The sequence below is a fragment of the Vigna radiata genome, chromosome 8 (assembly GCF_000741045.1).
Source record: "Vigna radiata var. radiata cultivar VC1973A chromosome 8, Vradiata_ver6, whole genome shotgun sequence".
NCBI classification, from domain to species: Eukaryota; Viridiplantae; Streptophyta; class Magnoliopsida; order Fabales; family Fabaceae; genus Vigna; species Vigna radiata.
Window position 1 is genome coordinate 26114448 of NC_028358.1, and position 72089 is coordinate 26186536.

The 72089-nt window shown below is 33.1% G+C and overlaps 5 protein-coding genes across 5 annotated transcripts; 1 reads left to right on the forward strand and 4 right to left on the reverse strand.

Annotated features, from left to right (window-relative positions):
• The first annotated feature begins 3453 nt into the window (after positions 1 to 3453).
• LOC106771266 lies at positions 3454 to 5277 on the forward strand. The gene has a single exon (XM_014657218.2). The coding sequence runs from the start codon at positions 3999 to 4001 to the stop codon at positions 4881 to 4883; it is 885 nt and encodes a 294-aa protein (XP_014512704.1). The 5' UTR covers positions 3454 to 3998; the 3' UTR covers positions 4884 to 5277.
• Positions 5278 to 6070: 793 nt separating this feature from the next.
• On the reverse strand, positions 6071 to 9765 carry LOC106769944 (COMPASS-like H3K4 histone methylase component WDR5B). The gene is made up of 2 exons (XM_014655757.2): positions 8982 to 9765; positions 6071 to 6660 (listed from the first exon to the last, which is right to left on the reverse strand). Exons 1-2 carry the CDS (start codon positions 9648 to 9650, stop codon positions 6370 to 6372), a joined length of 960 nt encoding a protein of 319 aa, XP_014511243.1. The 5' UTR covers positions 9651 to 9765; the 3' UTR covers positions 6071 to 6369.
• Positions 9766 to 24603: 14838 nt separating this feature from the next.
• On the reverse strand, positions 24604 to 30105 carry LOC106772194 (protein TIME FOR COFFEE). Its single transcript, XM_014658425.2, has 12 exons — positions 29853 to 30105; positions 29465 to 29773; positions 29180 to 29331; positions 28884 to 29061; positions 28519 to 28798; positions 28361 to 28421; positions 28204 to 28284; positions 27897 to 28116; positions 27707 to 27773; positions 27508 to 27571; positions 26977 to 27360; positions 24604 to 26839 (listed from the first exon to the last, which is right to left on the reverse strand). The coding sequence occupies exons 1-12, from the start codon at positions 29938 to 29940 to the stop codon at positions 25109 to 25111; spliced, it is 3615 nt and encodes a 1204-aa protein (XP_014513911.1). The 5' UTR covers positions 29941 to 30105; the 3' UTR covers positions 24604 to 25108.
• A 21216-nt stretch (positions 30106 to 51321) lies between these two features.
• On the reverse strand, positions 51322 to 55243 carry LOC106771010 (ribosome-recycling factor, chloroplastic). Its single transcript, XM_014656885.2, has 9 exons — positions 54867 to 55243; positions 54692 to 54787; positions 53690 to 53787; positions 53254 to 53365; positions 52639 to 52680; positions 52165 to 52221; positions 51990 to 52040; positions 51743 to 51799; positions 51322 to 51574 (listed from the first exon to the last, which is right to left on the reverse strand). The coding sequence occupies exons 1-9, from the start codon at positions 55134 to 55136 to the stop codon at positions 51557 to 51559; spliced, it is 801 nt and encodes a 266-aa protein (XP_014512371.1). The 5' UTR covers positions 55137 to 55243; the 3' UTR covers positions 51322 to 51556.
• Positions 55244 to 69557: 14314 nt separating this feature from the next.
• LOC106770423 lies at positions 69558 to 71012 on the reverse strand. The gene has a single exon (XM_014656234.1). The coding sequence runs from the start codon at positions 71010 to 71012 to the stop codon at positions 69558 to 69560; it is 1455 nt and encodes a 484-aa protein (XP_014511720.1).
• Positions 71013 to 72089: the final 1077 nt, after the last annotated feature.

Sequence of the window (72089 nt, forward strand, 5' to 3'; positions counted from 1 at the left end):
AGCTACCATGATTTATTTAAATTCAAAGGTCAAACCAAATTTCACCTAATTACTTATTTAAGGGATTCCAAGACTTTCATTACCTACACGATTTAAAGACACAAAAAAACAAAGTGTATTTGAAATTAGCTGATTTTATAAATCAAAATTTATAATATATCATTCTATCTTAACATGTTAACTCTATTCCTTTTTTTTTTATTATTTAAAAACTGTTTTTTGTTTAAATCAAATTAATCAATTTTCAAATAACGGTTAGTAAATGTAAATAAGAAAAAAAAATCTAATTACAATATATAAGTGACAAACAAAATTATTTTAACTGCTACATTAATGTATGCTAGTTTGGGTCGGTGGAAAGTTGAAGATCTTAAACGCAGTGTCACTAATTCAGTCTAAATCCAGAATTCATATTAGTACTTTGAATAAAAAGAATTCAAAATATACAAGTGACAATAATTTAACATTTTTTTTACATTAAGATCAAGGAAACTAATATTTTAGAAAATTAAAATATTATATTCTAGATGGTTACATATGAATTTTCATTAAAAAATTAAAGTTATTATAAAACACAATCAGAATAAAAAATTATATTCTGATCTCTATTTACTAAAGTTAGTTCATATACACGACATTTCTTTCAGGGATGTATTTTTATTTAAAATCTAACAAATTTACTGGTAAAACAATTATATTCCTTAAACATAGTTGTTGTTAAGATTAATAGATAGAATAAATATTAAATTGGAAGTTGAAATGAGGAATATTGTAAAGCTGTATAGATCAAAGTAACAAAACCTACAATAATACAAAATAACAAAAATGTTGCGAAGATAGAAAATATATTTTTGTGAATTAAAGGATTATGCACTTTTTCTTTCTTTGCGTTTATTAAGGATGTAAAAAAAATTCTAAAGACCATGAAATTTACTTAATAATTTCCTATTTCAATTAAAATTTAATTGATGTGAATGGTTAATCAAAGATTTTTTGTATTCAAATTTTAATAAGAATTCATTCAATTACTACATCATGCCATATTAATGAACAATAGTGCTGTTAACCATTAAAATGAAGCACAAATCACTCAAATGATGGATTCGACAGTACCATTTTTTTGTTTTAAACTATTATTGACGAAATATTTTATATTGCTAATTAATAAAAACAAAATTATTACATAACTTTTGAAATAATTAATATGAAAATAAACAAATCAATAATATATAATAATTTGTGATTGAATAAAAATATATTTAACATTCATTATTTTCTTGGAAAGTAAATACAATAATATGAAACAGAATTAGTTTCTTGATAATGTGGGAAAGATTTAAGGGCTAATCTCTTTTATAGAGACTGACTAAATAATCATGCGTCTAAGGTCTTAGGATCTTAAGGTTTAATACCTATTTTGGTCTCTCTTTTGCAAGGTCTCTTCAAAGTCGTCCTCTCTTTTTTAAAAAGTTTACTAAAGTTCTACTTTTTGCAAAAACAGTGGAATTTAGTCCTTTTTGCTTATGGTGTTAATTTTGCTAACGGCAGAGGTGCTCAACTGGCAAATATTTGATGAGTTGTAACGTTTTGGATGATGTGTTAAATTCAATTGCTGATTCATCTTGAAAGCAAAGTGATTCATGGTTGTTCCCAAATTTAAAAGCAAAGTTAGGATTGTTGGTGAATTACCTTTGTTCTCAAACCTAACAACAAAGTGTTAGGGTTCTTGGAGATTCATGGTACTTTTGTTTCCAAATTTGACAGCAAAGTCTTAGGGTTAGGGATGACTTCTTCACAAAGTTGTTCTTCCTGTTCAAAGACAACGGGCAAAGGATTTTCACAATCCTCACACGGTGTTGTTTTAAGGGAAGTTGGGATAACCCCCATTTGCCACTGTGGTGATAGTGTTGTAACGAAAGTTACTAGAACTTCAAGGAATGCAGGAAGGAAATTTTGGGGATGTCGTCACTACAAGGCGTTAAACATTATCATTATCATTATCATTATCATAGAACCAACATAACCACCACAGGCGCAAAGTTCACAACCCCTTACACCATTACAGCCATCAAGTCCCCAATCTCCTCACCTGACACAACCAACTCAAGATTCCATCCCAAATTCCACACCACCAATAACAAGGAAGAAGTTAAACATTAGAAGAAAAGATCCATAGATTATAGTGAAAATTTGGATGTATTTGGATATATTTTGTACTGTTATTAAACACTTTAATTATGTATGTTATACTCTTATTAAGCACTTTAATTTTGTAGTGCGACTAAGCACTTTATTTAAATATGTTAATTTGACTGTATTGTGATATTATGTTCTCATATTTGGATGTAATTATATCTGTTAGTATGCCAGGTATCCTTAATATGTATTACAATCATATAAGTTAGGGACCACCTTGCACATTTTTAAAACAAAAGGGGGACCAAATTTAACATTTTCAAAACAAAAGGGGGACTAAAACGAACTTTATTGCACGAACTCAGACGGTTCACCCACATTGCAACACCAGCTGATATTACATGAACAAAACATGAAGCTAAACACCTAAGTCATTACATGAACAAAACATACATTGCACACCTAACATCAAGCTAAACACAACCACAATAAGAGCAAACACAACTCCAACTAAGAATTTTATCCTTCTCTACAACTCTTTAACATCATTTTTGAGATCATATATCCTGTTGCTTTGAGTACCATCTCTATCATCAGCGTTTTCTTCAGAACACCACTTGAAAAAATTACATGACATCCTAGTTGAAAACCCATCCTATTATTCACCAAGAACACATGTATTAACACATAATATCCAATACACATAAAAGTGACTACGGAATGACGACATCCCCAAAATTTCCTCCTTGCATTCCTTGAAGTTCTGGCAACTTTCGTTACAACACTATCACCACAGTGGCAAATGAGGGTTATCCCAACTCTCCTCGAAACAACACCGTGTGAGGATTGCAAAAATCCTTTTTTTGTTGCCTTCGAACAGGAAGAACAACTTTGTGAAGAAGTCATCTCTAACCCTAAGACTTTGTTGTCAAATTTGAGAACAACAGTATCACGAATCTCCAAGAACCCTAACACTTTGCTGTTAGATTTGAGAACAAAGGTAATTCACCAACAACCCTAACTTTGCTTTTAAATTTTGGGAACAACCATGAATCACTTTGCTTTCAAGATGAATTAGCAATTGAATTTAACACGTTATCCAAAACGATACAACTCTTCAGGTTTTTGCCAACTGGGCAGCTCTGCCGTTAACAACTCTAACGTCGTAAGCAAAAAGGACTAAGTTTCACTGTTTTTACAAAAAGTAAGACTTTAATGAATATTTTAAAAAAAAGAGGACGACTTTGAACAGGCCTCGCAAGAAAAAAGAACCAAAATTAGTATTAAACCGTATCTAAAAAAGGAAGAAGATGAGAAGAGAAGTCAAAATTTACCATAAAAGTTTAAGATCTTATGAAGCAGAAAGGTCACAGAAGTTGTTCATGAGACTTGTGATATCTCAACATTTGAAATTCTACAAATTAAACTTTCTTATTACCATTAACAAAAGGGGTAATAATTAGATATTTGAAACCCTTTTGTTGAATTTTCACTTATTTTGTTGGTGGACCACGTCTCGTAGCGTAGATGGCAGTCTTTGGCATTTGGTTGACTCATGTCATGCATAAGCATAGCAACAGCAATGGCAGTAGCAATAGAATGGGGTCAATTGTATATAGCCTTTTATTATCCTTGGTACCCCATGTGCTTAAAGCGACCTTTTCCTTTCACTCACTCTTCCTTTTTATGTTCCCTCCTGCAAAGTTTTGGTTATTACTTCACTTAATCTCCCCACACAATTCAAACATCAACCAAATCTAATTATCTTTCTTTGTCCCCCACACCCCTCTCTCCTATGTTCTATCCCATTCTGAACAAACACGATTAGAAGCACATGTTTGTTTGTTGTTGCTAGTGTTGCCATGAAGGAGTTTCCTTCTTGTTTTGGAGAAAATGGGGTTCAGGTTGCTGACTCATCCTCATCAAGCACCACAAGAGCGGCTCAAAATGTTGTCACGTGTGTCTACCAGTGCAAATTAAGACGCCGTTCATGTCTGATCACGGTCTCCTGGACCAAAACTCTGATGGGTCAAGGCTTGAGCGTGGGAATTGATGATTTAGGAAATCATTGTCTCTGCAAGGTTGAGATAAAGCCATCGCTATTCTCGAAGAGAAAAGGGTCCAAGAATTTGGAGGTCCAATCTGGTAAAATTGATATCTTTTGGGATTTGAGCTGTGCCAAGTTTGGTTCCGGGCCTGAGCCGCTGGAGGGGTTCTACTTAGCGGTGGTGTTCAACAAGGAGCTGGTGTTGCTGCTTGGGGATCTGAAAAAGGAGGCATGCAAGAAAATGGACAGTGATTGTGCTTTTTCCCACAGTGGTACCGTTTTCATTGCAAAAAGAGAGCATATTTTTGGGAAGAAGTTTTATGGTGCAAAGGCTCAGTTTTGTGACAAGGGGCAAGTGCATGATGTCACAATTGAGTGTGATACTGTGGGTTTTAACGATCCCTCTCTTGTGATTCGGATTGATAGCAAGACAGTGATGCAGGTGAAGCGTCTCAAGTGGAAGTTCCGAGGGAATCACACCATTTTGGTGGATGGGGTTCCGGTTGAAGTGTTTTGGGATGTGCATAGTTGGCTCTTTGGGAATGCTATGGGCAATGCAGTGTTCATGTTCCAAACATGCATTTCAAGTGAAAAGGTGTGGGAAGCCCAATCAGCTTCTGATACCACTGCACTGTCATGGGCTTCTTCTCAGCAATGCTTTGGCTTCTCTCTCATTTTGTATGCTTGGAAACATGAGTAGTATTTAAGTCAGTTGAGTTGTTAAGTCTTGTTCCTCAATGTTATATTATATTGACAGTCACATTTTTCAACAAGGAAACTAATAAACTTGCCCCTTTCTTCTCATCTTTTTAATTTGGTATAACTTTTGTAATCTTTGATCGTTTTTTCCAGAATGTATTAGCAAAAATGGGTGCAAAATATATGGTCTGCAAAGAGAGTAAGTGGGTGTGGTAAATAAATTTTCTTAATGGTGTGACTATTAAGAATGATCTTCTGTTTCCGAATGAGAAAAAGAAACTCACATGGCAACGTTCATGGCTTTTCTTATTTTTACTTCAAACAGGCATTTAGATTTTGATGCAGTGTACAGAAATACAGCGTACAACAGATTATCTGATGACAGCTACTATCTGATGGTTAGTTCCTACCTATGTTTTGTTTATTTTTATTTTCATAAATCCAAGGAACACTTATTTATCAACTCTGATCCAACACTCGAGCAAGTGAAGGCCGTATCAACTGTTTTTAAACATACAAGAAAGAGAGAAAGAGTGTCAAGAATGTCTCTGAAATCTATGATCTTCTAGTATGCAGTTGAATTTGAATATGAAAATGCATGCAGAAGCAGAGATACGAAAGGGAAAAAACAAGCAAAACGTGATGGTAGTGGGAACATTGCAAATAAACTGATGCTTCCTGCGACTAAATGTCTTATCCACCAGCGGATGTTGTAACTATTTCATCACGCTCTGCAATAATCTCTGACAAATTTTAAAACAATTATTCTGCTTCCCTTTGGATAGTCTTTACTGCATTTGAAATTGAATTTTAGTACTGTGAAGTCTACTCAGCTTCAAATAATTCATGCGATCAGCATGGAGAACATTGGTGATGCAACAGATCTGACATCTCATTATTCTTAATTTTGGGAAACACAAATGATGTTTCAATCTCAAATCTTATAAATTTTCTTAAGCTTTTAAGAAATTAAATTAAAACTAAATATTCTTGAAAGATTTACAATATTCATATGCCATATTTTCATTTGGAAAACATGTTTTCATTCATCCAAAAAAGATATGGCTAAAATTTACAGAAGGACAATATTTGTTGCATTTTCGCGTCACCTCACGTTAATGGTGTTAAAAGTTTTACCAGATTAGTTCAAGGCAAAAAGAAAAATAGTTGTACACATTACAAGTTGAGTTACTTTTAAGAAAACCACCACATTCTATTCTTTAAAATCTGAGAAAATCCCACCAAACGAGGCACAAACAATACAAAAGAATATAGTGAAGAAATTTGGATAGGTAACATACAAGACTCATACTTCACATCACACATTAGACGTGTAACACTAGATGTCTAGAAATGTGATGAGTTTACAATCAAGTAATGAAAAATATATTTACAAAAAAAAAAAAAAAAAGACGGAATAGTGCCCAAAAGAGATCACCGTGCATTAGTATTAGTTGTTTTAAAACACCCTATAATTTCAATATTATTCAGGAATCCTGTACCCAAACCCTCACAGTTGCATCTCGAGCGAGACCAGCGGAAGCAATTTTGTTCTCTGTGGGGTGACAAGTAACAGATATTACAGTATCTGTATGGCCTTCAAGTCTCTGAATCATATTTTTCTGCTGAAGATCCCATAAATAAACGCAGCAATCTTCAGAACCGCTAACAATATATCTCCCATTAGTCACAGAAAATGTAGAAGTTATGCAGTATACTCTATTCACATGCCCAGAATATATTTTTAAGAACTTCCCACTCCCGTAGTTCCAGAGCTTCTGCATCCAGAAAAACTATTTTGTAAGGGAAACTATCAAAGAACCAATATGCTAAACAAACATACAAAATTAACAAAAGAGAATGTTAAATGTCTCCAGGACACTACTTAACAATGTGCTCCCATAACCAACGTGGTTAAAATTGTAAAGAAAATCATGGATCACTCAATTCCACATTTTGCACACCATGTCCAATTCAGTACATACTTAAGTTCAGAACAGAGCAGATAGGCGGTATCATTGATGAAAGTCATGAAAACATCAAATCGATGTGTTTTTAGGCTGCGTTGTTACTTATATGTATGTTTGCATTTGTGTTTATTAGGTTCACACAGAGAAAATAATGATTTAAAACAAGTAACTATGAATGATGTATGTTTATGTCACGATTAATTCAATATTGGCTAAGGAAGGAAGGCCTAAGAAAATCACTTGGGGAGTTCCAACTTGATGATATTCTACGCAATAATGAGTGGAGACAATGAAAATGTAGTTTAAATGGTGCTCCAAATTCAAATGAAGATGATGTACAAGTACAAGGTCAAGCCCAAGGTGGAGGGCAATAGGATGATGTCCTTGTTATCCCACCACAAAGAGGAGAATGGTCTTATTAATGCGCTTTGTTAAGCAGATATAGATAATGAAAATCCCTTAAGTTTTGGTTTTAATTTGAAAGATTTATATTAGATATTTAGTATTTAAGGCGTTAGCCATCTAGGTGTTCTCGGACTTGGTACTTGGTTTTGATAATTTGGTATTTTGTTCAGGCTACTTTCACATAAATAATTAGGTATTTAAGTTGTTTTGTTGTGACTCATGAGGACTTGGTTGACATATTTTCTTTAGCATGACTTATTTGATGTGCTCAAGTTAGATTAATTATTTTAAAGTGTGAAACTATGGATGAATGTTTTTAGAATTATTTATATTATTTTATTAGCGCATATCTCAGATTGATGTAGGATCTACTATATGTATTACGACTCTACAATTTACAATCCAGTAAGCTCTTTACAATACCAATCATACTCTTCATTTTAACTACTTTTTATCCATCACTATTTCCAATGGATTATTCACTATGATTTCTAACTGTTTCTCACGCGGAATCCTTATCTTAATGATGCAGAGCGTGACCAGAAGTCCATAAATGTCATGTTTCCAGCCTAATTCTACACAATGTCAGCAGCACAAATTATCGATACTTTATCTCAATACTTCCTCTTTTTAGTTGATAAAGATAATAGGAAGATAAATTTCATTAAGAAAGAAAAAGCAATATTATAGTTAATCTGGGTATTTCCTCTTAAGTTTGCATTAAAAAGCAGAGTCACAAATTATCTAAAATCATAACATATTAGCCCGAAAAATCTGTGCTCCCATAAATAATTTAAGATATTCTTGTCTTTTATATAAAGCTCCAAAGAGAAATTTAAATGTATCGATCCAGACATCAAAGATCTTTTCAATGATCTGGTGGCGATACCATTGGGAAAATTGTTTGTCTACCCAAGACCATGGGCCGAGGGGTGGTTGGAATTAAAAATCAGGAACTATTTAATTTGGGCCTTATGGCTAAGTGAAGGTGGCGATCCAGAGGCTGCTTACTATAAATCATTGTCTCATAAATTTGGTCCCTTGGGATCAAATGCCTTTGAATAAAGGAGGCTGCAAAATAGCAATTCCCATTTGGTGGAGGGATATATGCTTCGTCAGATAGTATTGTAGTATTCTTCAGCCGCTCGGCTACGGTTTTTTTGTGCAGTGATACCAATGGATTGATAATGGGATATGGTTCTGGAAATGGCATTTGGAGGCAGAATATATTTGATTGAGAGGAAGAGCCCTAGACTATGTTATCAACTTTGGTAAGCTATGCAAGGTTATGCAAGCTGTGATAAATGTGTTTGAAAAGAAGATCGTTCCATGATCTTTCCTGTTAAACCAGCTTACTCCTTCCTTTTTGCCATCTCTGCTCCATTTCTAGCCTTCTAATGGAGTAATAATCTAGTAGATACTATGAACAAGCTTTTTTTTGGAAGAGTCATGTTCGTCGAAGGTGCGGTATACTTAGTAAGATGAGACTAAAATCACTACTTTTCTAACAAGTTAGTCTAGCAGGAAAAATTGATTAGGCTCATTCCCTTCAACATGGTAGTTTTGTAAGGGTTACCTTAAGAAGCAGAAAATGTCTTTTTATACGTATTTGCTTGATCTATTTGGTTGACAGTAACAGTAATGGCTTTCTACTTTAAAAAAAAACACTCTATTTAGAATATAAAAACCGCTGAAGAAAAATTAAGAAGAGAATGAAAACTCACGAGGGTGTCATTCAGAGTTGCGACCAGAATGAACTTGCCATTGGGGGAGAATTTGGCGAAGGAGACAGCAGGAACCTTATCGTCGATGAGGGTTTTCAATGGAGCAAAGGTTTTGGTGTCCCAAACTTTGCAAGAGCCATCGTGGCTGGCAGAGAGGATGAGGGTGCCCTCGCGGTTGTAGTGCACAGAGGTGACAGGCATGGAGTGGCCGTTGATGACTTGGACGCATTTGCCGGTCTTCACATCCCAAACCCTAATGCTCTCGTCAAAGGACCCGGACACGATGTAGCTTGATTGGGGATTGAAATTCACACAGAAGACCGCATCAGAATGGCCGCGGAGGATCTTCACGCAATCGCCCCCGGTGGCGTCCCAGATTCGGATGGTGCAGTCGTCGGAGGCAGAGCAGATATAGTGAGAGTCCGAATCCGAGGACCAGGCCAGGTCAGAGATGCCCTCAGAGTGGCCGACAAGGCGGTGCAGGAGGGAGAGCGTGGCAGATGACCAAATAATTAGGGTTTTGTCGAGGGATGCCGAGGCTAATAGCGTTCCGTTGTTCGAGAACTTCACGCATGACACGGCGCTTTCGTGGCCAGTTAGGGTTTTCAAGTGCCGGTAGGGTTTGTAGGTTTGGTTGCCACCGCCACCGCTGTTGGCGCTCGTCGCCATTCCGAAACTCGCTGAATTCAGAAAGCAACCAGGTACTTGGAAATGGCTAAGGAACCCAACTCATAGCTAGCATACCTTAATATGGAAGCAGTGTCTATGCAACTAAACAGCAAATGTTGGGGGATTAGAATAAATGAATCATAAAGAAGTGAATTCTGTGAAAAAATATTTGTTTATAATTTAATATATTTTTAATTATTCACTCCTTTTATAATATTTATAATCTATAATTTATAAAACATTTTTTAAATTTAATATATTTTAAATTAAAATATTATATTTTTATTTTTATATTTTAAACTAGGGCTAATTTAAATTTAATTATTTTTTAAATTAAAATTACTACTTTAATATTTTATTTTTTGGGTTAAATATGTTTTTAGTGCCTATACTTTGGGGCGATTTTGGTTTTAGTCCTTTTTACCAAATTTTTTTAACTTTGCTGTTTCAAACGCTTATCTCATTTAACATTGAAGCAAAAATGTGTCAACCAGTGCAAACTATCCAAATGTTATAATGAAAAGCGTTTGAAATAACAAATAAAGTTAAAAAAAAATTGGTAAAAAGGACTAAAACCAGAGTATTCTAAAGTTGAAGGACTAAATTGTACCTTAGTTTGAAAGAGGGACTAAAACCAAAATCGTCCCAAAGTATCGGGACTAAAAACATATTTAACCCTTATTTTTTTTAAATTAAAGTAAATAATACTAATTATAATAAAAGATGATACATATGATCTAGTCTATGTAGTTTCAGAGTTTATTATCATTGTTATTTATTCATTTATTATAAACTTATAAATTATAAGTTGAATATAGTAAAAACTCTCTTGTGTTCAATACACACATAGGGTCCTTTATTTATAATAGAACAAATATGAACTAAGCCCAAAATACAAATAAGAAATAACAACAAACTAACTAATAAAGATAAAAGATAAAGATAATATATTTAACACTCCCCCTCAAGCTGGAGCATACAAATTGTATGTACTAAGCTTGGAACAAATAAACTCAATCCGAGGACCCCTTAGTGACTTAGTCAACACTTCTGTGAGTTGATCGTTTGACCCAACAAACTCAGTACATGCTTCTTTAGTCAACAACTTTTCACGAACAAAATGACAATCAATTTTTATATGTTTAATCCTCTCATGAAACACTGGATTTGATGCAATCTGAAGAGCAGCTTGATTATCACAATACATCTTCATAGTATGGATGTCATAGAAGTTAAGCTCTTGAAGAAATTGTTTCACCCATATGAGTTCACATGTGAGTGACGCCATCGCCCTATACTCGGCTTCAGCTGTTGATCGAACTACTACATTTTGTTTTTTACTTTTCCATGAAATAATGTTTCCTCCCAGAAAAACACAATAGCCTGTAGTAGACCATCTATCAATAGGCGAACCTGCCCAATCTGCATCACAATACCCAGAGACCTGAGTGTTTCCTTTATCTTCATATAACAATCCTTGCCCGGGAGCCTTTTTGATATACCTTAGAATGCGAATGAAAGCATTCCAATGGTCAACACAAGGAGCCTGCATGAACTGACTAATCACTCCAACTGCAAAGGATAGATCTGGCCTTGTAATAGTGAGATAAATCAGTTTTCCAACCAGCCTCCTATACCTCTCTAGATCAGAGAATAACTCACCTTCTTTTGTCCTTAATTTCTGGTTTGGGTCCATGGGATTGTCTACCGGTCTACAATCAATCATGTCTGTTTCTTGTAATATATCAAGAGCATACTTCCTTTGGGATATTACAACTTCATCTTTTGATTGTGCTACTTCAATGCCTAAGAAGTATTTGAGACCTCCAAGATCCTTGGTTTGAACATGTCTATCCAAGTACTCTTTCAATTGAGATATTCCAACAACATCATTTCCTGTAATGACAATATCATCAACATATACTATTAAGTAAACACATTTTCCTAGAGAAGAATGACGATAAAAAATCGAATGGTCTGCTTCACTGCGCTTTAGTCCAAATTTTTGAACAATAGAGCTAAACTTTCCAAACCAAGCACGTGGTGATTGCTTAAGGCCATATAGAGACCGATGCAATTTGCATACCATACCAGACTCCCCCTGAGCAAAAAATCTAGGAGGTTGCTCCATATAAACTTCTTCCTCAAGATCACCATTGTCAACACCCAATTTCGTCCGGGTGACTAAATAATAGGACTCTTTTATTTTTGTTTTATTTCATTTTCATTTTCATTTTATTTTTATTTTTATTTTATTATTTGATTTAGTTTTTATTTTATTTTATTATTTGGATTTAATTTTATTTTCGTTTGATTTTTATTATTTCGAAAAAAAAGAGAAAAGGAAAAAAAACAAAAAAAAAAACAAAAAAATGATGGAAAAGAAAAGAAAAAAAAAAGAAGAAAAAAAAGAAGAATGAAAAAGAGTCAAAAATTCAAAACTGATAACCGTTTTTCAGAGCACCAAAACGCACACACCATTTACCATCTCTCTCACGTGGCATTCACAAAAAGGTTTAACAGAAAATGGCCCTTNGAAAAAGATTCGGAGATCATACACAAGCGGGGCATTCATCACGTTACAAAAAAAAAGAACTTCACCATCATTGACACATCCGTAACAACCCGATACACTCACCACTTCAAGGGATTCCTCTAAAAGATTTTAACAAAAAAAATACCACCCGCTCAACAGGCAACCCACCTTTGGTTAGCCATTACCTCCTCTGTCACAGTTCACAAAAAAAAAAAAGGATATCATCACAAGTTAGAGCAGAATCATCAGAGTCTGAGAGGATGGATTCGTGGACGTCCTCACCGCCGTCGCCAATTACATTCTTCTCGTTGCACTGAGGACGTTCAACAGCACATAAGACTTCAAGAGGTAGGTTCACGATTGTCTGTTGCATTATATCATGTCTTAAGCTTGGTATTGTTCAATGTGAGTATGAATATGATGTGAATGCCTCCGTTTCTCCGTCATCGCCCAAGGCCCATCACGTTTTCTCTTTAATCCGAACTTCTATCTGCTTTTTGTTGTTCATTGATGATCTCCATCTGAACCGTCCNACGCTCACCGTCACAACCTCATTCACGATTCCATTTTACCCCAACTCAAGCATAATACCATCTTGATCAAACCTGCGCAAAGCCAAAAATCACCAAGAACAAAAATCAGCTCACAGCCTCACTCACAAGCTTGTGAAGACACGCCCCTGCACCGCCNATCACANCTTCAACCACTCAATACCAAACATACATCGAAACATTTCTTTGTCTCTGTTTCCACAATCCAACACACACGATACCATCACAGAAACTCACGNAGAGTACCACAGAACAAACCCAACATCTCTTTCACCTGCATCAAACCAATAAACAGAAATCAAATCACAAATTCCAAGCCAATTCGTCCAAAGTTGGTTCTCTAAGGCAGCCATGACCAATTGGAGTTGTGGAGACCGGTGAATTGAAAAGAAATGACCCCCAAGAGCACGAGAATAGAAAAAGAAGAAGGAAGGTGATGGTGCAGTGACGCCGGCCTGGATCAGTGACAGGCGGTGTCCGGTTGGAGGCAAACCCCCAACCCTAGGCCGACGCGAGCAGAAGGAGAGGGAGTGAGGTCGTCGCGGCCTGTGTTGGCTAGCCGGATGGTGGCGAGGACGTCGACGTGGCCATGGCTGGCCGGATGGGAACGGCGGCCGTTTGATTCGTGTGGTGGCGAAAAAACCCAATCCTGGGCGGTTGCGATTAAGAGAGAGAGGCAGAGGACGTCGTGGCCGGCCATGGTCCCGGTGACACCCATTGTCGCCGGCGAGGTCGAGATTGGTACGAGTGTTGGCGCGGTGGCNGGTTTGACAAGGGTGGTGGTGCTGAGCTCGAAGGAGGCAAGCCTTATCCTTCGGCGGTTTGGTCAGAGAAAGAGACTCTGAGTCTCTGGTGGCGTGAGTGAGGAATGAAGTGGGGAAAGTTGGAACCCCTACAAGGTTTCTGACCTAGGACCTTGGGCCGGCCTGGGCTGAAGGTGGCTTTGCTTCTGCACCCCCATAACTACTAACTGGCGCCACTGCNTAATGGGTTCAAACCCATTCGCTTTTCGCACCCCTATTGGTGCTGTACAGCACCCAGTTTCATTTTGGACCTGGGCCCAAATCGGTCTTCAGATTTAATTTGGTCTGCACCCCTTTCTTTATTATTTCCACACCTTTGACCACTTGGGCTTAAGCCCAATCAGTTTTCTAAGACTTAGTTTGTATATTTTTTTTCTACCACCCCTTTTCCTTATTTAGGTACCCCACTTTTTATTATTTTATTTAATCTTTAATGTATTTGTTTTTTACTATTTTTGTTTAGTTATAAACCTTTTCCCTTTTCATTTAAAAAAAAAATTAAAAAAATCAATAAAATGTTTTGAAAAGATTTAAGCACACGTGCGACCGCTCGCGTAGGCCTTGTGTTAAAAATCTTTTCCTTTCATTTTATAAAATTCAAAATCAAATAAAAATATTTTGAAANGGTTTNAGCACACGTGNGACCGCTCGCGTAGGCCTTGTGCTGAAAATCTTTTCCCTTTCTTTTACAAAAATTAAAAATAACAAAAATGTTTTGAAAAGATTTAAGCGCACGTGCGACCGCTCGCGTAGGCCTTGTGCTAAAAATCTTTTCTTTTTACCCAAAAATAAATGAAAATCTTTTCCTTTTCTTTTACAAAAGATTCAAAATCAATAAAAATATTTTGAAAAGATTTAAGCACACGTGCGACCGCTCGCGTAGGCCTTGTGCTAAAAACCTTTTCTCTTTTATATAAAAATACCAAAAAATATAAAATCTTCAAAAACTAAACATCTTCAAACAATCAATCTTCCTGAAAGAACTACGTAACCCTGATTTCTCAGTATGACTGAGAATACGTAGGAGCAAGGTCAATCCTTGTCGGGCCCAAAGACCTAAAAAATATTTTTGTTTCTTTATTTTGTTGTTCTTGGGATAGTTAAACATTTTGCAAACCATATCTTTATTCGCGCATTTAATTAAAGGTACTGCCCTTAGGGCAGGCGTTGTAGGGTGCTAATACCTTCCCTACACGTAACCGATTCCCGAACCCGAAATTCGGTTTTCGCAGACCTTGCCTTGTCATTTTATGGTTTTTCCGTAGTTTTCCAGAATAAACTATGGTGGCGACTCCAAAATTTTTTTTCAAACATTGTTTTTCTTTGGATCGTCGACCCGTCGCGATTTTCCGGTTGCGACAACCATGTAGGAAGGCATTCTTGATATCCAATTGATGAAGTGACTAATGACGAATGACTGCCATGGCAAAGAAGAGGCGAATAGTAGTCATCTTGGCTACAGGAGAGAAAGTATCACAATAATCAAGACCATAAATCTGAGTGTAACCCTTTGCAACAAGTCGGGCTTTGAGTCGATCAATTTTGCCATCAGGGTCGACTTTAACTGCACACACAACCAACTGCCTTTTTGCCTGGGGGAAAGGACACCAGCTCCCAAGTATTATTGTGGTCAAGAGCCTGCATTTCTACAATCATAGCTTGTCGCCATCCAGGACGATCAAGTGCTTCTTGTACATTCTTGGGTATAGCAACAGAAGACACTGAGGATAAAAGAGAAAAATAGGAGGCGACAATCGATGGTAGCTAAGAAAATTATAGATAAGATGAGGGTTTCGAGTGGAACAAGTACCTTTTCTGAGGACAATAGGCCATGCTGAATCATTTTCACCAGGAGGGGTGGGAGAAGGTGACAAGGGAGAAGAATCTGAAGTAGGAGATTCACCATTGTCTTAGGGAGGTGGACTATCCATTAGAGCCCTGTGCGGAATGATCTCAGTATGTGAAGAAACGGGTGCAGGAAGATTGGGATCAAGACTTGGAATGACAGAGACAGGTGCAGGAGGATTAGGATTAACACTTGGAATGACCGGAATAGGAAGGACTTGCTGCAGGATAGAAACATCCTAAACAGATGGAGAGAAGTAAGGAGTTTGTTCAAAGAATGTGACATTGGCAGACATGTAATATTTCTTAGTTTCAGGAGAGTAACACCGATATCCTTTTTGGAGTCGAGAATAGCCTAAGAAGACATATTTGAGAGCGCGAGCGAAAAGTTTGTCTAGACCTGGAGACATGTCATGAACAAAACATACACAACCAAACACTTAAGGAGATGTATGAAAAAGAGGATCATTAGGAAAGAGAATGGAGAAAGGGACTTTATTATCAAGAGAGGAGGAGGGCATCCTATTAATAAGATAACATGCAATTAAGATGGCATCTCCCCAAGTGATGGATAGGAATATGAGCACCAAGCAAAAAGGTACGAGCAGTTTCAACCAAGTGTCTATTTTTCCATTCTGCTATACCATTTTGTTGTGGTATATGAGGACAAGTAGATTGATGAAGATATCATGGGAACTCAAGATGGCAGAAAAAGAGGATGAGAAATACTCTTTTGCATTATCACTTCTTAATATTTTGATTACTTGACCAAATTGATTTTAAATTTCATTCAAAAAGGATGTAAAGATAGCTAACAATTCAGAACGATTTTTCATAAGATAAACTCAAGTACATCTTGAATATTCATCAATGAAGGTAACAAAATACCTAAAACCAAAAGAGGATATACGACTAGGTCCCCATATATCAGAATGGATAATGGAAAAACTAGAATTACATATTGATTGAGACTTTTTAGGAAAGGAAGATCTAACATGTTTTCCTAGTTGACATGACTCACATTCTAAAGTCTGGAGACCACTAGGTTCAAGACACATCTTTTTTAATTTGGACAAATGAGGATGACCAAGTCGATCATGTAACACCTTAGGATTAGGAGCAGCAACACAAGACATCCTTGGATGAGATCCAAAATGGTATAATCCACCAACTTCATATCTTTCTTCAATCTGTCTCCCCGACCCACGCTCTTGTATAACAAAAGATTTGTGATCAAAGGTTATTGAACAATTTAACATTTTAGTCAACTAGCTTAGGGAAATTAAATTAAAAGGACAATTAGGGACAAAAAGGACAAAGTTGAGATTTAGGGAGGGAGAAAAGGAAACATGACCAACTCCCTTGGAGGAAGTTTCAGAACCATTTGCAAGGGTTATGAAATGAGGTTTTTCTCGAAAGGAAATAGATGAGAACAAAGAGGTATTACCAGAAATGTGATCAGAAGCACCTGAGTCAATTACCCATGAATTTTGACCCTCCATGGATTGAGAACCGTAGGCTGTTGACGTACTTGGAGATTGAGATGGTTGTGACAAGCTGTTAGACTTTAACCTTAGATACTCTTGATATTCATCCTCAGTGAACTTAGTAGTGGAAATTTCACTCTTCGAATTCGAAGTGGAAGTTTCAGTCTTTGAAATATTGGCAGTTTTGGAAGGGAAACCAAGTAAGGAGTAGCAATTCTATTGAGTGGGACCCATCCTTTTGCAATATGTTCATTGACGTCCCTGACCTCCTCGTCCTCCTGCTCTAGTGACACGTCCTCCTCTTCCTAGTGTGACAACCATGACAGATGGCTCCACTAGTTCATATGCTTCCTGAGTTTAAGATACCGGGACATGTAGAAGGTGAGTGGTCAATGTTTCCATGGAGGGGACCTCATGACTGTTTAGAAGTTGATCTCTAAGATGATCATAATCGGGATGCAGGGCACGAAGAATCAACACCATGTAAAATTTCTCTAGTTTCTTCTTGATATCCTCTAATGGATCCGCTTCCAAAAACATTCTGAGTTCTTCGACAGTAGATTGGGCTTCAGCCATGGAAGACACCATATCATGGTTTGTCATTTTAAGAGTTACAAGCTTGTTTGTGGTGTCATAGAGATGTTGAATATCGTTGGCATAGATGCTTTGAGCTTTCTTCCAAAAGGAGTGACAAGTTTTGAAAGCCCTCAGAGATATAAGAAGTCTGGGTTCCACTCATTGCCATAATAGGGCACACAACTAGAAATCTGCTTGTTTCCATTGATCAGCTTTTTCAACAGGCACATGGCTTCCATCTCGCTCAAGGTGATCATAATGACCTTGGCAAAGGAACCACATTTCAACAGCAACAGACCATGATAGATAATTTTTTCCATTTAGCTTCTCAAAGGTAATTGATGGACTTCCGGAGAAAGAAAAAGTATTGTTAGACGCCACCTTTGAAGAAGACGAAGTGCACCAACGAGGAACAAGAAAACCCTGAGGGTTTAGATAAATGAAACTGTGATCGTCAACGATGGTGAATGCTAACGACTGTGGACAGCCGGCAACGGTGGTCGACAATGGTGGCCAGTGACGGCGGACGGCCGGCGGCGGTGGTCGGAGACGGTGCCGACGGCGGTGGCCAGTAGGTGGCAGCCGGCAGCGGACAGTGGCAAACAACAACACCGGACAGATGCGAGACATTAACCAGAGCGGGATCGACCTGTTCTGATACCAAGTTGAATATAGTGAAAACTCCCTTGTGTTCAATACACACATAGGGTCCTTTATTTATAATAGAACAAATATGGGCTAAGCCCAAAATATAAATAAGCAATAACAACAAACTAAATAAGAAATAACAACAAACTAACTAATAAAGATAAAAGATAAAGATAATATATTTAACAATTAACCATTTTAATTTTCAAAACAATATCTATTTTAAAAAAAAGTAAATAGATTTATTGTGATATTATTCTTTTAAAATGGATTTCTATGAGTATTTGTTTAAGTGGAAATAAAAATTAAAAAAAAAATAAAACAATGAAAAAGTAATTTATAATGTAAAAACTTAGATAAATGATAATGATTTAAAAAAAGTGACACTCGATTATTTTAATATTAAATATTTTAATATAGTTTTATTATAAACGAGTGATTATTTTTAGAAATTACTTTTCTAGAGTTCTCTAAGTTTTCTTTAAGGGTTTTCATTCCTTGTTCATCTATACCATCTAAGTTATCACAACGGGAGATCTGTTAAGATAAAATCATCTATGTGCTTGACATACTTTCATATTTTGAAGTTTGATCAAATAATATTAAAACAGGAAAATAATCTGAAAACAACTTAGGGTGAAAACACAAGACTTGGAATCTAAATCCCCAACATAGAAAAGCTTAGAAAAACACTTAGGTTCTTAGGAAATAGAAAAACATATAGGTCAAAACACTTAGATGCAAGGCTAAACAATGTTATGCCTAAATCGTCTAAGAGAGTTAGAGTTAAACGCTCTATATTTATCATACCTGAAAAAGGTATTCAGCCCAACTCTATAAAACAAAACAATTCAAGACAATGTCTTTGACAAAACAAACTAAAAGACTCAAGATTAAAATATAAAAGAAAGCTTAAAACAAGTTAAACACTATTTGTCTAAGAAGAGACAAATACAAAAGAAACATTTACTTGGCTAAATGATACCATGAGCTTAAAGAATACTTTGTCTAAACAGCAAAGATTTTATACAACACTTGGTATCTTTAGAAAAGAGCTTAATTGTTAAAATCTACCTAACGGTAGGAAATCAAAAAGAACTTTGTTGTTCTGAGCAAGCATTAAATGCTAAGTGTTCAACGTTCAAAAACAACAAAGGTGATAAGAAAAGACCTACCTATAATTTACTTAACTCTTTACAGATAAGCTATTCTACATGCATCTACTTCAGATTGATTGGCGAGGAAGATCAGGATTTTCATACACAGCTTGTTAATGGTTTCCAGTCACTGACAGCAGAGTTATCACATTACATTCCTGCCATTCTCTCAGAGCTATGACAATGGTACAAGTGTTGCTTAAAATTGCTTCCATGTGTTCCTAGAGTTTTTTTCCTGGTTTCAAATTTTCACCTTTTTGGCCCACTTTTTCGGTTCCAACTACTCAAATTTTGAATTATGCCTAACTCTTGCCTTTTGAATAGTTTCCTAGGTCCATTTGACTACTCTATTCACGAATAGATTATTTCATTCATTGAAATCCTAAATATAAACTTCATACAAACCACTAAGAGGACAAAAGAAATAATAATCAACAACTATAATATGGAATAACACATCCATTACACGTTTATAAATTCTTATGTCATGAAAGAAATAATATGATATAACAAAATTATTCTTAATAGAAGTTCTTTGTGTGTTTACCTGGTCTGAATTAGTATGGAGATGTTGAGTATGAGTTGTATAGATGAAGCACCTTCGTACGAAATCTGTGCAGTCTCTTTCAATGGTAGGCCAATAGAAGCCTGCTCGTAGGATTTTTGCTCGAAGTAGTCTTTTGCCCGAGTGTGTTCCACAAATTCCGTGATGCAGCTCTTGAATAACATATTGTCCTTCATCTACAGATAGGCATTTCAACAGTGGGGTGGTATACCCGCGTCGGTATAACACATTAAAATATTAGTTTCCACCCGGATTAATTTGAAAGAAATAATATATAGAAATTGAAGAGAAAACACATGTAAGTTAAGTCATAATATCACTTAATATACATAAAACACATAACTTAATTGTTGTTGTATGTGCTCTCTTTTGGAGCAGATTGAAGTAATTGAAGATGATCTCCATAAACTTATGTAAGAGAATCTCCTTTTTCAAATTCAACTAATTTCTTTAATTCACTAACAATTTCAACGCATTTCCTTAATTCAGTAAGAAATTCAACAAATTCTTTAATTCACTAACAAATTAAAATGGCCAATTTCGAAAAATGGAAGAGCTCTGAATTGAGTCTATAAATTTGGCTCAGTGTTTCTACCACTCTCTATGGGAAGTGTTCGAGCCCGGGTATTTGACCGATTCTTGTTTGACACCCCATTTACCAAAAATGGCAAGACTCAAGGTGGATTGGAAGATCAATGGAAGAGACGCACTGTTCTTCAGACCGAGGGTTCCTTTCCAGCGGAGCTATAGATCAAATATCAAAAAGTGAACGTAAGAGACAAAAGAGATATTCACATAATGTTCTTCACTTGAAGCCTTGCCTAAAAAGAACGTATAACCTACTTTAAGCAAAGTACTCAAAAATCATGTTCGCTTTGACAAGTTGACTTATTCAACGACTATTGTATGAAGAAATAGAAAGCATGAGTATCAAGGATAAAAGCTCAAGTCTAACAGACATATATCCATGAAACCTTTAAGTAGAAGAGTTTTCAGAAGAAAAATAAAGAGCATAACTTAAGAGGATAGTCAAGTGAAAAGCTTACAACGGAATATCCATCTTAAAAACATTCAAAAGATAAGAAAAGAAAGAGCTCAAAAAAAGAATATATCTAAGTTGCAAAAGAGAAAAAGAAAAGAGCAGAGAAGTGAAAAAAGAAATACTCTCTCTAACAAAAATTGGTTCAAGTTGTTGTTACCTTAGAACAAAAAAAAAAATATCAATTTAAATTAGTTGGTCCTAGTTATATTTTGCAATTTTTTGAATTATGTAGAGTCGTTAGACGACCAAAACTTTCGTTGGGTGAGTCAACTCTCTCTAATAAAAATTCATAGGGGGCATACGGATCATTCTCAACCATTAGACCTACAAGATTCAATGACCCACAACACTTGATAGTTTGTTTCTCGGAGCATAGGTAATTCAAAAATTTCCACGTGTCATAATCAACCACTATGACCCTCTTAACGACCACATACACACGAGCGGCTCCTCACCAAGCGGCTCATAGTCAAAAAAGTGAAATAAAGTTCATTGTATCATTGACAACATCCATCACGAACCCCTTCATCTACCAAAGGTAGACTTGGACTTGAGGGGGTTGTGTAATGTATAGCCGGTCATTTTCTCATGATGGACTGTACAACCATCACGTGACTAGCCAAACGGTCAAAATACCACCAAATTAACACTAACATCCAAAGCCCAGTTTGAAAACTATAAATACAAGTTTGAGGTAAAGAAGTAAGTGATTTGCATTTATTGTACATTAATTACTATAATAACCAAACAAACACTGACATCGGAATACCTTCTACAGGTAATCTTCCAACTAGACCGAACAGAGTGAAGACAAAAGGAGAAACTAGAATTTGGACACACAAAACTTGGAAAATTTATAATCTCGTTCCATAACTGAAACATTTTAATTAAATGTGAGTTTTGGTTGTTAAAGAGTAAATTCTCATTCAGTAAGTTGTTTAATAAAAACTCCCAATTGCTAGGTGAATGTTGTGGTCACTAGGTAAGCAAAACTTTCACAAGATGACTAAAATTCACAAGATATACTGGGACCTTTGGCTGAACAAACAAAATAAGCAAAATATTGGTTAGATGAATTTTAATATGTGCTTAATTTACTAGGCAATAGAACTTCGAAGTGAGTGATAAAAAATGTTTTATGAACTCTAAGAAATTAAGTTTTTACCAAGTTTCTAAATTCTAAAATTTTGTACTTTTTCTTGTATGGTTACTTTGATTAATATATTGTATTTAAATATTATTCTATAGTAAAGTATAATAATTTGATATATTAACATTTATATTGAGTTAGGAGTATTTATAAGAATGAAAATCTATATTGGTATGGTTCTAATATGACATGCATTGTGTGGTAAGCATAGTTATTTATAGGGAATAAATATTGGATTGATATATTTAGGTTGTCTATTAAATTTGAGACTAAAGTAGATGATTTTGATTCTACTACTTATGTATACGATGAGAGTCAAGAAATTACTATAACCTAGTTTGCAATATTAAAATAATTGTCTAATAGATCATAGGAATTTATCACATGAGTGGATTGAATTTCTATTATGTAACTTTGGTGATAACTTTGTGAAGGTAGCATTACACATGTATATCTTGGAGTCTAATTCAACTTATGAATATTTTGGAATTAAAGTTAAATGTTTGTGATGTGTTATGTCAATAATTGAAATGATACTATTAGAATATATGGATGAAATGTGATCGATTCTATATATGATTTAACATCTTGAATACGTGTGTATTAAACTTTTTTTTTTTAATTCTAACTTACTTTCTTTTTGTATGTTTGTATATTACGATGATATTGTTACAAAATTAAACCGAGGAGATGAAAAAAAATATTATGTATTTATGTTTTGTTTATTTTAAAACTATATAAATATAATATAGTTTCGTATAAAGAAGAATTTTTTTTTTCAAAAAAAAAAACTTTATGGGTATTGATGTAAATATTATTTAATATAAGTTTAGGTTTTATAAATTTAAAATAATCTAACTGGCAGTGGGATGGTAGACAGCTTTATTTTATGCAGAATGTATTGTAAAGCTTTATTGGTTGCAGAAGCAGTGTAAATGCATCCTTGACATCCTCGATGAAGCTCTGTAAGAGAATCTTTGGTTCCTGTTTTTAGGCAAAATACAAGAAATAGAATTGTCAAGACGAGGACATATATGCACCAAACCCGGGATGATTAGCCTTTCCAAGTTCCAATTCCAATCAGAAGGAGACATTTCAGGCTTCTTGACGTGCATGATTGAGAAAGTTACTATTTCATGCTACGAGTTTAAATCCTTTTATGCTGGCGGTAACATGGACGATAAACAACAACTCTTCAAAATAAAACTACTTGTACATATTTTCACGCTATTTTTCATACAATTTATTATCTCATTTTAAAATAAAAGTCCTTATTTTTGGATAAGGCGTTGACATTCCTTACTCAAAACATTTAAAGTTGTTCTCAAAAATAGATAGATTTTCTAATAGTTTTTCATTATATCAAGTTTGGCTATGTGTTCTTTTTTTTTCTTGTCCAAACCGTGTGAAAGGGTATATGATAAAGACATTCCGATACTCAAGTTATTGATTTACTCAATAATGAAGAAACTTTTTGGTGATCCTCTATTATCCAAGTTCGTTATTTTCTTTCCTTTTTATTCGAGTCATATGAAAGGATGTTTACAAAAGACATTTTGACACCCAAGTTATTAATTTACTCAATAATTTTGTGATAAAGACGAGTAATCAAAATTCAAAATTACGTCCTCTCCTTTTCAGAAATATATTTACAAATATTATAATGAGTTTATTATTATATCTTACCCATTTATTACCAATAATGTCTTAGCGGTGATCATATAGTAAACGTATATTTAAAGATTATGATTATTTTCAAAGAATTATGTTAAAGTTGAGTCAATACTCAATATATAACTGTGATCCCATTGTATTGACACAGCTTGCATGTTTTGTCGGGAGATATTGGGGTTTCGTAGTTAGTCTCAATTTGTTTAAACAACTCCACTTACGTGACACAAATTTCTGCCTGGTTAGATATGCACGATGGTTCATGTCATGAGGATCACCCGTCTATATATATTCCAATTCCTAGGACAATGATCTCAAACGAGACATTATAAGCATCTGAAACAGATCAGGACCATATAAATAGAGTAGATTCCCTTATCCAACAGACAAAGTGTCGCGTAACATAGACCGTTGTGCGCATATCATGTCTAAATTTTGATTCTATTTCAATCGACAAAGGAGACTGTAGTATTAGGGGTCACCCTTGCTCCAAACCTTGCACCATGCAAAGGACCAGTCCCTTCACGGCAACAAAAAAGTAACAAAAAAGTCTGAAATAAAAAGCAACATATGCTTGTACCAAAGAAAAAGCGACATACGAGAAAGGGTCTACATTTGAAAAATGACACCAGATAAGGATCATCATCTTATAGGTTAAGTCACTTTCTTTCACTTGGCTATCATATCATGTTTTGGTGTTCATAACAGCGTAATGCTAGCTGCTAAGCTTTCAGGGAATTGAGGCTGCATTGAATGGCAAAAAAAAAAAAACACTACGACAACACTGAAAGAAACAAGGAAACGCCAAAAAGAAAAGGAGAGGAACCATTCCCGGAAATTTTGCATTCTCATTTGTTTTGTTCTCTCTTAGGTCTCAGTCTTTTCATATCCCAACTATTCACCTTCTCTATTAACATCCAAATAAAGAGAAACAACTGCAGGTTTTTTCATTAAAAAATGAATTAAGTACATGTTTTGCTATAGGAGCTAAAAAAAATCATAATATATATACACATATATAGAATTCCCTTAATGTGTCAACTTAATTAGATCCCACAAGAACTTAAAGGCCTTCCAGAAGCTAACCAACCAGGAAATTTGACAAGATAATGCTACCTACTGTTTCAAAATTGCAGGCCTAATGGATCCCAACTTCCTTCCATTATCCACTCCTTTGTGTCCCACCAGCAAATGTCATACCGCATGCCCTCTCACAATGAGTGATGTTCAAATGACAGCATCGCTTTTATACAAGCACCTGGCAACTGACATGACCATTCGTACCAAAACCACAAGGGCGGTAACAAAACCCATGAGTTGCAGCTTTAAACATGAAGAAGAGCAGCAAGGACCTCCAAAATATATGATGATTACCAAATAGGAGTATAATTGTAGATAATTCCTTGTGCAGCAAAACTATGTGGTGATTAATATTTTAGCTCTGATAGGTGGCTGGTGCATGAGCTTAATATTGATGGGACATTTCTCCCACAAACTGGAGAAGATTTTTGGCCACTCCCAGCAGAATTTTCAGCTTGTTGAAATTGTGAAGCGTTGACTGACGAACCAACTTTACTTCCTTCCGAATTTGACTTAATATTTCCTTGAGGTGGTGTACTACACATAGGCTGGTTGCCACTGAGTACTTGTTGCCCTTGGGGTGGCAGGGAAGTTATGTAATTTCCACCAAAAGAAATTTGCATATGACCGGACAAAATTCTCCCTTGTTCCTGAGAAAAACTCTTGAAGGTTGGAGCATTGGGTGTCATGATAGATGAGTGATGAGCATGAGAATCTGAAGTTCTACCCGAGGCTTTAGCGTGAGAAGCTTGGCTAGAACTTTTGCATTGAGTAAGAGTTTGTGAGAAAGCAGGGGCATTGTTTGCAAATTTTGTAGCAGGACCAGGGGTGCTATTAGTGGATGATGCTTTGTATCGATTTGCCGGAGTGGGTTGCTGCTGTTGCCCAGCATGCTGCTTTGAAAGCTGAAGCGAATGCTGTGGCTGTTGAGAACTTGAAGCACTACTTGAAAGAGGCACGCTTGTTATTGAAGTTGAAGCAACAGGTTGACTAGACCAGTTTCCAGTAGATAGCATGAAGTTAAGATTCTTGGATGAATTATCAAAAACAAGGGTGGTTGGTCCGTTGCTTGAAGACTTAGCATTTGCATTTTTCTTTTCATCTTCTTGGTGCGAAGAATTTCCTCCACTCTTCGTTTCAGTAATTGAATAATTCATCTGTTGAGTAGTGTGAGTTGAGGTTGCAGCTTGATACCCTTGCCATGCTATATCCGGCACACTATGAAGTATCACAGGATTCTGTGCCATGGATGAGAAGTTAAGGTTTGAAGGAACACTGGTCCCATTAAATGCAGCAAATGATATTGCAAATGCTTGAGATGGTATATTCTCCACCCCTCCTTTTAAAGCCTGCTGCTGCTGTTGTTTTTCACCAAAACTTCCACTATTGCCAACAACAATGTCTGATGCTGCAGATGGCTTAAAAGAATAGTTCACTGGCTGAACTGGAATTGTAAAATTCTGCCCATGCACAGTCTTCTGAGGGAAAGATGTTCGAGTAGCAACAGAATGTGCATTACCTCCACCTGTCTCAGTCTCATGCTTGCGTAGATGAGAGAGTGAGGTCTGTCGCTTTTGTGACTGCTGCTCCATAGTTGTAGAGGTCAAAATATTACTGCCATTAACTTGTGGCTGTTTATGAGATGATGAACTGCTTGATGTGCTTGCATTAAGATAACTTGGTTGTACCAGTGCTTGTGACTGAGGATGCTGAAGTGGATGGAACGTTTGAGAAGAGTAGAAAGGCCCACTGATCACATGTGTTGCTTGCGGAGGACTTGCACCTCTGATTGTCGCAGCTGCTCCAATAGAAGTTGAGAAAGGAAATGAATACCCATTATTGTGAACTATTGTCATATACGGAGAGGAACCATTGGCTGAAAAATTTGGGTAGCTAAAGCTCATTGCAGGAGCTACCACTGGCAAAGTTGAGGAGGTACCAAGAGACCCGCCTACTGAGCTATGGGATATATTATACGAGGAACTGCTATTAGGGGAATTCACAGCTCCTGCCTGATTAGTAGTTGCCGTAACTGAAGCTTGATGCTGCCCTGGAGGGTACAGGAAAGCAGGACCATGCTACATTCAAAACTAAATCACATTACTCTCCAAAATAAAACCCATCAACACAACAACACAAGCTATCAATAAAACCAGTAAAATTGTCAAACGTTTACTTTTAGCAGTATCTAAGCAATTAAATGAGAAGACCGTACCACTAGATTGCCCGGTGGCCCAGGATTGGGACCATGCTGGAACACAAGCTGCACCCTATGAGTTGAATCCATTGGATTGGCATTATTAGAACATTTGGCTGCGGTAACATTGGCATTACTGGTGGCGGCCCAACCTTTATCTTGTGCAGAATTCTGGTTTACAACTGCCAAGTGTTTTTGAGATTGCTTCCCAACGGCCATACTTTCTGCAGAGGGCACACAGTTGACTTTGTTGGGTTTTGTGCCACACGGAGAACCAGGGCCAGTAGCTGCTGGCAACGGGGGGCTCATCTTTGTAAATTGTTGGTGTAAGATGTTACAAGCAATGTAGTAATGTGTTGCACATCTCTTCGGTTGTCTTTGAGAGAGGACAAAATTCACATGCTGCGCATATGAAGCGTGAAGGTAATGTAAATGGCATCGTTAAATACAGATAGGTTGGAAGTGATTATATCACAACTCACAGTAAGCATAACCAGTGAACTAGCATACGTACAACTAGGAAACAAAGTATTTGAAAAATTATAATACCTGCTGTGTCAATGATCTTATAGTTTTCTCCGTCTTCACAACTGGCTCCGAGAGCGGCTTGTATCTGCCAATTGAAACTATCGACCTTAGCTAATTCACATTACTAATATAACCAAACATAAAGTTAAATTAGAGAAGTACAACCATGAAGAAAAAGGTATATGCCTAGGGAAGTGATGATCTAATAATAGATTAATACCCAATGGGAGGGAGACTGCTGGACCGTCCTGATTCAGCTGTTGATAAAGGCATTGAAGTAGATTGAACTGAAGAGGGAAAGAAATGTGAGCGACTTGTAGTTAACAAAATGGTCGATCAAAGCTGACATATGGTTCGGAATAAAAAAATAAAAAAAAGCTAAAAAAGCCAAAAATTATCAAATTAATTACCGGTTTTCTCTACTTTGGGATTTGATGATACGGTAAGCAATTCCTTGTTCCTATCCTTCTCTTCTAATTTATTGTTTGTCTTATCGTCATCGTTTGGCTTCTCCAAATCGTGTTTTAACACATCCAACTTCTCGTTAAATACGATCATTTTCGCCTTTTGAATTTCTTCCGGAGTTCTCCCCTTCTTAACCGGTGTTTCCAACTTGACACTATTTCCATTCTGCAAAAGAATTTTGACGAGTTGGACCACCAAACAGAAAAATGAACAAGAAAAAATAATTTCAAGATGTACAGTCAACCTACTCACCATTTCCGCATCCAGTGCCAAAGCTTTAGTTTCTGATGACAATTCATCCCGTTCAGGGGAAAGCGCCATAGGAGGAGGAGCCTGTTGAAAAGGAACTCTTCAGATATTTGACAGCAAAAACCAAGGAAAATAGAGCAGGAAAAACTAGGACTCTCACCATCAGATCTATCTCAAACTTGCCTACTCGCTGGGTTTTGCCCTCTGCAACAACCGAGATCCTAATAAATCGAGCCAAAACGAAATGAGGACAATGGTCAGCATCAGAATATGTTTATTCAAGAGCAAAACAAAAAGCTATTGTTCATTAATGCTCACACTCTGTTGGAAGCCCATTCTTGTTTATCGGAATCCAACTTGATGCGCGACGGCGATTTCTTTGAAAGGAAAACCGATCTTCCATTCGCAGAAGCATCCCCAAACCCAGAACCAGATTTCATATTGTCTTCCCCTATACCCTCTATCGGGGCCTCTGATGATGGACGATCGTGACAATCCACATCAGTAGGTTGCTCAATCTGAATCCTGACTAACTCTTCACTTGAATTATTCGAAACCGTGGTGGAATAATTGTTGTCATCTTCCATTTTCTTTTTCTCTGATAAAATGCCAACGAAAAGATAAGGTAAAAAAAGAAGAAAAATGAAGAGCAAAAGAGAAAACTTCCAGAAATTGAAACCCACCAACATCCTTAGAGGGGCAAGGAACAGTGGCGTTGCGGTGATTGACACCTGCCTCAGGCTTTTCCGAAGAAGATTCGTGGTTCTTTGAAGTCTTCAAACCGTACAGTAGCTCAGCTATCTCAATCTCGATGTCTGAGGAAGACGATGTTGATGCCTTAGGAACAACTTCAATCTCTTTCTGCAAGATAAGACACAGCAGAGAACACAATCCTTCAACAAAAAAAAAAAAAAAAAAAAAAAAAGCCTTTTCAAAAAAACGAAACACAGATTAAAAAAAAAAAAAAACTAGCACAGACCATCTTCTTCCTAAGAGAAACATTCGAAGAAGAAGGCGAGGCCGCTTCAACACTCATTCCACCGGGGGAATCCGACCGTTGCCGGAAATTCTGCTCCTCTCCGCCGCCGCTACTTGCGGAGACCAAACTTTCATGAGACCTTTTCGCAGAAGCTGCGGAAACACATCAAACACCGAATATCAAAACAAAGCAAAAAGGAGGGAAAAGTAAAAGTAAAAGTTACTTCCGGGAGAGACCAAAATGAAAGTTTAAAAGGAAAATAAAGAGCACTTATATAATCGCAACCTGAACGAGCTTTCCTGGGAACAGTCACGCCGATCATCTCCTCCGTTATTTTAAACGGAGGCGGTTTCGATGGCGTGAAGACCCGGCGATGGTTCTGATCGGAGGAAAACGACGTCGGATTATTAGGAGAACGGATCTTAGAAACGCCAACGTCTACAACATCCTCGTCTTGTTCGTTACCAACGCTCTCTTCGGTGCTTTGGGAGTGAGAGCCTCTCCTCCGCTTGCTCCTGTTCACCGAATCCCTATCCCTATCTCGATTCCTTCCTCTCTTATTGACACCTTCGCGTAATTCCACAGCTCCTTCCTCTGCCACGGAACAGAAATAGTATAAGAAATAGCACAGAAGAAATAGTAGAAGAAAATGAAGAAGAAAGCATGTTAACACCGGAAGAGTCTCTGAGAGCAATAGTTCGATGTCTGCGTCTGGTGGAGGAGGCCATGGATGGTCTTCTGGATTCTCTGGTTCTATCCATGAGCTTCTTCTTTCTTCCCTCTCATGTAAACAAAATCACAGATAAAACTTTCGTAAACCGCAACAGCCAGCGAGTCACCGGAATTCCACCATTAACCACCCCTTCTCAAAATTTGCAGAGCCTTAGACTTCTGTTCTATGCCTCTCTATGTATTTATTTTCATTCAGTTCACTTCATTTAAAGGGATTATAATTATTAAATGCCATTATGAGTTAATTAATTATTAATTAATTAATTAATAATCTGATCTTTCCACTTTTCATATGCTTGTGGAAAAAGAGAAAATGGTTCACTATTCATACATCACACTCGCGCAGCAAGGGACGGGTGAGATTTGCGGACGAGGGTTTCGGCGCTACGAGCCCCGTCAGATCATTCCGTATCCAACGGTGGTGGCTTGGTAGTGCCAACATGGCAGAAAAGTTATTGTCGATGGAATATGGAATGCCAACTTAAAGTGGTCATGTCTCACTTTACTTATATCTTTTCCTCTTTCCATAATAATAACATAATAAGTTATCTTTCCCCAGTTCATGTTAACGCGCTTAAGATGTGAGTGTAAACAAAGCGCACTGAGACCCGCTCAGGCGTAGTGGGGTGCAGTTGGGTGGGGTGAATAATATAAAATAGAAAAGTAGTCTTATTATTACTAAATTACCAAACTTATTAAACTAATATGTAATAATTAAATATTATATAGAGAAATGAGATGACTATCACCGATTGCCACAGGATTCTGTGTTCTCAGTTTTAAATTTAAATTTCAACCTATTTTTATATGTATATATAAACTGAATACACGTTTTCTTAGGTTGTTCCTTTTTTATTAAAAATCAATTAAAATAAATTATGTGAGGTTTCTTAAAAACTGTTGTTGTTCAGTTACATATTATATTATATTTATTAAGTACAGAATAATTATTTTAAAATTTAAACAAATCTCTGAATATGGTTATTAAACTTTTTATCAATGATTTTATTCCAAAATTAATCTCTAAATTAATAGAAAACGCAATGTCCATTAAAAATTGAAACTAAAGACTAAGTAGGTTATATATTGTAGTCAAACATATCAAAGCAAAGATTCAAACCAAAGAATTTAAAAAAAGACTTAAACTTTAAGCAATCCTGTGTATGGTATAGAAAAATAAATCATTACTATGAGATAAAAGAAATCAACAACAAAGAAAGTGCAAACCAAAATAGAGGAACAGGTTGTAGTTTTCAATTTTGGAATGAAATTAAAAATAAATTGTTGGAAGAAAAACTTATGTAGAAGATAATGGGGCCAAAACTTCGAGTTTTCTCAATGAATAAATAAGAGTTTGTTTTTATTCTATCACATTGTGTGTCTAGATTTTTGTTATTCAAATAAATAATAGACCAATTTTTTATTGAAAATAAAAATATATAATCTGTCTCAGTCAGTTTTGTTTAAGTATAAGAACAAATTTAAAATAGAATATTTTGAGATGTTTAGAAATAGAATTTTAGATTGTAATAGTCTTTAAATTTATTTTATATATATATATATATATATATATATATATATATATATATATATATATATATATATATATATATATATATATATATATATAAAAGCAATCTAATTAGGATTTAAATCTATCTAGAAAAATAATGTCACACATATCACATATTTATTTAGAAAATATATAATTAATTACTCTCACTTTTTATAAATTATACTATTAATCTAATCATGAACAAAGTTATACGTTGTATAAATAATATCAAACACAATATAATATCATCACTTTAACATATAAGTTCATTTATAAAAGAGATAACATTCATTTTGCTTGAATAATACACATGTTACTTTATTGAGTGTGTCCAATTGAGCAATTAACATGATGGAAAAAATCTAACAATATAAAACTAAACCACTTTCTCAAAACACTTGTGTCTAACTAACATTTAAGCACGATTGCTACTAGTGAGCCATCGGAGATCGTCGTTGTCGGTTGGATCAGAGATTGGAAAGCAAATTATTCGTGCGGAGATGGGGAGGGAGAGAAACCGCGTGGGAGATGGGGAGGAAGAGAAATGAGAGGGTTGTAACACTCTGAAACCTAAAAAAATTAAAAACATAAATTTAATTTTTATTTTAGATGTAACATAAATTTAAGTGTGTCAAAAATTTGAACACATGTAAAATTTAAGTCTGAGATGTAAAGTAATGTCATTTATTTACAAAATTGCAACCACATTTTTTTTAAGTCTGATTTTTTCTAACAGACTTAAATTAGCATACTTAAAAACCTAGTTTTACACTAGTCATTGCTTCATGGTACATGTTTGCACTACATCATGCCACACTTTAGCATTTAGAATTAATGCTTGAGACACAAAATATATCGCTTGAGTGATAGGCTTCTAGAGGAGAGAGAATCACCTTCATATCTTTCTCACTCACTTTGTAAATTCTCGATAGAGTTATACCCTACATTGTTTGAGCAATCAATCCATCACTTAAGCAATGTAAGACAATTACTGAAATTAGCCCACACTGTGTAAATCTTGCCTAAGCTACCAGTGATATTTAGCTTAAGAGTTAATCAGTCAACCAAACCACAATAGATTTTCAAGGTTTTCAGGTCATAATCTTATTCTTTTTTTCATAAATTTAAGAAGTGTCAAAGTTTACATTTACAATACTATAGTTCCATTTTAAATTCATAAACCACTACATATTATAAATCATTCACAAATTTTCTTAATTTCATTAATTCCACATAACCCAAAAGAATATTATAAAAAAAAATAAGGTTAGTTCTCTTTACTTGGATGAATGGATTGAAGTGTGTTTTACTACAACTAACGCTTAGTAATCCTTCTTAAAACTCCCAACAATTCATACAAGTCTTTACAAAATCAGTTTTACCTAAGGAGAAGAATAAAGAAATTAAATCATTAACAAAATTAGATATACATACCAAAACCAAATTCTAATAAATCTAATATATTCTACTCTTTTCATGAGACAATCTAACAAAAATGAGACAATCTAAAAAAGATCTCACTATTAAAGATTCGAATTAATTGGACAAAATACTAATAGAAAATGTTTTCAAAACTAATTTTTTTTAAAATAAATTAAAAAAATAAATGCCTAAATTTTTTATTTATATATGTAATAACATTTATTTTTAAATTCATTAATAAAAATATTCATTAATTGTCAAATCTTGTGTGATGGCAAATACCCATAGTAAGCTACCCATGGAGACTTACGTTGTCCACCCATGCATCTCACCCTCACCATACGATTATCATTTTTGACAAACTTTAGAGCCCTCCCAACATGAACAATATAGCTTTTAATGACCTCCTTAAACTCATCCTTATTGGTAAATATAGTTCCAAGTTCTCATTTGTAATATGCCATTGGCTTTTGTTTTCCATATGTAGGAAATGAACCACGACTTGGTCTATCGTCGCTGTCATCCTCCTCACTTCCATTATTGTTTGGAGTTAAGAGCACATCAAACTCTCATTCATCATCTAACAACCCCTTACCATGTCTTTCTGCTTCATTAATTATCACTATCTTAAGCCCTATATTGTTCATCACTATCATCGTCCACGTCCTCATCACCATTAAGATGATCCATATGTGTTTCATCCTTATTGTCCAGTTGCACTTCTTCCTCACTCTCTAGTTGCCCTTCTTCCTCACTCTCCACCCCAACTCCATCATTTGTCTTCACCTCCACTCCACCCTCTCTCAACCTTCACTCCACCATTTGTCTCCACCTTCAGTCTACCCTCTATCTCAACCTCTACTCCACCATCTATCTCCAGCAACTCACCCTCATTAACCAAGTCACCCACAATCACCAACTCATCCTCACTTACCAAGTCACCAGCATTTTGTACGTCTACGTCACCCTTTGTGTGCACCCTCATTTTAACACAGTCAACTTCTCCTTCCTCAACCTCCTTTTACAGTTCAACTTGTTCCTCCACATTTATTTCATCACCAGCCTCAACATGTCCCAATCCTCTAACCCCACTATCCTCACTACTCTCTACAGGTCCTTCACAAAGGTAAAGAATTTGATTGACATCATGTACAACATACAAGTTTACTTTTCCTAAATAATTTGTCACCTTCATCATATTCATTGCTCCTTTATCGTCATACAACTTATATAACACATGTTGTATACTGTAATATAACTCTTGTACTTCAACGTACCCCAAATCTTTAACGAAACCTAGTATTTCAGAAAAACTCAATTTATCAGGGTCAATGTCCCAATAAGCTATCTCCCCATCTATATACTTAAAGGACACTTCTTTTATCAAGGTCCCACCGTGGTGGACCACTACCTCAAACCTTTCATCAAACATCTTAATCCCTACCCTGCAAATGGAAACAAGGACCACAAAATTAATTTAAAGTAACACTAATGGGACCTGTAACGCCCCGACAACTTACAGGGACTGCTGACTGCCCCCACACATCAACACGAGGCTTTCCAGTGTGCTTTGTCCTCACTCACACACTTTCCGAGAAAACTTCCTAGAAGGTCACCCATCCCATAATTACTCTAGGCTAAGCACGCTTAACCATGGAGTTCTAATGAGTTAGGCTACCGAAAAACAAATGCATTTGTTGATATGAGTAGCCAAATCAATTCCTTTAAGCTATCCTTCAACTGTATAGTCCCATACCTATACAGNCTCNAGATCCCTCTCATTCCGGTGTATGTTCGATTCGTCCACGTTGCCCTTCCACTGGAAGCCTACCAGGAGCCGCTCCTTGTCCATGCCTCTTGCACCGGCGATCACTCCCCATCCTCATCAGTGCCTGGGTGTCACAGGATCAATCTCAACCCCCAAAGCGCGAGAACGTTTTCCATACTTAATCTCCTCAAAACGCGACAAATATAATCATATTTAAACCTAAACTGAAAACGCACTACAAAACAATTACAGATTGAACATTTAAGGAAACAATAACAGATAATTACAAAATTTATACCACGAAAAACATCATCAATCAAAGAAAATAATAAATTATACAAAATTAACCAATTTAATAAGAAAATAAACCCTAACACCTAAAACCAACAACAACAACATCAGGCTAACAACACTTACCTTACCTATGCTCTTGAAATTGCACCTTCAACGAACCACGAACCCAACTTCAACACCAATTTCAGCAGATTCTTCAACCCCAATTTGTCGTAATTCGCAAATTGATCTTAACCTAGAGGTAATTTCATTTAACCCTCTGTTATAACAGTTCCACGTCATTAACTTTTATTTTTAAAATTTACACCTCAATTGACCTCATGTGCCACATAATGAATAAGTGTTCAGCTCATTTATTTTTGGATAGGGGGCAATTCTGTCATTAGCATTTTTAACATTATAAGCAAAAAGGACTAACGTGAACCTTTTTTACAAAATATTGGACTTTTGTGAACTTCTGAAAAAAGGTAGGACAACTTTGAACAAACCTAACAAACCGAGAGACCGAAATAGGTATTAAACTTAATGCAAAATATACAATTTTCAAGAGAGATAAGAGGTTCATCTGTATCACACCAATAACTTCATCAAATTACAATGATCTAATTGATCTATTAAGTTAAAAGATAGTTTTGTTTATACTTCATCTAAAAGATTAAAGTGCTTCCTATATGAATAATTTGCAGACTTATATTGTATATTGTTATTATTATTGTTAAGACAAGATCGTCTAGAGAGACTAGACTGTCTAACAACTCATGTTTTGAAGTTTAACATATAATACATAACGAAATATTGTTTATTGAGTAAAGAGTTTAAAGATTGTACATGCTAAGAATAACGTTCAACAAAATATTTGTTGAATGAAATAAACATTTATAACGTTTTATGAAAATAGCATTTTCCAATACATATATATTGTCTAACAAACAATGTTTAACAAATAGTTTCTGACGTGTGAAAACATCTAGCAAACGCCTAATTAAAAACTAAAGGTTAAAATTTTATATCAAAGCGTGTTGAACAAATTAGCGTTTATAGAAATGAATCACCTGGGATATTAGTTAAACGCATCAAATGCTATCAAATGAGATGAGAATACATGATTTCAAAATAGCGTCTAACGTATACATAAACAGTACTAAATGTTATAAAGCTCTTAACGTTGTGTCTAATCGTCATATCATATAGTAAAAAGGATAAAGCATCTGTGCACAAGTTTTGCTAAACATAATTAAACAATGTTTTTATCAGATGAGCTGACATGTGTCAATATGTTTTAAACATGCAATGTGATAAGGATCACTCATGTTTAACACATTTATTGAATGTACGAAAAATTGCTTCTTTGATTATATGGTTTGCTCTCTTTATTTGTGTAGATCATGATAGCATAAGACCTTGCTGAAATTCTTGCATAAGATAAATAAAGATGTTAAGAAATAAGAAGGCATTCCGAGGAATGTTTCCTCAAAGCTTTAAGCTTTGAAGAACCGTACAAGCTACTTTTGAACAAAGATCTAATAAAGCATAGTCACTCTACAATGTAGGCCTAAGTCTGACTACCTACCTAAAAAGGCTATGAAATCTACATGGAAGTCAACTTTACGCTTAACAATTATCTCTGGAAGAAGGCTATATAAGGAGGACTCACTGATGGCAATGCTCTAGCTAGGACAAGCCAAATCTAGAAGCAACCAAGCCAACAAGAACAAGATGCTCAAAGTTTTAGATGGAATGTGGAATGGTGGTGGTATAAGGTAGAGGTTGTCACGATTTTGGGTGTTTGAATGGTGATGGAAGGTTTGTTTGGTGGTTCTCTAAGAGAGTTTGGACCAATTCTTGGAGGAAGATAGCTAGAGGAGGCCACTTGGGTTGCTCTAGCCTAGGGTGACCTTAAAAAAGTAGTATGGCACAAAAATGGCAGCATAACTTTACTCTAAATCAAAGGTGATTACATGATGGAGAACACCTCTATTTATAGGCTAAGGTGTCTCAAAATTGGCTAAAACTTTAACCTAAAAGAGCCACCTTGGTTGGATTGGGGAGCAAGGAGAAACCTCTCCAATAGGAGGGAGACAAGTGGCAAAAATCCTCTCAAATGAGAGAGTGACATGTGGCCACTACCTATGGAAAACTCTTCAATCCTAGAGTGACACATGGCCACTAACTAGGAGGAAAACTCTCCAATGGAAGCTTCCACATGTCTAGGATGAAATTCTTCTCCATTGTTCTCCAAGCTTAGCCAAAATGTTGACCCCTTGGTCAACACACCCATTTTGGAGGTCCAAGCATAGTCAACTTTGGGCCTTGACCCTTTGTTGACTTGTTTGGTCAAAATCCTATTCTACTTAGCCCAAAATACAAGACACAATTGAAGTCCTACACTACTAGGCTCATAATACAAAGCCCAAATAAAATATAGACTACTTAGCCCAAATAACAAGGCCCAAAATTATTCTTACTCTACTAAATCTTCATTATGGCTTAAGATCACCCAAGAGAAAGAGTCTAGGCCCATCTTCCATAGATGTCTCCAACTCTTCATGAATGTGCTAGGTCATGACAAGGGGTATGCTATCATCCCTTCCCTCTTGAAAAGGATTTTCCCTCAAATCTTCAACATGGACTAAAGACAACTTCCTTTTCTTCATAATCTTCAAATCTTCCTTATTTTTCCACCAAGATCAAATACCCATTTTATAACACAAGTTAGAACAAGTGTTATAATAGTGAGTATGTGAAGGATATAGCTCCCAATAAGGATACACCTTAAATGAAATGAATGATTAAGGTCTTGAAAAATAGGAGCATTTTTCTTAAGATAAGGACTTTCTTGATAACCCGCAAATTTGGAGTGATTTGCTGTAAAATCTCAGCTTTTCCCTCAACCTTTTAAAAAATACCACATCCAAAATGCAAGCTATGAAGGGTTATCTTCTTTTTACAAGTTGAAGGCATGTTGGTTGAAGATGAAGATCAAGAATGGAGGTTGAAGATGAAGAAGATGAAGACAAGAGCTTATAAAAGATTAAAGAACACTAGAGTTGTAAAAATGGGCTACCCGGCCCGACCCACCATGGGTTGGTGGGTAAACGGGCTGGCTCACTGGCTCACTGGCTCACTTAATTACAATTTTTTTAAAAAAAATTACAAACTTTCTATAATTCAAATCTAAACAAATTTCACTCCCAACATAGACGTTTAATTACTTTTGAAAATAATGAAAGTAAATAAATTTTTCAAGCAAAAGAGAAATAATAAATATTTTTTTCATAAAATTAAAAATAAATTTTAATAAAATTAAATTAAATAGGCGTGTTGGTGGGCCAACCTGGCCCACCATGGGTTCAACCCACATGAGCCGGGTTTAAATAAGTCGGGTTGAAATCTGACTCGCATAAAAAAAATACAATTTTTTCAAACCCAACCCGATCTCAACCCATGGTAGGCTGAGTTGGAGTGCGGATTATGACCCATTTTAATTTTTAACAGCTCTAAAGAACACCTTTATTCAATTCTTCACGCTACGTATTCATTCCACCTTTGGAGTATTTGGTTCCACTCCATAAAAGAAATGCACATGATGTTGTATTTCGTTCTGGATAATGATATTTAGACAACATTTTTTTTACAACATTTGAACATTGATTACATGTCAATATGTGATTGGTCAAAAATTACTCCATAATCAATAATAATAATCATAAACACTATTGAGGAGTAATTTTTGACCAATCACAGATTGACACGTAATCAATGTTCAAATATTGTCAAAAAAATGTTGTCTAAATATCATTATCCTTTGGTTCTAGTGCTCATGGATTCAGTTCTACCAAGGCTTGGATTCGGTTATGACAAATAATAATAATAATAATAATAATAATAATAATAATAATAATAATAATAATAATAATAATAAATAATTATACAATTTTTTTCATGTTAAAATGATTTTTTTCTTTTTTTTTCTCTCTTTATAATAATTTTTAAATTATATATAATATTAACAATTATTATTTTATATTAATTATACACTAAGGATATTTTAATAATATTTAATTTTTTCCAATTAAACCTTTTTTTTATCTATCACACCTGTTAAATCTCACTAATTTTTCAGTTTCAAATTCTTTAAAAAAAAATAATTAATTCACTCTCAAATTCTCTAAAAAGACACTCCCCAAATTTATCTTTCAAAATGAAAAGTTCGAAATAATTTAGTAATAGGCTAACTTTTACAGGAGAATGACACACCACACTGAATACATTTAATAAGGATTAAAACCATCATAAACTCAAATATAATCCCAACTAAATCAAAATCATTATCGCTACTTTAAGAGCAGAAAAATAAGATAAAATGTATATTAAGAATTTTATTTATTGTTATTTTTATTGTCATATATATAAAGTTTGACTTTGAAAGTTTGATGTACATTGAATCTTACTAGTGTGCAAGGTCACAAAAATTAGCACCAATTTTTGGAGTGTTAAATTTATTAAATTGTGAAACTGGCCAATTCTTCTGGTTTCTTCCACGTTCCTAAGTTGGCAAGATTTGCTAATATTTTTTTTTTTTTAATTCCTTTTCTTAATCTCGCTGCTTGAATTGTCATTGTCACGGTCATATAAAAAAGTATTCATATAATTACTTGTATAGTTTAAAATTCATCATTTCCCTATTGTTTTATATAATTCTTTTAAAGTATCATGATAACAATGACATGCATGATCGACTAAATAATTAAAATATTAATAAAATATGATTGAATATATTTCATTTTAAGTACGCGTATGAGTCAGTGGTCAATGTTATCATTTACATATAGTATATAATATAGTGCTGTCAAAGAAAAATATTAAATATGTAATAATTATAATATATATTAATATGATAGTATTCTCCATATACGAATAAGTTAACAGGCTGCTGATGAAATAATAATTTATGGAAAAATAATTAATTTTGGTAATTAAAAATATAATGCAAAAAAGAGGTAAGAGAGAAATATCTATAGTAGAAGGTGGAAATTGAAATAAAATTAAATATTGAAAGAGACATGAAGAGAATAAGGAAGAGGTGATTGATGGTGAAGTGGGTGGTTTGGTTTTCCTTCCCAAAGTGAGGAGTGAGTCAAACATATATACTATATATTAATAAATAAATTATATTTTAATTATTATGAATAGTAGTTATTATTCTTCTCATTTTATAATATTATTTATGTGGGACCCATTCCTCTATGGTGGGACTCACTGGTCTGGTTAAGGTTAGGGAACCAAAACCAACTTTAAAATCCGACGTCAGACTTTTTTATTTTCGAATTGTCGTCCTACGTGGCACCGCAACCATCAACATCGTGTTTCCAAAGACTCTTATAGACCGTACGATCTCTGGCTTTAGAATCGGATAGTCAGAAATTAAGATTTCAGAGAGCCTCTGATAGTGGGCCACCACCCATACAAAGCAAGTACAAGAGTATTTTTATGTTTATAATTTTAACTAAGATATATTTACAAGTGATCAATATCTACTTTTGTATTATTATTAAATTTTGGATTAAATATGTTTTTAGTCTTGACTTAGTAAATAGAGTTAAAAAAAATTTGTAGAAAAGATTAAAATTAAAATTTTCTAAAATTAAAAGACTAAATTTTACTTTCATGAAAAACTAAAACCAAAATCGTTCCAAAAATATAGAGACTAAAAACATTTAACCTTCAAATTTTCAACATGATAAATGAAAAATAAATCAGAAAACTTGTTTGTTACTGTTTTTTGTAAAAGAATTTTGTGTGTATGTTTGTTGCAATTATTAGAATTAAAAATATAAATAATTGAAATTCGAACAAAAATACATTTTCTAGATTATATTATAATACAAACATGTGCGTGATATAAAACTAATCAAATCAGTTTTGTATTTTAAAATTCTATAAGAATGTCCTTTTTTTTAGTATATAATAAATTGAGCTGGAGTATTTGTGTTAACTTAAAATGAAAGTGTTAAAACTATTTCATTTTTCATGTATTACTAAATCAAGCAGAGATACAGCAACTATTTAACTTTAATTAATAATTTGATGTTTTTATGTAGACGCGTGATTAAATTTGGTTTTATTTTTTTTATTTGATTGGATTTTTATTTTATTAAAAAAAATTAATAGTATATTTGGTTATATTGATATTAATATTATTTAAAAATATTGTGTGTCAAAATATATACTTGTTACTGATCAAAATTAAAGAATTTAAGAATAGAAGATTATTAAAATTTTAACATATGATATGCCTAATTTTTAATACTAGATATGCTAATAGAAATGATCATATTGAATTTAAAAGAAAATAAAGATTCAATTAATTTTCTTTTAGAAATTAGAAATTCAATTAAATAAAAAATATATAAAAACTAAATACATAATTCAAGATATAAATATAGAGATTAAATTCTTAACTAAATCTTATGTTAAATTCTTTTAACAATTTTATTAACTAAATTTACTAATACTAGTGAAAATATACGAATTAATTAGGTAGATAAACTATAGAGTTATAGAAAGATCCTATTTCTTCCATTATTATAGAACTTGTTGTTTTATTTTCTTGTTGCCAAAGATAAATTTTTTCTTACTTTGTTTTGGTTGGTTTTTGTTTGAAAATATCCATAAGTGATTGTATTCATGTTTGTTATGATCTTTTATGTCCTTTTTTTTTTTCTCTTTCTTTTTAGTCTCTGAATATAACATTCTATTTTAATCATTCCAATCAATTTAACTTTTCTAAACCACCCAACTCAATTTTACACTCTTTAATCCTAAATTCCGCAAAGTAAAGGTTTGAATAAGTCATAAATGACTAACAACAGATCCCAAATCATTCTTTTTAGCACATATATTCTAATTTAGACTCACACCTCTTAAAACTTCATCATTCAAAATCCCTAAAATTGAACATAAAACCTCTTAAAACCACCATATTGACTCACACCTGCTTCCGCACCATATTTTTATCAACTCAATGTGCTAATAAGTTTCAAATGACGCTGAAAAAACATCCTAAATGGTTATTTCTTCCCTTAGACTCCTATTTTTAAAATTCACCTATCAACACCTCCTTTTTCACTAAAGATAAAGACTTCTAATTTAAACTACACTATCTCTTTCTTAACATCACAACCAAATTGACACTAATAACCACTCAACAATAACATTTATGATTGAAATCAATTCCAAACAAAGTCAGAAATATATACCAACATCAATCAACCAAGAATCATTATTTCCAAAACAACAAAACTTAATAACAATCATTTTAACACAATCACCAACATGCATTTGATTCATGTAATACCATATATCATTTCATACTAAATAATTTATTTATAAGATAACACTAACTTCCTCTACCTTTTTAGAAGACCAACTATTCTAGGAGACCTTGCTTTCACAACTCAAAGAGCTCTATCCCTACCTGCAAACAACAAAATCATGATCAGGACACACCATTAGAACCATTGATTAGTAAAGAACCTAAAAGAAGATTTCAACTATACATGTTATATAGGGAAACCTCACCTGCATTGAAAAACGTGAAATTAGAGAAAAATAGTAAAAAACCAACTTACTCCTTTTAAGAAAATGATCGGGTAGGCTTGAAAGTCTTATCGCGAAGATCACATAGGCAGTCTTTGATCTTTAAACAAATAAAGAAGGTATAAGAACCCTTAGAGAGAAGGTTGATAACTTTAAAAGTATGACTTCTAGTTAAAATAATAAAATTCATTTATAACAAACTATTTATATTAAAATCATTTAATATTAAAATATTTAAATATCAGTATTTTTAATCTACTGTCACTTTTAAATACCTTTTCTAGAACTTAATAACGGTATATTGTGCTCATGTCGTGTTACAACTATTAAGACAATGACAATTATATATTTGGAATTTCTCATTGATCTAAATTGCTGTAATAACCAACCTATATTTTTACCATTATTTGTTGCAAGAGTGACCTACGTTCAAAGTAGATACTATGCCTTTGAATCATAATTGGAAATATTTATTTTATACTATGTTCTGATAAACTATAATTTTAATTTCGTAACCTACCATCTAAAATAAGCATAGTTGAATACTCTTGGAATAGAGGAATTGTTTTAAATTTTAGATGTATTTATCATAAATAATTATTGAGAAGAACATATGTATTTAATTCTAGTATTTAAATTGGTATAATATTGAAGATAAAAACTCATTAAAAATCTGTTGTTAGTGTGTCTATATATATAAATTACTTATTTATTTTTATTATTTTATATTAAATTTTTCCTAAAAAAATTGCATATATAGTAAGATATCATTTTTTATTTAAATTATTAACTATAAATTTTTTATTGATGCATAATGTTTTTATGTTTATTAATTAAATATTCGATATACTATACACGTAGAAGTAACTAAAGAGAAATTTATTTCTTCTACACTTTTTTTTTTCTAACGTATATAGAGACATCTTTTTTTATCATTTAATAAATTATCTTATAGTATGATTCTTTCCGTGAAGCCTCAAATAATTTTATATGCATCCTAATTAAAAACATAAGAAATTTGAAACAAAAGTTAAAAAAGAATACATTCTTTTTAGTTTAATCAAATGCGATAATGAATTAGTTGGCCCACACGATATTTCTTTATAATTATCTCACTGGAAAATTCAACCGGTGACTTTTATTATGATATTAATTGTTGAATAGAATGTTTACTCCTATATTAATACATAATTAACAGTAAGCAATTGTTTCTGTTCATCTACCTAATCTTTTTCATGGAATAATTGCATAATAATCTGCAATAAACAAATTAAGATTTTGGTTTGTTTTGGCAAAAGGGCATAACACCTTGCCTATAAAAATAAAAGGATTTTTAGTCTTTCTTTTTATTAGCCACCCTGCTTATAAAAATGCTTATACATTAATTAATTCGAACGGCAGCACAACACTTATTAATTTGATATAAAGTTTTGATGTTTGGTAGAGTTTCGATTAAAAACATTTATTTCGTAACGTTCTTTTTAAAAGTAAGTTTGATATAGCAAGTCTTTCATTAGGTCCGCATTCTACGTTTTCTATAATTTATTTCTCATAGGGACAAAGGGTGTCCCATCTTATCTTCCTTACATAAAAAAAATAAAAACAAAATAGTTCATCACTTTGCAAAGTCAAAGTAAAATTTGGTTCAAGATTAGTTACCCTCGTTAAAGTATCTACTTCTAAAAACTTAATAATAATAATAATAATAATTTTTGGAAGTCCCACGTTGATTAATGTTTCGTTTACAATTGTATGAGAGTCGGTCGTTATTTTTTGTTTTGTTCTTTTTCAATGGTCTAATCCTTTTCAAGAACGCAATCCACCCGATGGATTGTTGACCTAAAGAATCCGACCTTCAAGTTAGATATTTTTCATAAATAAATCTATATTTAATTAGGATAAAAAAAGATGATTGTACCTGCACATCAATTCTATATTTATAAGACTTGGTCCATTAATATCTTATAATTGTCCATGAATGACCATTAACTCCGATCAGTATATTTCATATAGTACAATTAAAAATAAGGTCAAATTATAATATATAAGTAAGGTATAAACCTCACTTTACAAGTCGATTTTGTAAAAATAAGTTAAGTTTAAATTCTACTTCTTAATATAGTATTAGAGTTATGATTAGAACTGTCTTAATTATATCTATTTTTTCTTTGGACATTTTTATTTCCAACTGCTATTGGACTCACTTTAGAATAATAGTAATAATTAAAAAAAAAGTGTTGCTTATGCTTTCTTTTACTTGCGTAAAAAGGTTGAATGTGAAGTAAGTTGAAAACACCCTTATAAAAAGAACAGTCACACACACATTAGTGATGAAAAGCATGTTCCTCGATGCACAAAGATGCTTTTATCATCCTTTTTTAAATAGCTTTGGTTGCAATAAAATGAAGGATTAATCTTTGCATCCTTTGGAGAAGAGAAAGAGGTATTATTTTATTAAAAGAGTGAGAAAAATAAAAGCAAGTGTATTTTTCTGACACAAGGAAAAGCGAGCATAATATTTTATTGAATAAAAGTACACGTTATTATAGAAATATAATGCATGAAGAAGTTCTGCTATAGAAGCATAAAAATTTAAAAATAAAAATAAAAATAATAAAAGCGTCCTTCATCGTCTTTCCGACACTTTATTTTATTTGCATATAATATGTGATACGAGAGCTATTATCTCGGCCTTCCACTTGTCTTATACTATTAATTTATTCCTAATGCCCTAATTATTAAGATATAAAACTAGGTTTATGCGCACCTTCAATCAGATTTGCTAATTTATTAATGGACTCACTCTACCTGCACATGACCAATCACCGTTTGGATATTAATATAATATTTTATTTTAATTTATTAAATTAGCTAATTGAGGTTATACTATATATTTTGACCTAAGCTAGTTACCATGACTAATAATTTACTTTTTTTTTAATTTTTTAACGAACATGCACAACTCATCATAAAATAATAGAGAAACCCACTCATTGAGCTTAAAGAAATAATAAAATCTAATCTTAAATTTGTTGGATTCAAGTTGTCTTGATAGACAAAAGTAGCAATATTAATTTTGTTTGGACGTATGTGATGACGTGGAGTGCGGTGGTTGTTCCACGTGGGAGTTGCGTTCTTGAATAATGAGGAGTTTGGGAAATGTGAATTTGTTTGGTAGCTAATCGTGGAGATCGCTATGATTAGGAAATACGATGCTATTTTAATTACACCACGAAGCAACTTCGTTAAAATATTCATTTAAATGTACTACTACGAGACTATATGAATATTTTTTTATTATATATATGAAAAAGTTCTGATAATGCTTTGTTTTTCTTTCTTTGAAGATGAGTTTGGGATGACCAAATTCTTTAATAATGTTTCTTCGGACTCTAGCAAGCTGTAAACGGAACACTCTAGACCAATCTTCAATATTTCATACGTTTTCTGCTTTCTTTTTCTTTTTCATTCATTTAAAATGTGTTTTCTTTTTTAATGTGATATCAAGTTTCTCCACTACACCCGAAATTTTAATTTCCTTCTGATTCAAATTACCCAGTAAAACAAATATCTGGTCATTGATGTAGGGTTCTTGAAAATTCATTTAAGTTTTAATAAAAAATATATATAAAGAGTTATCACTTTTCTTATTCTACTTCTTTTACTTGTTAACATGTGTGAAGAGCTTATAAATTTTTAGAGAAAACTAGAATTAAGATATTATGGTAGAAAAACAATGGTGGAGAGTTTTATAGTGAGACAATAAGAATATTTGACATTACTTGAAAACAACTTGAAATTTTGAATATTTTTAAAACTAATATTTATTTTCATGGTAAAAATAATATTTTTTAAATTATTAATACGGGAGTCTCACGTCATATGACAAGAAATTTATCTTGTTTGATAAAAGTGAAGAAGATTTCAATTATACTAGTGAGATTATCGAATAGGAAATATATCACAACTACAAAAGAGGGCAGTGTTATTTTAGAGAGTGGTTTGCAATTTGATAATGTTTTTTTTTTTTATGACACAATTAATTTGCAACTTAATTTCTGTAACTCAATTAATTAATGCCTCAAATTGTGTTGTTCAATTCACAAATGCACTGTGTGTAATGCAAAATCCAAAGAATAAGATGTTGATTCGAGCGGGTAAATAATGAACTTTATTTTTTTAGGTATTCCAAAAATACACACATGGACATGAATTCATCAATTGATTTGTGACATAACTATTTGGATAACCCATCATAAAAGGTGTTAAAGTTCATCCTCCCATGTAAGTCAATTTAGTAAAAGCAATAATATTAAAATCTCTCATATATGTCTCCTTATTAAACAACACAAAAATAATTTTTCATTAAGTGAGCATATTATAAGTAGTTCATTTGAGTTATTTCATTGTGATTTATTAGACTTTATTGCACTCCTTCATCTTATGGGGCATACTTTTGCCTATCAATTGTTGATGATTATTCCCGTGCAGTTTAGGTTTATTTGTTATGCAATAAAATTGAAGCTATGTTTATATTTATGAACTTTGTTTCCTTCATTGATAAACAATTTGATGTGAAAATAAAGAAAATACAAAGTGATAATGACACAAAGTTTAACTGTTTACGTGATTTTTCTTCCATGAATGAAATTGTGTTTGAGACATCTTATGCAGGTACTCCATAACGAAACGAGAGAGTGGAAAGAAAACATCAACATATTATGGATGTGATAATGACACTCAAATTTCTGGATAATTTACTAATGAACTTTTGGGGTGAATGTGTTAGCAACATGTTATTTAATTAATCGCACACCATATAATGTGCTTAATTATTTGACACCTTATGAGAAATTATTTGGTGAACCACCTAGGTTCACTAACATGAAAATTTTTTGTTGTTTATGTTATGTGCATCATCAATGTCATGATGAAGATAAATTTGTTAGTAGAATGCGAAAGTGTATATTTGTGGGGTACCCCTATGAACAAAAAGGATGGATATTGTATGATTTAGAATCCAATGAATATTGTCTCTCGAGATGTGAAATTTTACGAACATAAATTTACTTTGGTTGACTCACCAAACAATGCTCCTCATACTCCTCCCATTATTTCTAATATTAAGTGTGCTATTAATATTTTATGGGAGACTTCTGATGATGACAATGAAGGAGAAAGTGTAAGTGGTGTGGATGGTGAGATAATGTCTTCACTTGGAATTGATGGAGATGATGTTATGGTAGTGCAAAAAGAAGAAAATATGGAGACAAAGATGGGAATGGAGATGAGAAACAAAATTTCACCAACAAAATTTAAGGATTTTGTTACTCATAAATTAGAATAGTAAATTCCTCGAAAAGTTTATATGTTTAACAACATGCCTCAAGTACTCCTTACCCTATTACTCACTTTGTAAATAATAAACGATTTTTTTGCTAAACATCAAAATTTTGTTGTAGCTTTGATATCAGGGAAAAAAACCTAAAAGTTTTAAGGAAGCCATAAAGGATATTGGCTGGTGTGTCGCAATGGTTGACAAGATACAAGCCTTGGAAGAGAATGAGACTTAAGTTTTGCAGGAACTCCTGCTTGGAAAGAAAGCTGTCAGAAGTAAAAGGGTATGCAAAATAAAACACACTCAGATGAGACTATATAATGTTTGAAAGTGAGACTTTTCATCTTTAGACATCATCAAGGGGTATAGACTATGATGAAACATTTGTCCCGATGGCAAAAATTGTGACTGTACGTACCTTCTTGGCTGTGACGACAATTAAAAAGTGGGAAGTTCACCAAATGGATGTCTATAATGCATTTCTCTATGGTGATTTGGTTAAGGAGGTATTCATGAAAGTTCTTTTAGGTTTACATAACTCTTACCCAAATTTGGTTTACAGGTTAAAAAAGTTGTTGTACGACTTAAAATAAGCTCCTCGTTGTTGGTTTGCTAGTTGGCTACGACATTAAAGCATTATGGTTTTGTTCAATCATATTTAGATTACTTACTGTTTTATTGCACATGGGAGAAATGCATCTCTATGTGTGTAGCCTATATGCGAATGACTTAATTATTGCAGGAAATAATATTTCATTCATTAACATTTTTTTAAGTTTACTTAAGTTCTTGTTCTCATATGAATGACCTATGAGTCTTACAATATTTTTTGGTGTTGGAGGTAATCATAATCCCAAGGGGTTTTATCTTTGTCAGAGAAAATATGTATTGGAAATCATTGAAGATACAAGTTTAATAGGTTCCAAGCCTGTGGATTTTCAAATGGAACAACACCATAAGCTAGTATTGACTTTTGGTACACCTCTTGAAGATACAGAACCCTATCAAAGGCTAATTAAATGATTAGTCCATTTGTTTATGACTAGACTTAGTCTTGCTTATTTTGTCCACATTTTATCTCAATTTATGCAAAATCCTTGTAAAGACCATTAAGAGGCAATCTTAAGGGTTATTAGATATTTGCACAAACATACGAGACAAGGTATTTTACTAGGTTTGACAATAAATTGGAACTATAAGATGGGATGATTCAGATTGGGTAGGTTGTCTACTTATGAGACATTCTTTGTCTGGTTAAGTGGTGTTTCTTGGTTCTTCTCCAATATCTTGGAAAACAAAGAAACAATCATTTGTTTCTCGCTTTTCTGCATAGGCGAAATTTTGCTACATGACAATTACATGTGAATTAAAATGACTCAAACGATTACTTAGTGAGTTGAGAGTTAGTGATTCTAAAGGAATGTGATTGTATTGTCATGGTCAATTAGCACTACATATTGCTCATAATTCATTTTTTCATAAAAAAACAAAACATATTGAAGTGGATTGTCATTTTATTTGTAATAAAATAATAACTAACATCATTTGTCCCTCATATGTTCCTACAAAGGTACAACTAGCATAAGTTTTTACAAAAGTTTTGAAAAAAACATAATTTGAGTATCTTTTTATACAAGTTAAGCATTGAAAATCTTCTTGCTCCTACTTAAAAAAATATTGAGATATTATTATTATGATTATTTATTGTTAATTAGGAAATATTTTCTTAACCTATTTATGAACATGAACAATATTTGATTGGTTATCATTTCATGAATATAATTATAAACATTGATAAACATTTTTTAAAGATATTCTTTTGTCTTTATTTAATTGAGTGTATATGTATATGAGTAACATAATAAAATAGTTATGATTTTTCTTGTTCTACTTCTTAACACTATATCCATTTTTCTTTTACACTTTATAATTAACTCGATATTACAAAATTCAAGAAAAAAATCATATATTTATCAATTTTTTACTTTTTATCATTAAATAAAAGAATAAAACATACGAGATAAACATCCTTAAAAAGTAATATTATTTATTGTATCGATTTTATGAACATAATTATGTATAATATTTGATAAACATTTTTAAAAGTGATATTTGTTATCTTTTATTATATGTATATGTATGAGTGACATAAAAGAGTTATCAGTTTTTTCTTTCTGTTTCTTAACCCTTTCTTTCCTACTTTATAATTAACGTGAAATCTAAAGAAGATACCAAATTCAAGAAAAAAAAATCATATTTTATCAATTTTTTCTTTTTTAGGATTTATCATTAAATAAAAATAATAAAACACAAGAGATAAAAGTCCTTAAAAAGTAATATTATTTTTATTGTATTGATTATTTGTTTATTATATATATGGATATAATTGGGGGAGCAAAAGAACGAAAATTAAGGAGGAGGTAACAGAACAGTAACAGCAGCAGAGGAGACTGGTCCATATTGCATGGCCCATCTTTGCAGTAAGAGGTTTGTTATGGTTTTATTTTATTCAACAAGTGGGAAAAAATATTTAATTTACTAAAGTTATCACAATTTCATCTAAAATATGTATTTCAAACTTTTACAAATAAACATAGCTAATTATCTCGTTGCACTTAATTTTTAAAATTTCTACAAGAAATATAAACTTTCGAAACTAGCAGAAGAAAAAATGTTATCAGTGATGAAGGTCATTTAAAGCATAATAAGTCTAATGAAGTAATATTAATAATCACATAAATATAGTGGTTTTTTAAATTATTACTGACTCTGAATTGTTTCCTAATATTTTGGCTACTGAATGTATGGACGATAACACTATGAACACATATAAAGAAATATATGAAGATAAATAGCTTCAGTGAGAGTTATTAGAAAATGAATCTAAATATAACATAATCTCATAAAACTTCTTAGTCTCACATAAAGAAGATTGAATATTTTGAATTTAAGACTAAATATTTATAGATTGTCACATAACTATGTGATAAAAAAAATGATATAATAGGTTCAGTAAATATGATTAAGATAAATTCCAATACAATGATATAAAATAAAACAGAAGTTTAACATAATCCTTATAAGTGGCTTGTTCGTTGTAATTTTGATGTTGTTAGGAGATATTCTATTATGTATTTCCACGCAATTGCTTACGTGCACGCATTAACATAATCCTTATAAGATTCTGTATTATCGGTTTTAATTTATTTCACTATGTAAGTCATTCGAGAACATAATCGTTTAAACTTTTCAATATTTTTCTTCTCTTCCACTCTATTTCACTTCCAACAAAAAACCTCATTCTCCATCCATCTCAATAAGATCTTAAAAAATGACTTATAATCAACTTATTCAAGAGTACTTATAACTGCTTTTAAATTCTTTACCCAATCATACCCTAAGTTATCACAAATGAATTTGCAAGAGTCTACAAGTAGATTCAAGAGTTTCACAATCATGATTCCTTGAGGGTCAAATTTCAATGAATTATGCAAAGTAAGTCCAATTTACAGGCACAAACTTACTTTTTCAATTCGGGAAAAAAAAAATATATTTAGTTCAAAAGTTTATCCTCTGTAAAACCAATAAACAGTTAAATTAATTATCCAACCGTAGAACGAAGTGGATACAAAATTTGACCTTGTTTAGATAGAACTCAGCATCAAAGCATCAAACTGTCAGCAACTCCTGAAATAATGGAAGAAGTTACTTGTCAAATCCCAAATAATTAAATAAAAATCAGGAAGTATAGAATAAAATTTGGAAAAGTTAACATCAAAGATGGATAAAATATTATATAATGAGGAAAAGTCATAAGCTATTAAAACACATCAGTTAAGCAGAAATATATAGTACCTTTTCTTTCTGTTTGAGGATGGTATCAACTTTCTTTATATAATCATCTGTCAGCTTCTACATAACAAAATAATTACCGTGAGGAAAATAAAGGAAACTTGACTATTCTAGGATTTTTATTTGAAATGATTGCTATTATTTCACACAATTGCCCCATCCCCAACAAAAATACAAAAGGGTGATGGAAATTGGAATTTTAAAATGGAGTAAAAGTAGATAGAACCCTGTATAATTGCTCTGCAGTTACCTGTAAATCACTTGATAGATCCTTCACATTATCTTCGGAGAGTTTTTTCTCCTATCAGATAATTCCAAAAAAAAAAATGAATAATACAAGAAATCTCACAGTCTGAAATGGAGAGAAATGAACCACAACGCTAGAAATAAATCACTGAGTTAAGGTGTATTTAGAGGGTTCAAACCTTCTCAAGTTTATCATAAGCTTTCAATGCATCTCTTCTTATATTTCTCAAAGCCACCTACCAAAAAAAAAAAAATTGAAAATACACAATCATTCAAAGGAAATTACAAATAGGTGCAACGAAGTCAAAATATTTCTTGTTTATTCTAGAAGCATTCAAGATATATAGTTATTTCATGTATGACTTGCATAGGAATATTACTATACAATAACCAAACAGTATGTACTCTTCACAGGTTAGTACCATTGATCATTCAGGTCATTAACTATTATTCTTCACCAGATTACAACCACAAGTTTCAGAATAGACAGAAAAGGAAACGAAATTTGGTATCTACATTTCAACAATTGGTTGATGTTTGTTCGTTCTTAACGATAAAAGATGTTTTATCCTTTTAAGGAAAGTAAATCCTCAAATTGGCAATAAACAAGGGTGAAAACATTATCACAAAGGTAAAGTATTTAGAAAACATACCTTCCCTTCTTCAGCTTGTTTAGCCACTATTTTCGATAGTTCCTATAAACAAAAGCAAAATTAGATTAAACGATAGCTTACAAGCTTGTTTGTTTAAGATTGAACAAAAAAAATGAATCTATCGTAAAGGTTTTCTTTTCCAAAAGTATATTACTTTTGACCTCTACAAAACTTATACACCTTTAGGGGAAAAAAATAACAAAACAATAACAGACCCTAAATAAACTATTTAAGATCATCAGATGACAACATGAAATCAACATATTCATCCAGACCCTAAAATATTCACTAGAATTTATGCATAGAGGACCTTTATAAAAAATATAGTAGAAATTCATAAAGGAAATAAATTGATAACAAAAACAATTCTATTGGAATTATGAGCAGCAATATACTAAGTCAACTTTTTTCCTGTAGAGATCAGTTTTGTTATGGGTCATGAATATATACTATGTCATTTTTGCTAATAGCTAAATAAGAAATTAGAACAATTAGGAATAAACATACAGTCAGTGAGTGTAAGAATGTAATTTACAGAGAAAGAATGAGAGGTCAAAAGAAATCTCATAAAAGAGTGAACCTAGACACAGCAGCATCAGTGGAACTGGAAAATACCTTCCTCCTTTCAGATGTCAACTGTGGGATGCTCAATCTAATTAATTCTCCATCATTATTTGGAGTCATACCAAGATCAGAGCTAACTATTGCTTTCTCAATAGCCTTCAAACTAAAAAAATATACAAATAATCAGAAATTTGCTAAGTATTACTCCACACACAGGATATCACATCAACATGTTCAATAACAGTTTTAAAACTTGTTTATGACATGTGAATGAAGAATGCCTCAGATGGATACATATACCCTCAATCAATGAGTAATATGTAACAACTAAGAGAGAGTGCAAAAGAAGTAAGCCATATGGACCATCGCAAGTATGCCATACACGAAGTAGAATGGAATTGTACAATAATAAGCTTGGATAATATAATTTTGATGTTTGTTATCTATTTCAACCCTCTGGCATGCCATGTGTTAGTGCATAATATACCTTGATTTGTCATATGGCTGTACCAAAAGAGAACTGGCGTCAGGAGTGCTAATTTGAGCAATGCTCTTCAAACTAACTGGAGTTCCATAGTATTCCACCTAAAAACACGTTATGAAACAGGTCATCTACTGGGGAAAAACTCTCTAGAAAATAAAAGTAATACATTTGATCACTTTTTATTCAGCATTTAGTTAACAGGTGAGTACAGCATACGAACTCTCATCATTTTGTAACTAGATATGATCATGCAGGCTATGCTAGTTGAACCAAATCAACAGTTGAAAATATACATTTGATGGGGTAGTTTCCTGTGCCAACTGGAGGCTTCTTGGTACTATTAACATGACTAAACAGTTATGTGATAATCAGACCAGACATGGAGTGAATGAAAAATGTCAACCAATCCAAACCAACCGCACAAAAAATGTAAAAGCAAAAGCTGATAGATAACATAGACTTTCATGCAAGAAAAAGTAATCATGTCAAACAAACGGAAATCACTGAGCATTAACTTCAATCATCGTGACAGAACGGAATACCATACAATCTTAAGAACGCAAAGACATGTATTATTCAGTTTGAAATCAGATAACCCTTCTTCGCAATCATTAAAATAAAAGAGTTCATACGATTAACAAGGGAATTGGTTGAATCATAAAACCAAATGCTTAAGGCAGCAGTACATTAAGTGATGCGGGTCTAACTGGTTAAATAAATTTCTTAACAAGTACTTATAAGTTATATCAGCAAAAACTCAAAGAAAAAATAAACTTCTACCAAAAACTAAAATTATCTTATGCGTAAGTTAAAAACAATCTTTAAGAAAAAGTATCGGGACAAAATTTCTGCAAAATTAGTTTATACATAAATACATTTAAATTTTAAGGTAAGAAGTTTCCCAAAATGGAGTCACAAGAAGAGATAAATTTCCGAGGAAATAAGCCGACTGGCCAAAACAAGGTAGGTGGGAATTAAAAGAGTGAGAAAGAGTTTGAAGCATACCTCAATCTTGTCAAGCATGGCAGGGTTTGCTCTCCCTGTTCTTATGGAGTTGAAATTTGTTCGGACATTATCAATAGTTCTCTCCATCCTGCTTTTCTGAGAGAGGGAAATGGATAGCGAGAGATTAAAGAAGTGAAGGATGGCAAAAGAAAGAGGAGATTGTTCAGAAACTAACAGCATCATTTTCAATTGCTTCCTTTTCCGCTTCTATTTCTTCAATAGTAGCAGCCCTGACTAGTGGCGTTCTCCTATGCGATAACCCTTTGGAAATGAGGGGTGTTGGAGAAAGAGAGAAGCCAAGAGGGAGCTTGAGAGTGGCATAGCTTGCAGAAGAGGAGAAGGAGCGTTTGACGGCGTGAAAGGAATGGGGAAAGGATAGAAGGGCTCTGGGAGGGTTTCGGAAGAGGGAGCGGACACAGGTTGTCGGAGAGGAAGAGGTTGCCATGAGAGAGAGAGACAGACACACCCTACGCCTTGTGTTGATGTCGTTGTGGATAACAACTTTTTCTCTGCTCTTTTCAACACATTCTTCGCCTTCGCCTAAATTGCTAAGGTAATTTCATGTCATTTTCTTCACATGTGGTGTCATCATATGATATAACAACCTTACTTATAATATATTAGTGAACATTTAATTTTATTGTAATAAAAAAATTAGTATTGTTATTCTTATAATTATAAATAATTTTAATAATTTTATTGTATCTAATTTTTGTTTATTTTATAAATAATTACAAAATGTTAAGTTTAAAAATATAGTCCAATCAAAACATAATATTGGTAAAATAATTATTTTAATTTTAAAAATTATTTAAAAATTAAAATTTGAAAATAAATATGAATACCAAAATAAAACAAAATATTATTTATATATTGAAATACAAAAAAATATTTGAAAGTTATGAACTTTTTTTGAATGTCTCTTGTTCTAGAATAAACATTGAAATTTTTAGTTAAACTTATTACAACACTATTATTACAGAGAATAAGAATGTTATTTGTAGTATTAGGAGGTGGTCGATGAGGTGGAAATGAGTGAATTAAATGATAATCATATAAGAGGAATAAAGGTGGTGGGGTCGATCGGTTGAGTCATCATATCGATCGGTCAAGTATTGAAGAAGTACGAACATAGTGTGATAGATGATTAATGAAGTGAATATCACGGGCACGATGTGACGGTTACAAGTGATGAGGCGGTTACAAGTGGTGAGCAAATCTTGTGGAGTGCAGGGCAACGGTTACACAAGAACTTAATGCCCATTACTTGAGCTTGATGCCTATAAATACAGAAATGTTAGCTAGGTATTTTACTTTTGATCTAATCACATTTGCGCTAATTTCACGGTGACCTTGCTGACTTGAGCGTCGGAGTGCTAACTTGCAGGTCACAACCAATCGGTGGAAGAGCGTGGAAGATCTTGGGAAGTGTACAGAAGAAGCGGTTTGGATTGTGTTCGATCTTGGATCCCACATCCGAAACATTATTCTTATGAAAGTTGCAGTCCCCTAATTTATTCTTGAATCATAAGATTTCATCACAACAATTGGTAGTTAATATGTATTCTGCTTCAATAGTGGATATAGTAGTTGTACCTTGCTTTTTACTACATGATAAGACTGAGTTTCCTTCAATAAAGTAATATCTTTCGTCGACGTTTTTTCTTTCAATTTTACCATATGTAAAGTCTGCATCACAATATCTCTGCAATAAATAAATTTCTTGCTTCTTGTAATAGAGACCAAGATTATGTTGGCAAAACAAGAAAATGATGAAGATCATTATTCAAGAGTTAATTTTGATGATGATAAAATCAAATTCAAGAACTTAAAATGATGATAAAAGATATTAGAAAGCTTTGTTTATGTATTTGATTAGGTCTTTGTAACAAGTCATAATTAGTGAATAAATTGTTTGTAGGGCTTAGCTTAGAGTGTCACAAAGTAGCATGCACAAGATTATCCAGGAAAAGTTTTATTTATCCAAAAAAAACTTTATGATAATCTATTAGCACTAATGATAATAAATTATCTAATTGAAATCAATTTTTTAGAAGAGTCTATGTGATAATTGATTATCATTGTTGGTAATCAATTACACAGAGAAAAAATGTTTTTAAAAAAGTTTTTGTGATAATCAATTATCTCTTTAAATAATCAATTATTGATGATAGTTGTGACTTGACTCTTTCAATTCTTGACCTAATTTTCTAATAAGAAGCCTATATATTTTTGTGGAGACTTATTATGAAAAAACAAATTTATTCAAAGGTTTAGGGTTGTGATTGCTAGAGAAACTCTTTATGTTTGTAAAAATGAACTTTGAAAAACCTAGTGTGGGTAAAGTGATAACTTTTACTAAGTAGATTTTTGGGTGATTGAGTGTTCGAGTTGTTGCTATGAGAAGTTGTTCATCCTTTGCGTGACTATCCTTGTATAATTCAAGGAAGACGCCTTTCATCTCTTGTGTCTTAAAGAGAGGTGTTATCTAAATATTAAACTCTTTCTTCTCTGATTATAAGTTTGATTTATTTTTAGTGTTTGAGTTAATCCCTTTTTAGAGAGATTAACAATTGGATGTATGAACTTTTGATTTGAACCAATATAAAATATTTGTGTACACATTTTTTATTCACTACTCTCTTTATTTTACTTAAGTTATTAAAATAAGAGAAAATATTTTAATTGAACAATAATATTGAAGAAAAGTATCAATTTTTGTTAAACAAACCAATTCATTTCCCTTCTTGGTTTTTGTCTAATGTAAATATTTCGTGCTACAACTTTAACAATTTGTATCAAAGCTTACTTTGATAGTTTTTCAAAATAAGTTTCAAAATGGTTGGACAAAATCAAACCTTTGTCGAGAGTGTTTCTATTAACCAACCTCTACTTTTTGTTGGTGAAAATTATCACTTTTGGAAAGTTAGAATGCAGATTTTTCTGGAATATGTTGAAAGGGGTGTTTGGGATGTAGTAATTAGTGGTCCATTTTCACCTATAATAACTGTGAATGATGTGCATGAATTAAAGCCATTTTCTTAATGGAATGTTGATGAAAAATAAGGGCACAATATGATGTTAAAGCCAAAAGCATTACATCATCTGCTTTAATCCTTTATGAGTTTTACAAGATATCTGTTTGTACTAGTGCTCAAGAAATGTGAGAAACTTTAAGAGTAACCTATGAAGGAGTAGATGATGTGAAGTGTGCTAGGAAGAACTCGTTAATTCAAGAGTATTAGATGTTTCGAGTGCAACAAGGCAAAACCATTTAGATGTGTAGAAGTGTTTCACACACATCGTTAACAATTTCACAGGTTTAGGTAAAATTTTTGATATAGATGAGCTTAATATTAAGATTTTGGAATCTTTGAATAGAACATGACAACCAAAGGTCACGACGATCATTGTATCTCAAAATCTTGCAATGATGTCCGTTGCATCTCTCTTTGGTAAGTTGAAAGAGCATGAACTTGAACTTGAACACTTAAATGAAGAAGAGGACTGAGGAAGGAAAAAGAACATGGCTTTCAAAACTAAAATTGTAAAGAATAAAAGCCATAAAGAGGATGATGATTCAGATGATGAAAACTTGAGTCTTATGATTAAAAAATTCATCAATTTCATAAAATCCAAAAGTAAAGAACAAGTTATAAGTGACAAGAAGGAGCATCAAGGATCTTCTTCAAATTTTAAATACTACGGTTGCGGAGAAACCATTCATGTAAAGGTAGATTTCCCAAATGTCAAAAGGAGTAAAGAAAAGAAAGGAAAGAAGTTCTACAAAAAGAAGAAGGCCTATATTGCTTGGGAGGAAAATGATTCAAACTCATTCAACTCAAGTGTCTTAGATGAAGAAAAAAAATCTTTGCTTAATGGCTGATAACAATTCTTCTAGAAGCAATGTAAGGGTTTGTAGTGATAATGAACATTACGATGAACTGTATAATGCTTTTCAAGAATTATTTTATAAATCCGAAAATATGTTTGTTGCATATAATAAATGAAAATCTGAACATAAAGCTTTGCAAAAGAATTTTAAAAATGTATATGTTGAGTGCACATTTTGTAAAAGCCATATGATTGATATTGACATTCTTGAAAAATCACTTGAAGATGCAACTAAAAATAAATTTTTTGAAAAGCTAATGTTTAAGGAAAAGGATTTTAATAAAAAAAAATGCATGTTCCTAAGAATAAGAATAAAAATAAAAGAACTCGTAGGGTATAGGTTGAGAAAGGAACAATTAATTCTAGGAACTTAAATGTTGTTACATGTTTCTATTGCATGAAAAAGAATCATACTTCAAATTAGTGTAACATTAAAAATTATGGTGTTGTAACTGAAAAATATGTATGGAGATCTATAATTAAATGATTTTTACTTGTCTCTAACCCTAAGGACCCAAACAAGTTATTGGGGACCTAAAAAGCTTGTTCTTTTTGTTTTGTAGGAATCTTAAAAATGTAGAAAGTTTGTGTGGTATCTTGAAAGTGGATGTTTAAGACATATGATTGGAGATAAGGAGAAATTTGTAAATTTGGAGAGAAAGGCACAAGACTTTGTTACCTATGGAGACAATAATAAAGGAAAGATCCTTGTAACTGATAATATTGGTGGGGTAGATAACTTGGAGATCAAGGATATGTTACTTGTTGAAGAATTAAAACACAATCTACTAAGTATTAGTCCACTTTGTGACAAAAGGGCTTAAAGTGATCTTTGAAAGCAATTATTGCACCATTCATCACAAGGACTCAAAGGAAGTTGCTCTAAAAGGTACAAGACATAATAATATTTATTTAATTGATTTTGATCATACATCAATTAGGAATATAACATGTTTAGTTGTTAAAGAGAAAAATCAATGATCATGGCATAAAAGAGCTGCTCTTATTTATATGTGAATAAATTAATATATAAGAACTTAATAATTGGTTTACCAAAACTAAATTTTGAAAAAGATAAACTTTGTGTAGCATGTCAAAAGGGAAAACAAGTGAAAACTTCTTTTCATTCTAAAGATATTATTCCTACATCGAAACTTGTAGAACTTCTGCATATTGATAAAAAGTTTTGTTGGAAATTAGTCCTTCTAGGATAAAAAGTTTTGTTGGAAATTATTATGCTCTTATGATTGTTGATGATTATTAAAAATATACATGGACTTTCTTTCTTACTTTTAAAAGTGAGGCATTAAAAGCCTTTAAGAAACTTTCCAAAATGATTCAAAACGAAAAAGATTTGAAAATTAAAGTTTGGAGAAGTGATCATTGAGGTGAATTTCAACATGAATATTTTGTAAATTTTTGTGAAAAGAATGACATTACTAATAATTGTTCTGCACCTATAACTCCTTAACAAAATAGATTTATAGAAAGGAAAAATAGAGCTTTAGAGGAACTTGCTAAAACCATGTTAAGTGAATCAAATGATCCTAAATATGTTTGGGTTGATATCTCCTATTATGTTGTCTAGTGATAATCCTCTTCGCGATCTCCAACATTTTACAAAATCTTCAGTTTAAGGAGGAGGATTCTCGTTCGTATACATTTCATCAAATGCCTTCTTTAGATAATCTTCATTTGTTTTAGGAGTTTCTTCATCACCTACATTTGTCTTTTTTTACTCAAGAGGGTTCTTCTCAAGGTCCATAAATTCATCAAAGTCAACATGCATAAACTCTTCGACATGCAAGGTTCTCCTGTTAAAAACTATGTATGCCTTAGTATTAGGAGAATAACCCATAAGTATAGTGTCATTGACCTTAGAATCAAAATTTCCCAAATTTTCTTTGACAATATTCAGTACTATCTCCATCCACAAAGTTTTAAGTGAGCAACATTTGACTTTATTCCTTTAAAAAGTTCATAAAGAGTAATTTTCAAACATGTTCCTAAATATATAAGAAGCTTTCCAAGATGACCAATGGTGCATAACAATGTAAGAGGAATTGAATTAGTTTGAAAGATGACTAATGATGCATAACAAAATAGGTGTTTAGAAATAAGTTGGATGAAGATGGAAACATAACCAATAATAAAGCTAGGCTTGTTGAAAAAGGATATAATCAAGAAGAAGGTACAAGATATGATGAGACATATGCTCTAGTTGTGAGGTTAAAGGTTATATGCCTACTTCTTGCTTAGAAGAAGGTACAAGATATGATGAGACATATGCTCCAATTGTGAGGTTAAAGGTTATATGCCTACTTCTTGCTTATGCTTCAATTATGAAATTTAAACTTTATCAAATGGATGTTAAGAGTGTTTCCTTAATGATTTATTAAGAAAGATGTGTATGTCGAACAACCCCATAGTTTTGAAGATTATATTTTCTTTAATCATATCTATAAATTAAAGAAGACACCATAAGGATTAAAACAAGCTCTTAAATATTGGTATTGAAGACTTACAACTTTTCTATTAGAAAATGATTTTACTAAAGGAAAAAGGTTGATGTAACTCTCTTTATTAAGCGAATAGGTGAAAATATTTTTCTTATTAAAGTTTATGTGAATGATATAATATTTGGATAAACTAATAACTCTCTTTGTCAAGGTTTTGCAAGTATTCCATAGGGAGAGTTTGAAATGTCAATGATGTGAGAATTAATATTCTTTATTGGGTTACAAATTAAGCAAATGAAAGGTGGAACCTTCATATCACAATCCAAGTATTGCAAGGAGGTCTTAAAGAAATTTGGTATAGATATAACTAAGGAAGAAACCGCTCCTAGGGCAACATCATGCTACTTGGATAAGCATGAATCAAGTACAAAAGTTAATCAAACTATGTTTAGAGGTACAATATGATTTTTATTGTATCTCACTACAAGTAGGCCAAATATTATGCAAATGTGTGAATGTGTTAGGTATCACTCTAGTCCTAAAGAACCCATCTTATAACATTTAAAAGAATTCTGAAATATCTTAAGGGAATTGTTTCTTTTGGTTTATGGTTTCCAAATTAAATTGCATCTTATACAAAGCTCCAAAAACTGTTCTAGAACTAAAATCAAATATCTTTGAGTCTAGAATCCAACGCAATAAGAATCCACTCAATTGGAGATCTTTAGAAAACGTTATAACCTAAACAGTTAGCAAACATCTTGGAGTTATGTTGGCTCTGCATTCGCAATCTTCCAATGTGAAATGAAAATATAATAGAGCTCCAAAAATTATTTTTTATCACTCAAATTAGATTTCTTTGAGTCTATAATCCAACAAAAAAAGATCAACTTAGTCGGACACTTATAGAGGAAGTTATGATCAAAATAGTTATCAAAGGTCAGAGTTGGAAATTCTGCATTTTTGAGCTGCATCAAGTGGCGTTGGGAACCAACATAACTTGGAGTGCCCCATCAGCTGGGCGCCAATAAAATAACAAGTGATATCGAAACAGTAAGCAAGGTTCAAAAGCGCACTAGTTGCGAATGGATGACACTGAACGGTGATGCAATACCTAAAACTTCTTAAAAATTACAAATTTAGACTAAATTTGAAAGGTAAAAGAAACAAAAATGTAATAAGTTTCATTTTATTGGGGTGTTACATTAAAGGAGTGTAATAAGTTTCAATATGAGAGTATAAAAATTGAGTTATCACCTTCCATGTGATGAAAAGTTCAATCCTCACTTTTGCCATGATGCCAAGCATATCTATATTCATACAATGATCTATGATGGTCACCTTCTTTATGCCACCCATGGTACATGTTATCCCGCTTATTAACTTCTTTCTTTCAACAAAAGTCTAGTAATATGTACTCGAATAAGAAGGAAAAGTAAGTAAATAATATTCCTTCTCCTCTTAGTATTAGAAAAATCTAGGATGTAATATGCATGATGTAAAATATAGGATGTGGAAAGTAGTTTTAAATATATAAAGTTGTTATAAATTATTTGGTATAACATTGGAATAAATAGGCATATATGTAATTATGTTCTTAATGTTACATATATGTTTTATGATAAAAATAATAATGATTAAATTATGTTGACAAGGATAAAATGACGTATGTATAAACTTCTCTTTTAGTTTCTATTTTCATTTTATCAAAAGTATAATATAATTATCTCTTACATAACAAAAAAAAATAATTATCAATTATTTTAAAGCATCCTTCTAGAGATATTTTAAAATGAAATCATTTTTAAGTTTATAATCACAAATAATGTAAATTCATAGGTAAATTTAGCATTATATATAGATATTTATTTATCGATTATAATCCATTTGTAAATACACAATATGTATAAATTTTTCAACATGTAAGACTAAATTAATTGCTTAAGGATTAAGTTTGTAGAGATTGTTGGTGCCATGAAAAATGAACAATTTTGAAAGATTTAATCTCCCATTATTGGTAATTTTATTAGTAGATAAGGTAAACAATTATTAAGTATGAATATTACGTATGAATTTTGAAAAAATAATGTATTAAACTATTAATTAATTAATCGATATGTATGGACAATGAGATTTGTAGATAAGTTTAACAATTTGTTATACAAATTTTGTGCATATATTCAATACACAATGGCTTACTTTTGCTTTCCCTCTCTCTTTCATTGCTCATGAGGTTTGCAATTTCAGTTTCCATTCTTGAGTTGAACTTTCCTCCTATAATTTATCACCTACAAACCTTTGTTTGTTATTGTCGTTCGTGCCTTCCATAAGTGAACACTCATAGAACCAACCTCACCTTTTCTCCCACACAATTGACCTAACCTCATATCCTACAAAGGTTGTTTTGTTGACATGGACAACTAATGATATGAATCCAACTAATGATGAGGACGTGACCATGAGCAAGAGCAACGATCCACTTAAAAGAATTTATGGGCCTATGACAAAGGCCAGAGCAAGAAAAGTAAAGGAAGCTCTTCAACAAGTATTGTCCATATTATTTGAATACAAGCCCAAGTTTCAAGGATAAAAATCATGGCCCAAATGAAAGAAGACTAACACGCCACTTTGTTGTAGCTTTTAAGTAATTAGTTTTTATTAAATAATGGCCCATTCCTTTGAAAAATTGGTATACCAAAATTATGTTTGGGTAATCAATTAATGAGCTTTAATTTGGTTTTATTTCAAGTTGTAATAAGGCCCAATTGGCCAATTAGGGAGACCAAAATGATGCATAATTGAATGCTTTTGGTTGCCACAATTTTAGTTATAATCAACCATTAAGCAGTGAGATCATTATTAGCTTAAATGGGATCATTATTAGCACAAGTGGGATGTAATTGTAATTAATGAATCCTTTGTAATTATGGTTAAATCTTCTATATATGCTGAACCATCTTTATCAATAAAAACAAGTTGAGTTTTATTCAGAAATATTATAGTTCATCTCTTTTATCTTAGTGAGAGTGATTCAAGAACCCCCTTGGCTATATATATAGGACTTTTCCAATCTTTGTGTGTTCCTTCCTTGGAAAGAGTGATTGTTTCTTTCTACTTTTCATTTTCACCTCTTATTCTTTCTTCAACCAAATTCAGAAACTCACTTCTATTCAAATTTATCTTGTGATCGTATCTCTCATTCTACTCACCCAAATTAAGTGATTCTTGAACCTAAATTGAAGTTCAAAAGTGTGAACTTTCACCTTGTTTTGGAATTACCTCAATCGGAGCTTGTGTGTTAAGAAGACAATTTCTATTTTTTATCTGACATTTCTTACTCATCTGTGAACATCAAACTAGTTTTCTCTATGGATTTTGTGCTTTTTTGGAATTTTCTAGGTTTTTATTTCTCTTTCAGGTTTTTTTGTGCATGTTGCACATATCCAAATTTTCGCATTCAATTTCTTCTCTTCTCCTATGCAACATTCAGTTTCTCCTCTCATTCTCTTCTCTTCAAAAAAAAAATGTTTTCTTTGTATGTTGAGAATATGATTCCTATTTTTTTACTGGCAACTTTCTTACTCATTTGTTAACATCTAACCGATTTTCTATATGGAGTTTTTGTGAATTATTGGACTTTTATGAGTTTTTCTTTCTTTTAGATTTTTTATGTGTTGTTAAAATTCAGATTTCATCAGTTTTATTTCTTCTCTCTCAATGGTTTCTCCTCTGCTTCACTACAGCAAAATCGTTTCCTCTATGACTTTTATTTGGTTTGTTATATGTTAGCAATTTGGGTCATATATATATATATATAGAACAATTATTAAATGTGTTAGGGCTATTATATTTTATTAGCCAACTTTATAAAGTGATATAATTAAGATAAATATGGCTAAGGATATATTTGTCATGAAAGAATATTGTGTAGAGACCAACAATAATTTTAATTTGTTGAAGGGGTGTTAAACTCGTTTTGGTCGCACAAAAAGAGAACAAAGTACTGGTCCCCACTAATGTAGTATAGGGATGACCAGAATATCAATCCTAGGACTCGAAAAAAAATTAAGTTTAAAATGTTTGGTTAATTCTTGCTTTTATTCTATTTACTATTAACTAACTACTAACTAACAGACAAGGTGGGGAAAGGAAATTAAACAAAGAAATTTAAAGAGAAAATAGTAAAGAAATAAAATCTATTTAAAATGAAAGATTGAAAAATAAAAGACTTAAAAACAAACTCTGTTTAAGGAAAGAAAAAAAAAATAAAGTGTAAGTAAAAAATTAAAAAAATGAAACATAAGCAAAAACTAATCTAAAACAAATTCAGCAAATGTGAAAAATACAATAACTAACTAAGACATAGGCAAATGTATATTGATTTGGATGAAAGAAGGTTACATGCTTTTTAGGAAGACATCCTTTAAAAATTTAATCTCACTATGGAGTATTTTGGTTCCTGTTACAGAACATGATTTAGCACTTTACACTCTTTCTTCTAATCAATTTACAAAATACCTCTAGACTAAATCAATAAAAGATGATGAAACAAAATAAAGAAAAATTGTAATTCCTAGAAAAGTAAAATCAAGTAATCAAAACACTAACAAAAGTATAGAACAGAGAAGAAACATAAATCCAGATGAATATTTATATATTCGACTCATCTCTGCATCGAGACGACATCCCGAAAGAAAATGCTCACTATGGAGTCATTTGATTCTAAAAGAATCATAAAATTGCAGAGATATAGAGTCAAAAATCGTTTTGAAATCAAAACACACAAAACAAATTCAAACATCCTTGATCAAGAACACAATTCATAATAAGATTCAACACAACGATAAAACGAACAGAAACATCACAGAAATTTTTATTGAACAANAGAGATTACAAGAATTTACCGAAAAGGAACAAGCAAGAACACGAGAACTGGACTCTACCGGAAGCGATAAAACCCTAGACTCTCGCTCTCTAAAACGTAAGAATCANAAAAATGAAAGTGACCCCAATCAATATCCCAGTGTATCGTCCCCTTATTTACATGAAAACAATCCCTTTATATAGGGTAAAAATTCATAACAGAGAAAGAAAGAAAAGGGAACAAGACCTTTATCCTAACCTCTTCATCCAACGACCCCTTATTCAATTTGCTTCTCAACCCTCCGATCACCTTGCTGCTTTCTTTGCCGGTTCAGACCCACACGTGCCTCGAGCTCTTCTTCCTTTAGCTTCTGAACCGATTAAGTGGCACGAGCCCTAGCTTCCAGGTGTTATCTCCGTTTCTCGTTCTTCTCAAAGCAATCTCTCAGAATTTTTTTTCAAAATGAAAGTGAAGAAACGAACCTTCTCTCTGCAGCCAAAGCCACTCCAAAACGCACCGTTCCACTAAAGGTACCCAAAACAGCAGCATCCAATCACCNNAGTGTCTAATGCCCAGCACAGTTTTCAAATCAGCCCAATGCACGACCCACATCAAATCTTCAGATCAGCTTATTAATTGGACTTCAGCCCATTATGTGCAGCAAATCTCATCCAGTTACCAGCCTATTTAGCCAGGGTCATTCTGCAAAATAGAAAAGTTTAAGAACAGGGACCAATCAGCAAATGAGAAACGGTTTATACAGCAATTAAAAAAATTAAAATTCATTTAAACAAAGCTAAAAAAAAACAGAAAAAGATTAATTTCCTAATTATTCAAAAACTCTACAAAATAAACCTAAAAATCTATTTTTAACTATAATTTTGTAAAACTAAAGAAATTACAGAAAAATCCTAAACTAGCCTAATTCTAAACAATTAAAGATTAAAAGAAATTAAAATTTACTTCTAAACACAAGAAAAGAGGGAAAAATTGGGAGTTATCACACCCCCACACTTAAAGAACTGTCCTCCTGGGCAGGGACAAACTAAAAAGGACAAGCAAAAGCAAAGACTCCAACAACAAAGAAAAAGACTCAACACACAACCTGAAAGACTAGACAAAACCAGGAAACTTCTAAATTCTATTTCAGCTAATTCAAACCTGCAAAAATCAAACCAATTCCTAGCTATTTCATCAAATTAGAACTGCACAAAAGAAATCTCAACTTCAAACTCAAGCTTCAGCAATTCTAGCAGGCATATAACAGCTCAATCCAATCAAAATCAGCAATTCAAACATATGGGAAAGTAGCAGTCAGCCTCAACCTCACAGGATGCAGTGTATGCACTCATATTCACTCAAGTGTTTGGGGATAATCCTGTTTCACTCAATCATGACATGCTAACCATCATTCACAACTTTGAAAAGACTCTAAATGACAATGCTTTACTCAAGGTTTCTCTAAATCAAAAGGTCTTTATTTGGCTTGTAATGTTCACGGAATGAAATGGAAAAAAAAACAGAGAAAAAAATAAGACTTAGATGAAACAGAGAAATGTAAAGAAGAAGGGTAAAAACTAGAACTTAGTGCATTCTTTCTCAAGCTTTGTGGCCAGCTAATTTTTCTTTTATCTTTCTCTGATCGTTTCTTTCTTTTGAATTTAATTTCAGGTCTTTTCTTTCCTTTTACTCTCTTTTCCTGATTTTTTTTTTTCATTTCTAGACCTGTTCTTTCTTTTTCAACCACACCATATTTTTCAGCACATTTTTTTTTTCACCTCTGGCCTCACTCTTTTCCTGCACTCAACAAGTTCCAGAATTCTCTCTAAATCTCACAAGTCTCTAAGGTTATGTAATGGTTAAAGGGAAATGGCTTGAAATGGATGGAAACAAGAAAAGAAGCTAAGGCTCAAAACGGGGTACAATGGTAAGAAATGAATTGGATAGGTTAAATTGGCTATGGCTGAAAATGAAGGATGCCTAGATCATATTTAAAGTTACCAAGAGCAAGCACATCAATAAAGAATCAATGCAAAATCAGAATGACAGCTAAACATGCATGTTATCACACAAGAAAGACAAAAAAAACTGGCCCAAAATCTCTCAAGGGTTAAAAATTTGTTAAAACTGACTTGCTACTCATCCTATGCAAAAACTACTGAAGTGAAATGAACTAGAGACTGCAAAAATCAATGCTAGAACTACCTCTGCCTAAATCTAAAGCTAAGTCTACTCTTGACAATCCTAATCTAAGGAAATAAAGCTACAAATTGAGTGAATTCAGCAAGGAATGAGGAAAAGCTTGAAACAGAACCTAAAAGAACCTAGAAGTGGCTAAACAAAATTACCTAAGCTATATGTAATATGAATAGAAGGAAGCAGAACAGAATGCAACCTAGACAAAAACTGCTCAAACTAAAATAGAGTAAAACAACGAAAAGTTGAGTAAAATATGAAACAAAATCTAGAAATACCTAAACAAAATTGCCTAAAGCTATTTACAATATAAACAAACTAAGGCAAAACAGACTGTAACCTAAAAGAACTATCCCAACTAAAACAGATTTAACTAAGACCTACAACAACTCCTAACTAAAACTTCTATACGAAAAGACCAAATCAATCAGAACGAAAATGTATAAAAGAAAACTAAAGGGAGTTTTAAGAAAAGACTAAAAACAGAACCTAAGTGAGAGGAATCTTAAGGTAAGGAAACAAAAGTCAGGATTGAAACTAATGTCAAAATAAGAACATGAAATAAGAAAACCGACATAACAGAGATCTAAAAAGCTTACAAATCAATTTTAAACTACCTAAGGTATTAACAAAAGATAAACATAAACTATTCCTAGAGGCTACGTAACAAAAGAATTAGCAAAGAGAAAGCCAAAACAGATTTAGAACAAAACAAATGAAAAATAAAACCTAATTATGAAAAGAATCCTACTTGAAAACTCAAAACAAAGCATGGAACTAAAAACAGAACAAGTAAATGACAAAAAGAAAAAGACACGAATCAGGAAAAGAAAAGAACTAACACTAAAACAATGTAAAAAATTGAATAAAATGTAAAAAATCTTAAGAGCTCATAACAGTCAAAGCTGAAACTAAAAGAAGAATCCAAAACAGCTAAATGCTAAAGCAATGAAACAATAGTCAGAGAAATACAAAGAACCTAAAACAAGTCTAAAGATATGAACTAATATCAAAATAAGAACCTATAACAGTAAAGCGAAAATAAAAGAGATCTAAAATACCTACAATAAAATCTCATTCTTAGCTAATTCCTATTTACAAAAGCTAAAACATATTATGAAAAATATTTACCCCTATTTTATTGCAGAAACAGATACTAAACACAACTATACTTACATGAAAAAAAATAATTTAAACCTATACCTTCCCACCCCCACACTTAAGAGGCACATTGCCCTCAATGTGTGAATGAGTAAGGTTTACTAAAAACAAACAACAAACAGAAAAGAACAAAACAGATTTACACATGCAATTGAATTTAACTATGAAAACTAGTGCACTTAAACTCCACGTGAACAGATGCATAATTGGAAAACAAAAGAAAATGCACAGCATATTACAAGTAAAAAAAAAAAATTAGAACAGGAAAAAGAAAGCTTATTCTCAGAATCTTTTATGTTTTGCTTGGTGGTTCCTTTGGATTCACCACTGGCTGAGCAGGGATGCCTCCAACTTTCTGATTTACCAGCTCATTCACGGCATGTGCTAGCTGCCCAATCTGCATCTTCAAATCTTGAATGGTAGCCGCCAGATTTGGGTCCATCTTGGGCTGCATTTGTGACTGATTTTGCCTATATTGCTGTGTATACTGATTCATGCTCTGCATTGGCCCATTTGTTTGCTGGCTACCTTGCTGATTGTACGGATGAGGCTCATATCTGGGGTTCATCCAATTTCTCCACCCCTGATTTTGTGAACTGGACCCCTGGTTATAGTGCTGCTGTTGATTCTGGGTTTGCCACGGCTGGTGGGTCTGCCTGAAGTTGCTCTGCTGGCCTTGATATGCAGCTGCCACTGATTCAGCCCCAAAACTATCTTGAATTTGAGCACACTGATCTGTGAAGTGCTGATCTGAAGCACACAGTCCACAATGTTTCTTTACTGCACTTGCTTGGCCTCCCACAGCCATTTGCCCTATCAACTCAATCAGCTCCAAGATTTTATTCCCAAGCAACAGGTTATTACCAGTGAACATGTTCGTCCTAACAGTATCTGAGATTGCATTCAGTTGCATCTCATGGACACCTTTGCTACTGCCACCCCTGGTAAAAGTTTGCTGATAGTTTTCAGCCATATTAGCTATGAGATTCCTTGCTGCTGAAGGTGTCTTATCCATTAAAGTTCCTCCACTTGCAGCATCTATCATATTTCTCTCTTGAATCAGCAATCCCTCATAGAAGTATTGCAGCAGCAGCTGCTCACTTATCTGATGGTTGGGGCAAGTGGAGCACAACCTCTTGAAACGTTCCCAATATTCAAACAAATTTTCCCCAGGCAGCTGCCTTATCCCACTTATTTCCTTCCTCACAGCTGCTGTCCTGGAAGCAGGGAAGAATCTCTCCAAGAATTTCCTCTTCATTTCACCCCAACTAGCTATTGGAACATTCTGAGAAAACAACCACTCCTTGGCAGCATCCTGCAGTGAGAAAGGGAAGGCCTTCATCTTGACAATTTCTTCAGGCACATCCAGTGGTTTCATAGTTGAACAGATCACTGTGAATTCCATAATATGTTTGTGAGGGTCCTCCCCTACCAGCCCATGGAACCGTGGCAGCAGTTGGATGAAACCAGATCTAAGATCAAAGTTAGGAGCTCCTTGTACATACGGCACTTGAATGCACAGGGGCTGGAACCCAATTTCCTGATTAGCCAATTCCTTTAACGTCCTCTCTCTTTGCTCAGCAGCCATGTCTTCACTCTCAGATGTGTCTGAAATACACTCAAACGAAGGTGGAAATGTTCCAGTAACCTCAGATTCACTATGGTGCTTCTCCTTCTTGATTCCTTTCCTTGTTCTGCCAATTTCTGGGTCTAAAGTAAGCAAAGGGCTGTGATTTGCTCTGGTCATAAACCTTCAACTCTCACAGCTNGATGAACACCCATCAGTTTACAATTTCAGAGATAAAAAATTATAATCCTAATTATGCACTTCTGAATTCAATCTAACCCTCCTCAACAATTATATTGACTAAGCATTCAGCCACACAATCACAGTAACACCAACAGTTTCTCACATAAAAGGCCAAAACAACTCAGAATCTAATCACATTTACAAACAGATAACACATGGACATATAAAAGTTTGAATCCAAGAAAAACATCTAAATATATAAAAAAAAAATATAGACAACAAAACCTAAAACAATAATATGAAAACAGTATATACACTCTACACTAACAAAAATCAAGACGGTAATTAACCAAAACAAGAAAAGAAAGAAAAAAAAAATATGAGAGAAAACTTATTCATGGTGGCTTTTCCATATCTGGATCATAGAATTGTAGTGTGTTTTTCTCCTTTTCTAAAAGCTGATTCTCATGGAATATTTTTAGTTGATGACCATTTACTGTGAACGACTTAACAGCCTCTGGTTTCCTAATCTCTACTGCCCCATTTGGGAATACTTGGACTACAACATATGGGCCTTCCCATTTTGATCTAAGCTTTCCAGCTATCAGCTTCATCTTTGAGTTNTACAGTAGCACTTTCTGCCCGATGCTGAACTCTTTCCTTGAGATATTCATGTCATGAAATCTTTTAACTTTTTCTTTATAAAACCTTGAGTTCTCATAAGCCTCTAACCTGATTTCNTCCAGCTCTTGNAGCTGCAATTTCCTCTGCTTTCCTGCTGCATTATACTCTAAATTGCACCTCTTAACAGCCCAGAATGCCTTGTGTTCAATCTCCACTGGTAAATGGCATGATTTGCCAAATACTATTCTGAAAGGTGACATCCCAAGGGGTGTACGATATGCTGTCCTTTGTGCCCAAAGTGCTTCATCTAGCAATTGACTCCAATTCTTTCTATTTGGCTGGACCAGCTTTTGGAGCAACTTCTTCACTTCTCTATTGAACACCTCTGCCTGTCCATTTGTTTGTGGGTGGTAAGGTGTTGACACCTTATGTTTGACTCCATATTTACTT

Coding starts and splice junctions, on each gene's coding strand:
- LOC106771266 (XM_014657218.2), top strand. CDS start 3,999: ATGAAGGAGTTTCCTTCTTGTTTTGGAGAAAATGGGGTTCAGGTTGCT.
- LOC106772194 (XM_014658425.2), bottom strand. CDS start 29,940: ATGGATAGAACCAGAGAATCCAGAAGACCATCCATGGCCTCCTCCACC. Junction 29,332..29,464: donor TCCCAGGAAAGCTCGTTCAG/GTTGCGATTATA, acceptor GTGTTTCCGCAG/CTTCTGCGAAAAGGTCTCAT. Junction 28,285..28,360: donor AGTTTGAGATAGATCTGATG/GTGAGAGTCCTA, acceptor CCTTTTCAACAG/GCTCCTCCTCCTATGGCGCT.
- LOC106769944 (XM_014655757.2), bottom strand. CDS start 9,650: ATGGCGACGAGCGCCAACAGCGGTGGCGGTGGCAACCAAACCTACAAA. Junction 6,661..8,981: donor CAACTCTGAATGACACCCTC/GTGAGTTTTCAT, acceptor TTCTGGATGCAG/AAGCTCTGGAACTACGGGAG.
- LOC106771010 (XM_014656885.2), bottom strand. CDS start 55,136: ATGGCAACCTCTTCCTCTCCGACAACCTGTGTCCGCTCCCTCTTCCGA. Junction 53,366..53,689: donor CAGCCATATGACAAATCAAG/GTATATTATGCA, acceptor ATATTTTTTTAG/TTTGAAGGCTATTGAGAAAG. Junction 52,222..52,638: donor AACAAGCTGAAGAAGGGAAG/GTATGTTTTCTA, acceptor TTTTTTTGGTAG/GTGGCTTTGAGAAATATAAG.
- LOC106770423 (XM_014656234.1), bottom strand. CDS start 71,012: ATGACCAGAGCAAATCACAGCCCTTTGCTTACTTTAGACCCAGAAATT.